The sequence below is a fragment of the Cydia splendana genome, chromosome 6 (assembly GCF_910591565.1).
Source record: "Cydia splendana chromosome 6, ilCydSple1.2, whole genome shotgun sequence".
Classification (NCBI taxonomy): Eukaryota; Metazoa; Arthropoda; class Insecta; order Lepidoptera; family Tortricidae; genus Cydia; species Cydia splendana.
In genome coordinates this window covers 12,196,084-12,264,657 of record NC_085965.1, presented here as the reverse complement: position 1 = coordinate 12,264,657, position 68,574 = coordinate 12,196,084, and the positions used below count along the sequence as shown (strand labels likewise).

At 36.0% G+C, this 68,574-nt stretch overlaps 1 protein-coding gene across 1 annotated transcript; it reads left to right on the top strand.

Annotated features, from left to right (window-relative positions):
- Positions 1–8,726: 8,726 nt before the first annotated feature.
- On the top strand, positions 8,727–50,850 carry LOC134791707 (uncharacterized). Its single transcript, XM_063762816.1, has 8 exons — positions 8,727–9,069; positions 19,818–19,918; positions 47,089–47,242; positions 47,720–47,905; positions 48,160–48,383; positions 48,908–49,124; positions 49,226–49,429; positions 50,133–50,850. The coding sequence occupies exons 1-8, from the start codon at positions 8,896–8,898 to the stop codon at positions 50,268–50,270; spliced, it is 1,398 nt and encodes a 465-aa protein (XP_063618886.1). The 5' UTR covers positions 8,727–8,895; the 3' UTR covers positions 50,271–50,850.
- The last annotated feature ends 17,724 nt before the right edge of the window (positions 50,851–68,574 follow it).

The following is a 68,574-nucleotide window of genomic DNA, read 5'->3' as shown; positions in this document are numbered from 1 at the left end:
ACCACTTTTCTGCGCTAGAGCATAAACGTATCACTTTCTGCGCACCTTTTAGAACAACAACGACCCACTTTCAGAGCATGAGATATGAAAAAGATTTACTCAAACACACCCAATTTGTCAGCAGAAAAAAGCGCGAAATTCAATTTTTCTATGGGAAGTCAACTCTTCGCGCCTGCATTTTTCCTTTGTTCCACCCAGTTAACCAAGTTTGATAACGGTTATCTATGTAAACCATTTCTTCCGCAGAGAACACCAGTTGTATGAGTGGAATTGTTATTCCATATTCTTAACCGAGTTGTGCCGAGTTGGACGATTAGTTATCCAGAGGGAATGAGTCTTCCGCATAGAAAACTAGTTATCTGAGTGGAATTGTCCTTCCATGTTCGTAACCGAATTTGGTAAATAGTTGTCCAGGAAGAGCGTATCTGCCCGTAAAAAACTAGTTAACGATGTGTACTAAGATTTCCTTTTACATAACTGACAATAAAATATAAACGTTTTATTAGCTAGCATAGAAATATATAATTTATAACAAATGGTACCTATGTAGGTATATAAAGAGAAGGTGACTACTAAATAAGAAGTCGAGATGGTTTACACAGTTTTTTAATACAATAGACGCAGATACAATTCTTAAAATAATATACATATATGTCAAACATAACGCACGTATCACTTTGAACTTTAAAAAAATATTATCTACAACTTGTGACGGTGTGCGTTATCGGAGATCGCACTTACATTGGTAGGAATTTTGAGCGTTGGACTATTCCGCGCTCAGGTGCTAATTAGAACTATACGACCCTTTTTGCAGATACCTATGTAGGCACAAACTTTTCTATAAGTACCTTAGCTAGTTTGTTAGTGCACGACACCTTGCACTTTGTGACTATGCGCTGAGACTTGGCATCATGGTATAATAATATACTCCGCCTGGTACTCCATTCCGAGATTCGCGTATGACCTAACTGACACGCGCCTACGTCATCATGCTGTTTACAGGTTCTCAAACTTTGAAATGTGGGAGAATTTTAACCAACGGTGAAAATTATTTTAACGGCATTAATTTTAAGTTATTCATGTAGAAACATAGTAAAATAAAACAAATCTAATGTATTAAATTAAACTTTATTTATCTATATGTCACCGTTAAATTGTAAAAACCGTTAGTTTATAATCTAACTAGCGAGATTGTAAACTGTCGAAATATTGTGTACCTTAACATACTGCTTACAATTTAACGCTTTATTTTTCGTTAGATTATAATCTATCGAAGTGAAACCGTCATATTGTGAACTGGCGTACGAAGGAACGCGCCTCAAGCGCTGATTGGTTGAACGTTGTGAGCCGCGCGCCGCCATATTTTAGTGTCCATAAATACATAGATCTGTTGTCGAATGCAAACAAACAGTGTTTTGATTACTTTAAATTGATTTCGTGTTTGAAATTACTAAAAACTTTAAAATTAGTTACCTACATGACATTGTTGCTGAATGGTGAAGTAAAATTCATCTGTGATTAACCAAAGAAGTGCAGTTCAAATGATAAAAAAGAAGGGAAATATTGCTGCGTTTCTGATTTTCACTTTTATATTTAGTTGTATTTCCGAGGCGTCCGACATGTCATTTTCTATGACGGCTGATCGGTGATCACGTGGTGCTTTCCATGGAAAACGAAGTGCCGGAAGCTCCGGCCCGGCCCCGGCCTGGTCTAGCGCTGCGTGGGTCATCCTTAACTTAATTGCAAGAATGTAACGTTTATGATTCTATATCGTATTGTTGTAGCGGTGGTGGCCGAGTGGATATGACATCCGACTTTCAATCCGAAGGTCGCGGGTTCAAATCCTGGCCCGTACCAATGAGTTTTTCGGAACTTATGTACGAATTAACATTTGATATTTACCACTAGCTTTTCGGTGAAGGAAAACATCGTGAGGAAATGGTAGGTGTATGTGAAGTCCCCAATCCGCATTGGGCTAGCGTGGGGACGATAGCCCAAGCCCTCTCGCGCATAAGAGGAGACCCGTGCCCACAGTGGGACGTATATCGGGTGAATTATTATTTGTATCTCCGTTTTAAAACCCCGGGTGTTTTTTCGAGCCCGGTCATTTATAAGGCGTGCGTGGGGATATAGATCCAACACGTAGAGTCCGTTTGGAGAGATTTGATGTCATATAGAACGCCTTCTGGAACCCATTCACGGGTACATCAATAGATACCCGTGAACCGGTTTCAGCAGGCATTGTAAGCTATTGTAGAGAATATGGACAGAGTACTGGGTCTATGGTTTAAGTTTGGGTGAAAAAAAGATTGCAAAGAAGTTCGGACACCTGCCATAACATTTTTTATTTATAGGGGCAGGCAGTGACTCGCCACTCAATAGATGGGCACCAGGGGGCCTACCGCGAAAACCGAAATTCGCAAATTGCGGGGATCTTTCTCTTTTACTCTCATTAAGACGTAATTAAAGTGACGGAGAAAAATGCCCGCAATTGACGAACTTTGATTTTCGCGGTTATAGCCCTGATGCGCCATCGTAAAGACGGCCAGACGCAACATCGATGTAAGCGGCTCAGGGGTGTCGAGAGGTGTGCGCAGCTTTCTACCCAGTGGTTGTTACCAGCCACTGTGCCAACTCGCGTCTTATGCATCTTTCACTTCCAACCCTGGAGCATATAGCTCTAGCGACTCCTCTCTGGACGGCCAATGAAGGCAAGCCAGAGCTGAGAGTCCTGCGGGTCCCCTTGAGGTCCACTCCGACCAACGAAGACACGCCGGAGACCCTGACCGACTCTCTTATTATTATTGTATATTTTTTTTGTTTCATGAGAAAATCAGAAACGTCACTTTCTCATGTTATGTTCTATTATTATGTTACTATGTTTTCTTAAATAATATCAGAATTATTGATTCTCTTCTTAATAACAAATACATAGGTATTATATTTGATATCAGAATATTTGAAGCGTATTTTATTAATATCACAGACACCCGTGTTTGATTCTTAACTCTATGGACACAGAACGGCCTACTGTAAGACCGACCAATCAGCGCGCGAGGTGCGTTTCCTCGTGTGTCGGTTCACAATTTTACGGTTTCTTGTCGATAGATTATAATCTACCGAAAAACAATCCGTAAAATTGTAATCACTAAGTTACGGTACACAATCTTTCGACAGTTTACAATGTCGCTAGTTAGATTATAAACTAACGCTTTTTACAATTTTACGGTGACATACAAGACAAACGTTTAAAAAACTAATTCACAGTTACACATTAATTACCAAGCTTACGACGTGAAAAGTTTGGAAAACACTGCGACTGCTGACACTGAGCGAGAAGGAAATAACAATTAACACGCGTTCGACAAGGATGACGGTCAGGGCATGAAGTTATCTAGATCCGAATTGTCAAATGTGCACAGCGCTATCCTGTGTTGCCAGTAGTATAAACAGAATTACCCGAAAGTCTGAAATTTCTTTCGTGAATCGGAAGATATTGCTAACGAGTAATTAAAAATAACGTGTTATTGTAAAATTTAAGCTAAAATACATATAAATGAAAATTATAAAATTATAAAGAAATATTTTAACTTATTAACCATAGGTATAATGTACCCATGTAACATGTTATGTTGAAATAAAGTGGCAATGTTATTGTGACGTAGGCCCGTGTCACTCTGGGAATGGAAGACCATGTTTTATTAAGCCCCCTCCAGATTATCCGCGTGAATCGCGGGCGAAGCCGCGAACGCGAGTGTGGAGTCGATTTTCGCAGACAGCGAAATCGACTCCATCACACTCGCGTTCGCGGCTTCGCCCGCGATTCACGCGGATAATCTGGAGGGGGCTTTAGACCATGCTTGGCACAGTTGATTCTTGGCTGGTCATGAGCAGATACAGACCGGGAGACCTCGAGAGCCACGTCTCATTTAGTGGGGGGGAGTTCGACGCCGCCGCGCTTCACTTGGAGCAACATTTCTCTAAAACTGTACCTATTAGGGCATGTGATATATCATTTTCGGATAAATTAAGGATGAGGAATTTATTTTTGGAACCAAAACAATGCACTTTCTAACAATTAAAAAACATAAAGTAGAAAAGACAAAAAAACGTATCTTGGATTTTTTCATAATTTGTTCTACAATCGTTTATTTTTTTAGTTTTTCGTAAATAACTCGTAAACGGTAGCCCACAGCAAAAAATAATCTGTTACGTAAATAATCTGTTTCAGATTTCTTATAACATAAGTGCTACTTTTTTTCGCTAAGATAAGATATTTAAAAAGGGGACCTTAGAATTTATTTTCTCTCTTTAATATCGTTTTTAATATTGACCATAGCGAAAAAGTTTGAATGACCTTTTTTGTAGGAATTTTTATGTAAATTATTCATCATGTACCTACTAAAAAATTTTTGGCTATTGGCCATCGTTTACGAGTTATTTACGAATGACGGAATGACTAAAAAGGGGGACCCAAGTATTTATTTTCTCCCTTCAATATTTTTTTTAATATTGATGGTAGCGAAAAAAAGTAGCACTTATTTTATAAGAAATCTGAAACAGATTATTTACGTAACAGATATTTTTTTGCTGTGGGCTACCGTTTACGAGTTATTTACGAAAAACAAGAAAAATAAACGATTGTAGAACAAATTATAAGTAAGTTCCCACATTCATAATATTTTGTATTGAGATCACTCTGACCCACGCTTAATATTATTTTGTATCTCCCATTTATCAACAGTTTTGTATAATAAACTATAAATTTTCTGAATATTAATAAATTGGTAATTATGAAAAAATCAAAAATAGGTTTTTAGTCTTTTCTACTTTATGCTTTTTTTTTGTTAGAAAGTGCATTGTTCCAAAACTAGATTCCTCATCCTTAATTTGTCCGAAAATGATATATCACATGCCCTAATAGGTATAGTTTTAGAGAAATGTTGCTCCAAGTGAAGCGCGGCGGCGTCGAACTTCCCCCCCTCCCCGCCACTAAATGAGACGTGGCTCTCGATGCCTACCGGTCTGTATCTGCTCAAGACCAACTAACAATCAACTGTGCCAAGTTTCAGCGCATAGTCTCAAAGTGCAAGGTCCCCATACAACGGTGTGCCGTAACAAACCAGCTACCTCAATGCTCTATCAGTTCACACATGATAGAGCATTGAGGTATAGAAAACTTAAAAGGAGTCGAATTGATAACATTCTCCTTTTTTGAAGTCGGTTAAAAAGTTGAATGTGACTTTTATTGCCTCACTTCTTTTACTTCAATTGCCATAATCCAAAGTTAATAAATTATGAAAATGAAAAAAATATCACGATACCCTATAAGATAGGTACCTATAAGCATTAACCCTTTACCGCATATGGGTCCAAATTTGGAACGTAATGGTATTATCCTCGTGGATTGATATAAGCGTCATCTGTTTTACTGAACTTGTAAGAGGTAGAAACTATGAATACTACTGAACGTTTTCTGTACTCGATACATCTTCTAACTAGTTTGTGGTCCATATAATGTTACCATTTCCACCGACGTCCGGCAATTTTACATGCAAGTGTGATTGACTACTTTGTAATTAGCTTTTCGTTGTTATATTTAGTGCAATAAATAAATTTCCAGCCTTGAGTATTAGAAAAACAGATGCCGCGAGATTTTACGGTAAAACATGTAAGCATTTATATTAAAATTACTATGTATCATGTCGTGAAAGTTTGTTCCTGAAATGGAACACTATGCGTTACAAGCTAGAAGGATTGGACTAATATGGAACATTATGTATTAGTGATTTTTTTATCAGTTTGACAAATATGGAACCTTATGCACTCAGGCAAGCTACTTCTTTATTTTATTTTTATTAAGTTAGGTACATTAGCCGCATTGTTAAAAATCTGTAGATAACCGGTGACAGCTGGTAGCTACAGATAACCAATAACGATCAAATTATTTTACTACGTCAATGACAAACAATCATACGTTCCGTATCGTGGTAAGTGGCTACCATAGCCTAAGCCTTACCAAAAATAAGTATAAAAATAATAAATAGTTATTGAAAATGTAAGTGATTTTTTTTAAACTTACATTTCCATACATATATTACATACAGTTCCAAATTTGACCAGTTTAATAATCGGGCTCCGGTTAGCCACTAATACATAAAGTTCCAAATTTGGAAAAAAATGTTATTTACTATTATTTTTAATTGGGTCGAATATAGATTTTTTTCACAATTTTTTTCGTGTTACATTTATAGTGTTTTATTACATATATTTAATTTGAGGAGAATATAAAATCCATGCGGTAAAGGGTTAAGGATGACTTACGTTAGACCGAGCCGTGCCCGGGCCGAGGCGTCCGACATGTAATTTTCTATGACGGCTGATCGGTGTTCACGGTCACTTTTCATAAAAAACAAAGCTCCGGAAGCTCCGGCCCGGGCACGGCCCGTCTAACGTGAGTCATCCTTTAGATATTATTCAAGTAGCACTTTAAAAAGTATGAATATTTCCTTAGTGAAAATAACAAAATGAAACTTACTGAACCTGATTAACGAAGATGTATGTAGGTAGATCATATTCTCCGAAAATTCAGATTTTTATTTTTTCCTCCATTGGGTTTCTTGGGGAACTTGATCATTATTCAAAATTGTCAATTTTCACACCTACTTTTTGAATAGGCAGAAAATATTGTTCTATGACAACGAATAACGTTATTTCCTTAATACCCATTAGAAAGCAAAGTACATACTAATTTTTCAAAAAAAGTATTCCTTGTAATTTTCTATGACGGCTGATCGTTGTTCACGTGGTGCTTTTCATAAAAAACAAAGCTCCGGAAGCTCCGGCTCGGACACGGCCCGTCTAACGCGAGTCATCCTTTAGATATTTTTCAAGTAGCAGTAGGTATTATATAGCACTTTAAAAAATATCATATTTCCTAAGTGAGTGAAAATAACAAAATGAAACTTACTGAACCTAATTAACGTGATTCTGAGTAGAAATAATATAAATATTCCCAATTCTAACACAAAAATTTTTTTGGTACAACTTTAATAGAAATGCCCGAATCCTTAGCTTTGTCTGGTGAAGCTAGCTGCTGTCCGGACGCGAGTGATCACGCCTCACGCTCTCCCGTCACGTGGCTTCCAAAAGTTCCATGACGAAATGGTTGGAGCCGACCGTTGGAGGTTTCGGACAGAACCTACAGCAAGTCTAAGGACTTACTAAGGTCCAAGTAAAATTTCTAAAACTTGTTAAAATTTTAAAAGGCTTCTAAAACTTCTTAAAAGCTTTAAAAGGCCTCAAAGCTTTCTTAGAACTTCCCAACTCCTGTAAGAATAAATGAACAACAAATTTATAACAATACATTGGCTACATTAGTCGGTTGCCCTTACAGACTGTATAAAATTAAAACAAGTGTGGAGAGTGAACTCTCCGCAGACCAGCCATCCGAAGCACACCCACCGTTCGGCATAATTCAACTGGAAGTAAAAACTGGATTTATGGTTAAGAAAAGTCCCACGCTTCGCGCCATGGAATTATCAAAACTCATTATTCTTATTTTTATTCTATTTAACTCAGAACCGCCTCTACTTTGATCCGGCACGGCCCACACATGGCTTCCCGGGCCCGAGGCCTATCAGAGCCTCTAGCCACCAAGACTACTATCGACCAAACTACTTTAAACAATAGTCGGGTGGCATATACCACTCAACCGCACAAATAATTACCTACATCAAAATCGTTCTAGCCATCTAACCGCCTTAGCGGTCACTACAGCCTAGCTAATTGAATAAAAAGGTGACTCCACTCTTGAAAATCCGCCACTCTCTGCAACCGAGGTATGAGCAGGATGGCGTCTTTGGGTGTAACCCAGTGAGACATTGATAAAATTCCCATTTTCCAACAACTATTTGTGTTGAGGCCAATTATTTTCTCCTACAGAGGTCGTTTCCTCTTACTAGTCGAAACAATTGTCTCATCACTAAAAACAGTGTACTTCATTTATTAATTAAATTTATATTTCGAGTCTTACGCGACACAACATGAGCAGCTACTTATGTTGTTTTGGCCGCATTACCTACTTGAGATGATAATAGCATTCCGCATATTGTTGGGGGTGAAGCTCACGCGGGAAGCTCTACGGCCAGTCATCGAACGGCAGCGAGCGCATGCGCGGATACTGGCGTCCCTTGGGGTTGCTGGCTCAACATGAATAGCACATTTTTTTCTGTTACTAGCGACCCGCTCCGGCTTCGCACGGGTTAATACTCAAAACATTAACTATGTAATTATAAACTTACACCTTCCTCAAGAACTACTCTATTGATAAGTGAACACGAAATTTCATGAATGAGCATAAAAATTCGTTCAGTAGTTTTTGAGTTTATCGCGAACATACATACACACAAACAGACAGACGCGGCGGGGGACTTTGTTTTATAAGGTGTAGTGACTACCCGAACGTAAAGTTGGAGGCATTTCAGTGCTAATTCATTTAACTCATTCATTAAAGCCAGAATCGCTCAGATACCTAATTCCTTATACTTACCTAATTGGATACTTGTCGGTTGCACACTGTAGCTATCAACAGTTTCTTTAAGTTTTGTTTTACATAAAGCTTACCTGCATAAATTAGGTTTAGTACCTACGTATGCAATGCTTTTAATTAACAATTTTTTTTCATCTTTTCCAATATCTACAAGCAAAGCTCGCCACGTGAATACTAGTAAATAAGCGGCGTTACGCTTGCAACTCGCGTCCAACAGAGTCCTGTCATTTATTAAGCGGCAGTGCGCGGCATCGCGCGTGGCAGGCGCCAGGCTGAGCACGGCCACCTGCTCATGTGACAACACGGAGCGGAGCTAGGCGGGCGCGTCTCGTGCTAGAGGCAGGATGCGGTGGCGCGCGCGTTCTACCACCTCGCGCGCCAAGGAGCGCGCGAACATAAGCTTCTTCATCTTCATCATGTTCTTCGCGGTATTCGGAGTGATCGTACTTACGGAACTGCTGCTATTGGAGCGCCCACCACTCGCCTCTTCCAGGTCCCGATATAGCGACGACGTGCAGGTCAGCTTACAAAATATTTCATTGTTTACGAATTTTGTAGAGTGTGAAGAGCTTTTGTGGTTTGATATTAAAATTAAATAAAGGTTCAGTGTGCTTTGATAATAACAAAAAAATTTATTACATATATCTACTGTTAATATGTAGCCGAAATAGTGATAAAACTGAGCTAATCAGCTTTATTCTGATAAGGAATTTACATTATTTACATTTATTTAATTGACCAATTCTCCTTATCATCAGTTTCGGTATAGGTACCAAAAGTGCACTCAAATGAATATAGCTATTATTAATACTATTATGGTTAGTATAATTCATGATTACTTAACCTTATAACAACCGCTTAGAATTTTTCATCGAGCGTGCTCGTGCCGCCGCCAGTACGAACTTATTTAGACGAAGTTTTGTCTTATTTATCATACTGCGGCGAAATGAGCTGGATATTGTATATCTGATATATCAGACTACGGCGGTTAAAAGGCTAAACATAGATGAATGATATACATATATGTTTGATCCATGTAACGGCAGTGATCCTAACAAGCGCATAATAGTTAAATAGGAAAGATAAATTTATCGCCCTGAAAATTTTATTACAACTATTACACAATTAATTATTATAGTATTTTATTACTTTTCATGCATTATCTCCTGCGCTTCTATTGTAGCTGACTGTATTTTGTATATAGTAATTTAAAAAAATATTTAATATATTTTGTAAAATTGCGTTATTATAAGAGTACAGATCAGATTATCGGCAACTTATCTTAGTATTAGTCTTATCTAGAAATTTTTCGTAGTCCTTTTTTTCATAAATGTAAGTTTTTGTATTCTATTGTGTAGGAATGTAAGTTGTTGTAAGCTACGTGTTTTACCAATATCAGACTACAAAACTGGTATAAATTATTCAAAAATATTTATTTTAAATATTCCTGAATCATGTAGTACATATTATAAATAATAATAATGAACGTACGTATACGAGAAATAAATGTAACTATAATGTATGTATGATTATTAGACCGTAACTGTAATTCATAAATACCATAGATTTATACCATAACGCGATAATCTCATGAAATACTTATATATACGTCTGTATGTGGGTCAGTTTACTTTATCTAATTTTGCACGGTCGATGATTTTCAGTCTAAATGAATATTATTTACGAGTATAGGTACATGAGCATTGCTGCAGGTAGGATAAAGTACCCTGAAAATGTTTAAAAAAATACCAATTTTCAACATGGTACTTATTATTTCGAACGGAACGAAAGTTTCCATTTCCGAAATGAAACTTCCTTTTTCTTTTATAAAATTTTATACCTACTTTTAAGAAACTTTCCGACTTATAGCTGTAGCTATAGCAGGTAGATCCTTTCAGTAAATCGACTCCTAACGTTTATCTATACCAAATATCATCCATACTAAAGAAATTCGTGATAATCTTTTCCTGTCATAAAGGCGAACTGATCAAAATAACCCCTTTTCGCTGAATACTGACAATCGACTTGTTATTCTCCTTTCTGCTTTTCTACCCGCTGAGATCCAATTTGTTGGTTCATTGAGCTTTGTTGTCATGTGCTTATTTCCTGTGTGGAATGGAAGGTAAGGTCAACTTTGGTGAGACCGGGAAAATTATGAAGTTACGTTCGCCCTTAGGACTATCCCTTGATATATTATGCTTCATTTGAAATTGCATTAGGCGACTCAGACGTCCCTAAGTCCCTACCTATTAATTTTTAACTTAAGTACCTAGTTTAAGAAGAATACAGATATTTTACGAAGCACTTGTCAATTTGTTTGTGATTGTAATACGTCGTACGTTTTTTTCTGTACTTTATTTAACGCTTAAATTGAAAGCTAAAATATTAGCCATGACAATGACAACAGTTTATCCATCAAGTAGATATTATTTATTTTAAGTACAGGTAAATTTATTATGCACAGGTAAGTACATTAAGTACAGAGAGGTTTTAGAAGAGGTATCACCCTTTTTTTCATGATGATGATGCTCAATAACATTTTAGATCTTTTTTAAAACACACATTTTCAGGGTGTTTCTTCCAAGTGGAACATCGTTTGTGAACAAGAGCTTTGTGCGAACAAACGATATTTAAAAGCTCATGAAAAAAGTCGTTACTGAAATGGTTCGTCTTTGTAAAGTCGTAGGTGTATTCCGATTTTGAAAATATGATACCAACATCAACAACATTCGTCTCTCTCCGTCCCTGTTACCTACATTTTAAAAACAATAAATATGCCTTCAAAGCAAGTGTAGATGTAGTAGGTACCTATTCTATTCGACGAAGCTTTTTCAAAAACAAAACTGACAAGTCCGCTGGACGCCCTATTTTCCGGAAGTAATAAAACGGCACCGGTGAGCCGTGCAACATTTTTAACTGTTTTATTTTCAAATGGTTTTCACGCAGTTTTATTCCCATGCATAGATTTACAGACTTTAGCCAATTCCGTAATGGGTTCTACCAAAGTTTTTTCTCTTTAATGGTTTTAAAGATGGCCCAGCGTTATTTTACAACTATTTAATTATACTTTTTAAAGTTTATAATATGAACTTGAACTTGCAGTTTTATGCTACTAGCGAATATGGACGCAAAATGTTAACCCGGTAACAATTATGAAAGTACACTAGCTGTTGCCCGCGACTCCGTACGCGTGGATTTGTATGTTGGTTGTTTTATATTCTACATGAGCAGTCGTAGAACATTGTACAGCAAAAGTCAGCAGTAGGTTTCATATTTAATTTAACAACGCATGACATTCAAGCCACTAACTGAAAATCTCCCTCTCAACCCCTTTAGAAGAAGAATTTTCCAAAGCGCTGAAATTGTTTCGCTTGTTACTGTTATTTAGTATATTTCAGTTCTTTCCCAATTATTCGAGTCTATTTATAAATGTTTATATTATTTGTTAATTAAATAAAAACAAGTGGAATTTACTTTAAACAGTGGAAAATAAACATTACTTTTCTTTATTGGGCCTCAGTAATTAATGTTTGTAAAAAGGCCCAGACTGAAAGGGCACATTTTTTGGATATCTAGAGATCAAATTAAAGTTGAGATTAGTTTGAGAATTAAGTAATTAGGTCACGGTAGGTTAAAAGGCGAACCTTAAGGTTATCTAAAGAGAAATATAAACATTAATGTAGAAATATATAAACATTTTATAGCACTATTATCAACTCATTCACTGCCGAATACACAGTCGCCTTACTGAATAAACTTGATTAGTGCTTGGATCTTACACAGCAAAAACAAATTTCTATAACGCAGTGCTAAGTCAATAATGACATAATACTCGCATCTTATGTTATTATAAAATATGAAGCGTCCACGAGGAAAACTAAGAAATACTTTTTTGAATTTTTACATTTCAAGCTCTGTAGGTATTAGCAAGTATTAGTATTACAGCGCCGTTACTAAAATTGGAAATACATATTTGGGGAAGGAGTTTAAATTTAAACTGATACAATTTCACACAAAAACTAGTAAGGTGTATTCGGGTAATACCGAATGTCGGATAGTTCCGAAATTCAGATGAAAATCACCCTTAATTCCATCATAATAAAAGTCTCTTTTCGGAATTATCCGACAGTTTTCGACATTCGGAATTACCCGAGTAAACTACCTATTTATTTGACCACTTTGTCAGTGTTTGATATACATTTTAGGTGTAGGTACCTATAATTAAATCCATGGCAAATTCAGTTTTCTTAAATTTACGATCACTGATGATTTAATAGACCCACATGCCGGATCTAAGGGTTACCTACTCTAGTACTAATTAAGTATAGAAACCTAAAAATAAACCTATATTGGTGTCTTTCCATTGGACTCTAGGTACAAATAAAATACTGTAGATAGTGTAGATGCTGCCGAGTGTCTACATGTGGTAGGTAAACAAAAACATATATATAAATCTTGGTAGGTAATGTGGAGGGTGGAGGCATAGGTCTTTTAAAATAATTGATTTTAAAATATCAATGCCTCCACCTCTCATAATATGAGACAGTTCAAGAATTTAACACCTACGAAATTGAAGTCTACTTAGGTATATGTATAGACACTAAAAATTATACCGACACTGTTATCGTACGTTCACACGGGTAATTCCAGCTCCAAAGATATTTCACGTCACATCGCTAATTTTCTTGCTTGAAACATGTATACCTTACATTACCTACTGCGGACAAGTCGGCACAATTGTTTATTGGTTTCCATGTTGTTCCCATCAAGTTTAACCACTTGTCAAAAATGTCTATCTAATAATTGTAATGGAATACTCGTACAATATTGGTGTCTACAAATTAATATTAATGAATTGAGAATTTCTCGTGTATTGCTTAGCTAATATGTATACCCAATACTACTAGTTACTATCATTAAAAGTAGAGGATCAGGGGGCTGATTTCTGAAATTCGATCTCTCGATTTCGTGTATTTCGTTCAATAATATTTCCAATACTAGGCATTTAAATTCTACTAATAGGTTAAAACGAGTGGTCAATACCACTAGATCCCCAATTTCTATCGCTCGTATTTCAAAAATTAGCATTTCGCCGTTTTCCACCGATTTTCGAGTGACGAAATCGAACGATCGAAATTAAAAAATCGGGCCCCTAATGGCTACGCGTCAAAAGTACATACCATTCTCTAATAACTTACCAAAAAGAGATAAGCTATGCCTCTAAATACAATTTGTCTGTTAAGAATACCTACTTTTGAACGCGAAATGTATTGTATAACTATTTAGACAATTATTCTATGGTGACAGGTATACTTGTCTCCTGGCGCGTAGAGTCAGTCCATGAAAAGTCTGCAGCGGATTTGATAGCCCACGCAGTGTACGTGTTATTTTAAACGTCAAACTTCTATGAAATTATGACGTATGAATGACACTTGCACTGCGTGGGCTATCAAATCCGCTGCAAACTTTTCTTGGTCCGACTCTAGGTACTTTCATTCGTTACTAGCGGTATTGATGCTAACTCTAATCTTTAATTTAATCCTGCCCTGTTTTCAAGTTGCTGATCATAGTAGGGAAAGGCCATGTATGTAATTTTTTTTATTACATTTTAAGCAAAAGTTACACACTTATAACAGTAGGTATTCATCTAATTCTCCTCCCAATTCTCTACAAACCCTTATATGTATTACGACAGTAAATGTACAATTTACCCAGTTAAGAGGAATAGCAAACAAAACGTGGCTGCGGCGGGAATAAAAACTAATATAAACCTAAATTACCGAGACGAGTCAATAATATAGATTGTCAATCTATTAGTCTGTACTAGGTAGGTATTTGTTTTTTTTTGGTTTCTACTAGACAACGGCAATTGCTTAGGTTTCATCCCATATTGTATACGTTAGTTGACGCTTTGAACCGTCGTCGTTTACGTCGCTACTGCATTTGTAATTCGAATGTTTATTGAAACTATAGATGGCGTGACGGTAATACATGGATGTCAAAGTGGGTGACATTGAGATTGAAATCTCTCTCAATTTCCATCGATGCCATCGATGAAAGCTCGCCCTACTCCCTATTTATTTGGACAATTGAAAGGACGGAGACGCGTTTAGATGATAAAGCACGCGCAGACGTGCACTCATATTAAGATTATATCAGTCTTTATAATTTACTTGTACTTTCCCTTCGAGGGTTCGAAAAATGTGGAATACCTATGTGCCATCCGACTGTTGCCGCGGGCTGTGACTGTGACGTAAATTTGTTTGTTGGAAAAGCTTTGTGCCGAGGGACATTGTACTTTTTCGCAAACTTCGAAAAAACGTGATGTTTCTATTTGACTTTGGTATTATATAACTCAATACTTAGGGCATACTGAAAATTCCTGGACTGGCCACCTAGAAAAAATAAGTCGTCTCATATATCAGAATCCACAAATTTTCAACCACGTATATACCTAGAATCGCCACGGATTTCTGAACCGTGGCAAGCTACCACATGTTCTAAGCGTAAAATAGTCGTTGCTTATAACAATTATACCTCAATTTTATCGCCGCGTATACCTATCGCAGTTCAATTTAATGGCATTTCCATTTAAATAATTTGTGTTTGTACTGTAGTTACACCTATCATTATTAACCGTTAGCAGGAAAATTAGGTACAATTATAATATACGATATATATGAGATTTAAATGAGTTCCAACATCGAGGTTTGGTTAAATGTCAAATTTTATTGGCGAGGAATTGTATCAACATCTTGCTTGAGGTTTACCGAGCTACTAACAATGGCGATGGCACCGATTTATGCAGCTCGGGTGCGCGCAACCCACCTCCGTCTCCCCTCGTCGAATGAAATGAAAAAATGAAAATGAAAAAATGTTTATTGTGTTAAACAGTACAATTTGAATACAATTAGACTTGAGTCCTCCTTGTAAGTTATGTATACCTGTATCATGACTGTATAAACTGTGCTAAAACACTACACGAGAGTCGTTGCAGCGTAGCGCAGCTGTAGTCGCTATCCGAATTATCTCGCGCTAAAGGTGACATTTGGGCCCGACGGGCGATCCCAATCCCAATTAAGTGCCGAAGGGATGAAAGTGAACGTGCTTCTATTAAACTAATTTTGTTACGTATCGTGCTCGCAACAATATCAAAACAGAAATACGTGTTATTGTTGTCCATTTGTTTTTTCTTCATTATAAAATTTGTTTATAAGGTTTGAAGACCTGTCTGGCCTAGTGGGCAGTGGCCCTGCCTATGAAGCCTTCATGTGATGAACACGGATATTTGTTAAAAAATACTGAGATCGTAACGTAAATACACTGATAATACAAAACATAAAATATAGATATTTATGGCTGGAGTAAAAAATAATTACGAAGTATAGGTACCACATTATGTTAAAGCTTTTAAAGATATACCTAAGCTTAGGTACGCCAAATGTGTAAATGGTTCAATATGGGACCTCTGATCCTAAAGGAATCTAATTCCGTTAGCGAATCGGTGACAGCGCTCAAAATACCAACATTCAATTGTGCGCAAATTCGTTCAAATACGGGTAGCGTTGTTAGAAAACACAGAATAGAGAAAATTATGTGTTGCTAATTATGAAGGAAATAAAATCAATAATATAAATGAAATAAAATATCGCATTTTTATATTTATAAATAAATTAATATGCATTAATTTTCAGTCAGTGAAATGTGTAGTTGTTGCAGTATGAATGAATTTGACTGCTAGAAATACTTTCGGTCGATCTTTTTAGGTTCTTTTTCGTTATATTGCGCTATAAAGTTTACTAAATAAACAAACCCACATTTACCGCCCAATTACCACTTGACTGTTTACATGTCTGAATAAATAATCAAATATTTAATTAATGTCTTATACGGTGAAACCTGGATAAGTGAGACTTCAAGGGACAAGCAGATTTGTCTCACTTAAAGAGGTATTCCACTTACCCAGGCTCTCAGTTAGCCAGGTACAAATAAATTTCTGTCTCATTTACAGAGGGTCCCATTAATAGAGGTGAGAATAGAGGATATATCTCAGTTATAGAGGTGGTTAATAAGGTCTTTTGTAATAATTATCTTTAAATGTTTAGGTAAAGTAATCCTTGTCCCTAAATATTTTTTAAGTCTGTTTAAATATTTCTTTGAATTTATTTTGAATGATTTTCCAAAGGATAGATTTTTTCAATTAAATTTGATACGGACTTCATTGCGTCTTAGAAATTTATTAAATGAAAATTTGTTTATGTTGATGTTTGATGTTTAGACACAATTAAGCAAATGCGGAATTTGTAGATAGACTAAGAGTTAGTAAGAATACGGAAATAGATCAATAAAGTCCAAGTTAGAGAGGTCATAGATTGACGTTATCTCAGATACAGAGGTAATTCGTATAAAATTCTAAAAAAACAATTAGGAAAATGTAATCTTATAAATATAGTCTCAGTAAAAGAGGTAAAATACACTCTCTGTCTCAATTATAGAGGTAAATGTGACTATAAAATCACAACAACTAATCCCAGTTATAGAGGTTCGTTTTATCTCACTAACAGAGGTAATTCAGTGCTAAAGTGTCGGGACCGCACCATGAGTCCCAGCTGAAGAGGTTTCTCACTTATCCAGGTCCCACTTAACCAGGTTTCACTGTAATATAAAAAAATATTGCATGAAGTGTCATAAAATGAAACAAATATATGAGACCTTTATTGTTAGCCGGTACTGTAATCTAACGTATCCAATCCATTACACATAAGTGACATAAAAGTTTATACTAGACTAGTATCCAAGCTGAGCATTAATCAACTCGTGGAGTACTTATCGGAAGTCGTATCACTCATCACAAGGTCGGCGCCAGTAATATTGATCGGAAAGAACCACAATTAATGTTACAATTTACGGGTTCGGATTTTTTAATTACCTACTGTACGCAACGTACGTTACCGTAGTAAATGTAGTAATGAAATAAGTATTCATTACACTGCTGCTATACATATTTATCAATGTTATCGAATTGAAGTAGTTTTACAGTAGGTATCCAATAATTAATATTCCTTCTATACCTAGTACTTATTTATAGAATGTCAATTTTGAATGTCAGCTTGGGTACTGTGACATATATGTCATTGCTATAAAATATATAACCTGAAAACGCAATATCTCGCAAAATTGCATTGAGACGACATCTGTCACCGTACCCAAGCTGTATGAACAATGATGCTAATAGCCACAATATATGACACTACTCGTATTATGCTGTTACCACTATTGTCAATAACTTATGTTTAAAGATGACAGTCATGTACTGGGACAGTGACGAGCACTCAGACTCTCATGGGTCTTAATGTCATTGTCTTTAGTTGTCATCTAAGGAGCCTAGACAAGATGACGGCCGGTGATAAAAAAAACGCCATGGAATATGACTTCTCGTAGAGTTAGACCAAGAAAAGTCTGCAACGATTTTGACAGCGTACGCAGTGCAAGTATATTTTTTCATTTCTCATGCTCTGAAAGACGGTTATTGTTGTTTTAAAACGTGTGCAGAAAATTTAGGAAGCATTTTAGGTTCCACGTACGATTTTTTTTTTACGATAAGCAATTGAAATTTGGATATAAATGGATTTGTTATACAATTTCCATTCTGATATTTGACCCCCTATTCCATAAATAACGATACTTTTGCCTAAATTGTTTTATTGAAAGTACCCTCAAAAATACTATAAAAATGTATACCTAGTCATGTTTTTAAAAAACACGTGCAGTTTACTTTCCTCGTATTCGAAATGAAAAGTAGAGTGTTTAACTCGGGTGAAAGGCATCATTTCAGCCACGGACTATTGGCTACCTCGGCAGAAATGAGTGCCTTTCATCCCTTGGTTAACAATCTACTATAAACGACATTAAACTTCTATGAAATTATGACGTATAAATAACACTTGTACTGCGTACGCTGTCAAAATCGTTGCAGACTTTTATTAGTCTAACTCTAGCATCTTTCACCCGGATATTTTTTTCGCTTGGCGTTTGTCATCTTGGCCAGGCCCATTAGCTTGTGACGAAAACGGTGGAAGGCTTTAATGACACCTTTCTAGTGTAGAATAAACTTGTAAGAATACTTAATATTTATTGAAAATCCATTTATAAACATGTTCTCTCAAAGACTGTCACGAAGAGCCATACATTTTTAATGGAGCACCTACCTACTTAATTAAGGATAGGTTAGCTTATCGCCCTGCGGCTCCCCGTCGTGTATCTTTCGAATGTAATCAATGGGGTTGAATTCATAATGTATCTCATAGTACAGTTATTTTTTGTTTTTTTTTTTACAGCGCATATCGCTGGCAATACAGAGAGGTAACGCAGCCAGCGTTATGGGTTCAATGCCGCAGGCGGAGGTTTAAGGCGCCCACTGATTAACAGTCCGCCGGACGGTATCGGCCTGTCAGTTGTTCGGAACTGACAAAATTTTGTTCTAACTGACAGGCCGGTACCGTCCGGCGGACTGTTAATCAGTGGGCCCCTTTAGAAGTGGTATTCTTTTTATAACGTCTTTTTATTTTCATCTATTTTATTAGTATGCTTTAATTTTTATATAATATTATAAGTATTAGTTTAATTTTTAAGTAGTTTTATTTTAATTTAAGTTTAGTTTTTCAATGTTTAGTTCACAGTTTTAATTATGTATTATTGATAAATGAGTCAATCTTGAATTGAAATGGAAATATTACATTACAGGTATACATTTTTAGATCTATTATACATGAAAATAATATTTAAAACGAGGATTGGTAAACTCATTCCTAATAAAATCTATTAGTGAAATTTACATGTAGACTGATGTCTATGGAACGTAGGTATACTTATTTAAAATAGATAAATCAGAATGATTTTTAGTCGCGAATCATAACATTACCCGATAAAGCTTCCATAGACTAACATGGAGTATTATTAGCAAAATCACAATTAATTTCTTAATTTAATTTATTCATAATTCGTATGAAAAAAAAAGTTTTCAATGCTAATGCTCTAAAAGTGGTTCATCATTGTTTGTATATGGAGTGGGTGGAAATTGTTATGTTTCGGAGAGGGGGGAGGAGTTTTACTTTGATATGAAAATTCTGTTCAAAATGAATTGGTTGATAGTCTCCATTCTGATTATTTAATTCCCGATTCCATTTAATAACGATATTTTTTCCTTGATTGTTCTGTGAATGTTACCCCATGAAATACTATTTATACATAATTACATCTGTTACAGGGATGGGAAGCCAAAGGCGATTCAGGCGCGGACGGCACGGATCCACCGCCACCGGCGCACGCGCCGCTCGACGCTGTCTGGCAGCCAGTCGCCGGCACTCGGTGAGTACTTCTCCGATACTTTAATGTTAAGGGCCTTGCGGGTCTGGCCACGGGGGTCAATAATTACGCGACTGTCCAGACTTGTAGCACCTTTGCATAGGCAGGATTGTTAAGTTGAAATGGAAATTTGAAGATAAAACCAATTTCTTTCTTTACTGAGTAGCCTGACGGAGGCATGTTAAGTATTAAATTAGAACACCTCAACTATTCAAATAAAAATGTTTACAACTTCCCGCTATTTGAGCTGAACTATTGGTAAGCACCGAGACAAACCAACTTAAGTGTAACTAGCAGTTACTTATGATGGTTACGGAGTTCGAGATCACATTTTTACTGATTTATTTAAACTAGTGGTTGGTAAGCTACGAGAATTTACGGGTCTCGGGTGTGATTCCAATCGCCAGTATTAAATGACTAAACAACATTAATGCTAATGCTCATCGATTATGCATCTTCTTTAGCCTATGTACAATCGCCTGCGCTCGCGGTGTTCCAGTTAAGAAAATACCTACATACAAACATGAACGCTGAAAACAATACACTCCTTTTGTTCGGGCAGTCGTGTAAAAATTGCCTTAATCTTTGCAACCGAGCGGCTACCAGGCTACCTGCAAGGCGTTCAAACGAGTATCGCCCTAAGGGTGGAACACCGCTAGCGATGGTACCTAGTACCTATAATAAGTCTCAGTGTATGTGTTCATTATACTTATACAAAACATTAAACAAATTCCTATGTATGCAGGTTACTTACTATTAATTATGCATAGTTCATCGCATTTTCTCAAAGGTTAGCTAGAGGATATCCCTTTTAGGGATAAGTTCCCCTTAGTACATAACATATTTTATTTTGTTTGTTTTATGTAAACCTGTTTATGTGCAATAAAGTGACAATACATGCAATACATAGTTTTATGGAACTAGTGCCACCTAGGTATGTTCGTGGATTCGAATCCAGGCTCTTTGAGTAAATTGCCAGTTGCAATTTGGTGATGGAAAACATCCGTTTGGGTTAGTTAGACGCTCACGTGGCAGGTCACTTTCGTAAAAACCAAAAGTCTATGAGATTATTTTGGAATGGATTGTTAAAAAGCGGATCTTCGGGGTCTCCTTTATGATTCACTCGGGAAAGCCCTGCTATGAAGTTCAGGTAAGAGCTTTAAAAACTCGATGCTCCCGGCTATCCTTTGGGAATATACGGCCTGGGTTACATTCCTCTCATACCGACGTAGCGTCGTAAATAATTTCTAAATGCCAGCGTAAATGAATAGCCCAATAAGAATAATACAATACCAGACAATCCTATGAATAATGGGCAAGTCTGGGGAACTCTTTAGTTTGTAGCTTTGTGCAAGAATTATGCTAAGGTTGTTTTCACACGCAATCAATGATGATAGGTTAATTACATATTATCCTAGTCTAGGTCAGTTATGACAGTAGATATCACAGTAGGCCAAATTGGCCAAAAAGACAAGTACCTAAGTAACTAAAACTCATTCGTTTTATTTTTTTGTATTTTACATCCTCGCCCTCGTATTGAGAAAAAAACATTCTGTATTTGACAACCAAATAAAGCTAAAATTTTCCATAGTAAACACATATTGGGAAACCCGACCGAAAACTACGATGAGTTCAGCATCTTTTCCGGGAAAGTTGGACCCTCCGGGATTTGGACATTTTTAACAACTTTCATGTCCGCATTAAAAAGTATAATGATTTGGCAAGGGTCGTGTAGAAATATTAGTTACGGTAGACATGCTTAGAATATTATTAAAATGTTATTCTACACACTTGAGAACTTAGTTTTCGGTGATTTGGTTTTATCCATCATACCATCAAACTTAGTGTTAAAATATATTATATCATGAATCTATCAACATCATTACCAGCCTATAAATATCGCACTTTTGGGCATAGGTCTTGTTATAGGCACTGTAGTAACGTGAAAAACCTAGATGTAGGAATAAATACTAAATGAGATCTTGGAATAACTTTAGGAAAAAACCCCCGACGAGGCCATTACTCGCAGCTGCCCTAAAGGAACCTTACCCATTTATTTCTGTGTATTGATGGTTCGGACATTACCTCCTTTAACTCGATTATTCGCATCGGACGCCAGTAACTTACCACGAATTACATAGGTACTTTATCAAATAGTAAAACATTTAGGTACCGTAATATGGGGTGAGTTGGGACAAATCCCAATTTCAAACCACAATAAAAGTCTATTTTTATATGTGGCACGTTGATTTATATACTTGAAAAGTGTTCCGGTAGTATGCACTTTAGTTATTCAATGATAATCTGTCGTTTCATTTTATAGATTCAACGATACACACAAAATAGTAGGTCACTACGCTCACCCAGCTCACCCCGTAGTCGGGGTTAGGGGGGATAAAAATTGAGTGAGATGGGACAATTGCTAGAATTGACACAATATTACAATATTCTGACTTCTCAAGAGAATAAAGTATTTACGTAACAATGTGACAACTCTGGTCTAAAAATACCATCTCACCCCCGTATCATCCCTTCTCACCCCATTTATAACCCAACTGCCCTCGTAATCTCTACTCACCCCATTTTACGGTCTTTACTTACAAATTAGATTTTGTGTCAAATATGGATAATCGTATTTTATTAATTTAGTAGTAAGTATAAATAACAGACCAAAACCGAGTTGCGATACTGTTGCAGCGTTGACTTGTAGGTACCATCTCATTCTCAATCTCCAGCATTAATGTTCAAACCAGTGACATTACCAAATTAATACCTACGCGCAAGCGACTCAAGCCTTTAAATTGTTGAATAATTTCTGAACACTGAAAAGTTTCAAAAGTCGATCTCGGAACGGAAACGGAAGTACATTACAAAGTCGTTTTAGGCCAAGTTTTTGTACAGACCTACGGCTCATTTTATATTATGTAGGTATTGCATGAGAAAAGTTATATTACTTGAGCATTTGTTCATAACTATTGAAGTTAGACCATAGTCATAAGATCTAATTATTATGTGCTCTGATTACACGATTTTTTATAGGGGTCGGTGTGAAATGTAAATTTGATTAGGTACAGTCAGCAGCAGAAGATGCTAAGCGGGCGAGGTGTTCAAAATTATCTCAACGCGCTCTTATTCTCTTAATAATAAAGTCGCGTCAAGATCATTTTGATCACCTCGCCCGCTTAGCAACTTCTGCTGCTGACTCTACATAAAGGTGGGTCCACACTTGTGACAATTTACCGAACATTATCCCGTGACCGTATCAGAAACACGTGTCAGTACCATTAATGTGGACGTATTTTTGTTACGCGAACAATTGTCACAAGCTACAGTTACGATTCAATCCATTCCGAACACTGGAAGAAACTACTGAACACAGAATAAACGGCAGGACAATGTATGGAGTTACGATCTACTAGCCGGGGCCAGTGTGGACGCTGGTCTGTGTACTGTCACATATCTAAAGTCACGTGCTACGAGCCGATCCATCGAGAGTCGGTTTTATTTATTTTATTTTATTTATTCAGGTAATTACAACACAATATCTAAGCTTAATTACAAAAGTATCGTTAAACCAGTAAGGTTTGTCTCGATACTCCATCCGCGGTAGATTTTATACAACAATAGAATAACTTTTAACAACAACTTAAGAAACTACTTACATATTCATATTCATAACATGCTCAATTTAATCTATCATTTAAATTACAACAACCGACACCACTGCACTGAGCGCTAAATAAATAACATTTTTTACTTATCCTTAGGTTCCTTTTTATTCAAAGAATTTTCGCTATTGTCCCCGTGACTAGGAGACCATGTTCGCTATTGTCCGCGTGACTAGGAGACGTCCACACTTGCATTTATGGCACGTGTCGAAGTACGCCAGATGACACAGGTACTGACATGGAGAGAGAGAGAGAGAGAGAGAGAGAGAGAGAGAGGGTGCGTGCGTGCGTGCGTGCGTGCGTGCGTGCGTGCGTGCGTGCGTGCGTGCGTGTGTGTGTGTTTGTGTGTGAGAGAGTGGGGTGTGTGTGTGAGTGTATGTGTGTGTGTGTATGTGTGATCGTCCACATTTAGCGTAACATGTCCTGTAGCGATGCCACGTAGTCCGGTCCGTCATCATGTCACAAGTGTGGACCCACCTTAATATATCCCAATGGAACGCAATACTTGGTCAAGCACGTGACAATCTTGGCATGAAAGAGATTGCTTAGCTACTTTGCCTTTGTATAGTTTATTTTTTCAATTGTCAAAATTTGGTAATAAAACTTTTACTAATTTGAATTTTAAGTTTATTTTGAAATCCTTTGTTTGAAACCAGGTTTAAGATAAGGTTTCTTAATTGATTTCCAAGTAGTATTACACGTCGTTATTGAAATGAAAACTGGCATATTTACAGTTTCAGAATGATTTAATTGGGAGTATGTAACTAGCTATCTCACGATATCCTTATCAAGACTTCAATACCTATTCATTTAAAACATCCGACAGTTTATAGAGTTGTTAGAAAATGAATTATATTCGGCTAATGCCTTAAGCAGTTCAACGAAGTGGTAGAGACATGCGGATCAAAGGAGGATCGTTATCTCTAGAAAGGTGGTAATAATATTTTCTCGCATCAAGTATTTAGGGGACGTCCGAAAATATCTCTTGTAATGTCATTACAGATATTTACCGGCTGGTCTAGTTAAGTAGTAAAGTATATGACACCGTAAGTTGTGAACCCGTTATTTATAATCTAACGTAGGTTAGGTTAGGTTAGATTGTAATCTCCCTAACGTCAGTTTATAATTTAACTAGCGATATTATAAACTGACGAGTCTTTACAATTTTACGGTGACATAGTTATATAAGGTTTACTTTATTAGTTGCAAATATTTATACAGCTGATAGTACTCGGTTCCTGGAGTATATTTAAGTATAAAACATTATAGCTTTTACGATGTTTTTTTTGGAGAAAATTGAAAAACAAATTTGCTACGCTACACCCTGTTAATGTGATTATTAAATGTGAATTAATTGAACAGATTCTAGTACCTCTTTTACCTAACACCTAACTGTCTGGCCACTTCATCCTAATAACCTTTTGCAGTTTTCTGGCCGAACCATAATGAAATTTAATTTTTTGTTCGGTAAATTAAAACAAAAAAATAATAATTAAATATTCTTAATTTCCATTAAAAGTTAATTGTTTTAAAGTAAAGTATCATCTGTTAAAATATCTGTAACTAATAATGTAGCACCTTATATAGGTAACTTTGTATTTAAACCCCAACTATATGTTTCACGGGTTAGAATAATAATACAAACATATTTCCTTATCAGTGAGTAACAAGTGTTAAAACAATTTAAATAAAACCATAATTGGTTATACATATGTAACTAAATTCCAAAACTGTGGCTAATGTAGGTAACCACATTTCACACATACAATATCCATCAAGTTATTCGGGTTTCTTTGTGCTTTTATATATTTATCTTCGTTAATCAGGTAAAAATCAATGTTTTTTTAACAATCCACCTGAACTTCAACACTACCTACATCGTAAACTTAAAATTAATAACGTGAAACTTACGAGTTATAACTGTCACTGACATACTTCGCATACTCCTAATTAAGATTCTATAGGTATTTAACAAAAAAAAACTATATGTATTTAGTTATTATACAGGTCGTCCCAAACATTATCCTATTCCAAGCGCATTTTCTACTTAATTAATGGAATTTCCAAATAGAGATACAATCAGGGCCGATAAGTAGGGTCGAGTCAAAGTAACTTGAGAGCAGATTTGCTCTTGACGTTTTCGTTTTAACAAGGGTGGGCAGCTTGGAGTTATAAATAAGGTAGGTACCTACTTGAAAAAGTAACGAGGCTATTAGCAAAATGTATTTACTTTGGTCTGATGAAAGTATTAAAAAGGTGATTTACTTAATTTATAAAGTGCTTCTCCGAAAGCATAGGAACTTTGGGATGTAATTAAAAAGTCGCAAAATTTGTATTCAATGCTTTCGCTTAAAAGTTCTTAACTTATCAACTCATAATGCCCTTAAGAGTTTCAAGTGCGATGCATTTAATAAAACTATTTAAACTGTCGGCCGGACTGCTGGCTGCCTGCCAACTCGTGGTTGTAAAGTATTACCTTCGCTATTTTGCTTGAAATTTGTTTCAAATTTTGTGTGTTAGTATGTACATCGGTCTCCCTCAGAGACGTTCATCAGGTTACAAATCCACCGCTGCGCTGCTGCCACGCTAGGCAAAATACGTACCTACTTTGCATATTATGCTAATTTTTTTTGAACAAACTCAAAGGCTTCTGTTGCCATTACAAGACGAGTAAAAGAAAGCACTAGTATTTTTACGAAACTTTGTTTTTATTTTGTATTCCATTATGAGAATAGGTATATTACTGTTCCTTTTGTACGAATAAGTAACTGAGTTTCGATTGGTTGTTTGTTTGTTGGTTGCTTAGTAGATAGGAAATACTTAGTGGGGAAAACAGAAGTCCATGGCGTCCTCTTTTAGGAACAACAAAGCTGTCTGTAATCTAATAATAATATGGAGGAAACTTTATTCGTTCCTCTTTTTATCTTTGATGTTTGAGATTATTTTCTTGATAATAGTGACAAGATGTATTAGAGCCTGATCATTTATTTTTAATATAAAGTACCTAGCTGTGTACAATACTGTATAGTTGTATACCTACAATAAAAAGCAATCATGAAAAAATGTTGACGGATCTTAACGTCCACAAAACAAAATTCAAATGATGATTGAAATGTTAAAACTGTATGTAAAATTACTATTTGAATCATAGGGATTTGCTGATGTAAATGGCATTTATTGCATTTTTGTTTCTGAATACGACCTCTTATAACTAACTGCACAATGAAATGGGGAATCTCACGACAAACGCTGTGATTGACGCCTTGGCACTGAGAGGGAAACGTAAAGTGTTGCTTTTGGAGCAAAGGCAATTGCCGGGGCGAGTTGAAAGGCTTCGATGAGTATCATCGACTGAGAGTCCTCAACAGCTCTACACGGTGCCCCTCCCGTTGAACTTTAACATGCATGCCACGAGGGAATTTTTGTTCCAAAAATATTGTTATGGCTTCACTTTGTTTCTATCACTCTTTGATGACTCAACTTTGAACGTTTCATTTTTGTGACGAAAGTTTAAAGGATGTTTCTTTATAATAACTGTTCTGTTTTTAAGAGGAGTCTGTTTAATATTTATAAAAGTGAAATAAAGTTGGCGGAATTTTATTGCGAGCGCTTTTCTCGACATGCATATTGTGGGTTTTGTCGAAGTCGATTGAGACAGTCTTTACTTTACGTTCGTGACGTAAGACCGTTCCGAAGTCGTTACCAGTTGAACCGGCACTTTACAGGTGACATGTTTGCTTTGTGGCTGGAATGTAGAAATGCTGTTTAGAGAGTTCGGTATAAGTCCTTTATAGGTACAACAATTTAATGTAGGTACGTAAGAAATGTCATGCGACTTTTAAAGAAAATAGATTATATTACCTACGGGCTTGTATTATTGACTTCTGTAGACGTTCATGTAAGTAACAGTATATAATAATTAATTAGATACATTATTAGTAAGCAGTTTGGTCCGGGATTTTAGTTTAAGCAATTTAACATAAAATTAAAAATCAGAGGCTGAGGTCAGGTAGGAAAACGAATGCTATGCATTTCTTCGCCAGAAATAGATTCTGTATCATGAATTCCTATACTTATACAAATACATATACATATAGTAGGTGTTTACTGAGTATAAAAAAAATTGTTTAAAAAAACAGATTATGAATATTTTTTTTTAAACAAAAAGGCAAGCAAATACTTCAACTAAGTAAATGTAATGCTTTTAATAAAAACTTGGGCGTGAAATTGTATAAGTACCCAAGGGATACGTTTTTTTAAATCCGCGCTCCGCATTCCCGTATTCAAATTGGTACAAAACAAATTGAATCGTTTAATCTGCTTTATGTGTTAATAGCGTGTAGCGGGATTCCGAGCGGGGTATAAATTCACAGCGTGCCTGCAGGCGACGGCGTAATGCATATCAATTCACCACTAGTGCAGCCGTACTCAACCACACACCAAACTATGCCTATGCAGGATTTAAAGCACAAAGGGCTATCTTAGGGCCTTTACAGACATCTGAAATTAAGTTGAATGTGTATGAGTATTGAATACACAAAATTTGATTATCAATTTAAATTTAACCAATTTTAGCCGCTTATATAAATTTACGTCCTTTTAGGTATAGAAAAAACCGTTTCTTGTTATATTGTTTTTTTAGGGTTCCGTACCCAAAGGGACCCTATTACTAAGACTCCGCTGTCCGTCCGTCCGTCCGTCCGTCCGTCTGTCACTAGGCTGTATCTCACGAACCGTGATAGCTAGACAGTTGAAATTTTCACAGATGATGTATTTCTGTTGCCGCTTTAACAACAAATACTAAAAAGTACGGAACCCTCGGTGGGCGGGTCCGACTCGCACTTGTCCGGTTTTTTTAAGTAAGCATAACTTTTTCTTTCTAAATAAGTATACATTAAATTTCCACCTTTAAATATCTAAGAGCCCTAATTTTTACAGACATTGGGCGTTGAATTAAAATAATTGTACGCGCCAGAATTAGACGTCATTGGCGTTAATAACACCCTCTAAAGCACTAAGGAGCCATTAAGTCCCGCGAGGGCAAATCGCGTCGCGAAGAGAGTGCACCTGCCGCTACGTGCTTTGCACGGAATCGTGAGAACACCGCACCGCAGTGTGCGTCCCGTGTTTATTTCTTGTAACAGGTAAATAAATATATACGAGTATCCATAAAATAGATACAAAAGTGAAAAACTCCATTCTCAAGTAGGTAAGGCCAATGTTTGAAAAAAAAAAAACAAATTGTGCCTTCCTTGTCTAAGGAAGACGTCCATTCCCTGTTTAACGGTCCGGACAAGTACGAGTCCTTTCCCTATTCAGCGCAAAACTTCTCTTAGTCATAAAACTTAAAACGATTCCCTAAAAATCTCTGAGGTTCAATTCTTTAATGCTATATTTTTTATTTTGATCATAATACTTATAGGACTTGTAGGTGCATTCCAACTCCAGTTTCAATCTAACAATCTTACTTTATTATTAGTACTAGAAGGCAAGGCGTAAGTTTAAAGCCTGAAAGACGGCTGGCGTTAATAATACGTTCTACTTAAATGCAATAAGAACCATCAAGTCCCCACGCAAGGCTGAAGCGTGCTGGTATTGTGAGTTTCTACGTGCTTTGCACCACATCGCGAGAAATCTCGCCGTACCAGAGTGAGTTTCGTTCCATATATTTGTGGCATCGTGAATGTAAATAAGCTTATTATTCAAGTACCTATACTAATACCTTATCACCAACATTATGCCAGCCAAAAGACGTAGTACACTGTTGCATAAACGGTCTTTATCGATTTTCTTTAAATGAATCAAACAAGTCAAATAACAACGAGGTATATGTTTATCGTAAGCTAATGCTATTAAAGTTACTCACTAATTTGTAGTAAACAAGGTAGACAAACAAAGTTACCTACTTCCTGCTTGGGTTGCGTGCAATTCCTAAGTCTACGACAGCCTGCATTTCATATTCAATATTTTCAAAATAAAGTCTTATAATACCTCTATTACTATGACTTGTAAATGTATTATTTACCAATAAATAATTATTCATTATTCATATAAGAATTGTAAACTACATGAAAACCTAAAAAAGGTTTTTCCACTTGTCCTATTCCCACACCAGTCAATACCAGACCGGAAAACTGCTATTAGATTCTCTAGTATGACGTAAATTGCACTTCGGATCCTTGAAATGTGCTTTGTTGAAATTAAAAATGTATTGAACGATATCGTGGTTCGTGGTAAACCAGAATAGCCGCATTTTGTATTCATTACCGGAAGACTTCGCTGGCTAACGTTAATAGTTAAAAACTTAAGAGAAAATGCGAGCTCGCGGGCGTCTACGATACATAAACTTCTAATTCTGAATCCTGCTCTCGACAGTTTCCTTTATTCTTAATATTTAATAAGTAAATGGATAGTTCTTTACGATATATTGAGGGCAATATATGAATTACATTACATTTACTACCGCATGAGAGAGCGCGTTAATAAAAATGAATGAATGATTTTAATAAAAATTAATACATAGTATATTCATTATAAATAAACGACAGCAACATGTATCTACAAATGTTTGCCTACACTTGTACCTAAAGACTGTATCGTTAATTCTAGGGACAACTTTACTTAGCCGTTTTTTTTGGTATTATATTTTTATTTCAAAATTACACATGTGTTTAATTAGTGCTTTAATAAGGAACACACTTCGTCCTGGGACCTCGACGTAAAGCATATGGTTTGGACAAAATTTACCCAATTCTCTCGAGTAACAATTACGACTGCTGACAAATACTACAAGAAAATTTGCGGTTTGCGAACAAGACAATATCACACAAAAAAAATCGTACTATGTAAACAGCAATTACACATGATTCGTATAGCTAAACATCTGGACATAGTCTAAGCATTTCTTTTCGTAAAAAAAAAAAGTTTTAGAGATTTTAAACACAGATGCACAGATGTGCATGGTGGCCTTTTAGAGAATATGGCATGCTACTTACGACAGCTATGACTTTGACATCTAATATAACTATCATGGAGTGTTTCTATCGACCCGCTCTAGCGATGGATCAACGCCATAAATGTTCGTTAGGCTTTGGTTTTAAGCTTATTATTCTAGCTGTCTGCGTCATTACGCTTGCATCAGAAATTGAAGGGATTCCAAAACACGGGGTGAAAAATCGTTTTTATGTAAAAATAAAAATTCACCACATTTATTCCACAGCTGCTCAATTGAACAGTCATGAAGAGGACACTTAGATAACATGTTTTGGCAACCTATTAACCTGTTGTTACTTTAAATCATACCAAAGAGTCGGTGAAATAGTCTCAAATCCAGCTCGATAGGCTTGTCCGGACTGTATTTGCTATACGGTATTAAAAGCATCATAAAGTCCCTAAAATAAAAAAAAAATCAAACTTTCTTAAACCAGATATAGCTTAAAAATACCCTCAGATCAAACTCTTAGAACATAGTAATACAAAATAATACACATGCCAACAGTTAGACCAGGTTTAATCTGTCCCTATACTTAACAATACGGTCTTTAAATAGGCACATGTCGTATGTCGGCCAGATGTGAAGGAATTTAATTTATGTCTCGGAATTCATGTGAATTAAACTTCCTAATGAAGGCTTTGCTTATGTTAGCCTCTGACGAGAAATTCTACTCGGCTCGGAATTAATATCGTCGTACAAAGTTCGCGCTGCGCGGTATTTCATTCCGCGAATTTGCCTTGTCAGCCTCGGATTGATATCTTCCCTTGATAACGGACGATATATTATTTTTCAATTCGCAGTTTGCGCAAAAATGAATGATTTAGGGCTGGCACTCGCGGAGATAACTTTAATCGGTATTTATTGGTTTATCGAATCCATCGGAACGGTTTAGTTTTTTGGTAAATGTTTTCATTTTTCCGTAGCATTTATTCAACTCGCAGACAAGTTGAGTAATACTATGAAGTATTTGAACAAATTAAATTATTATTCAGAAAATATTTTAATTTGTTTTTTTATCAAGTAGAAACACTACTATATAAATTATAAACTGAAATAAACACTTGTTCACTTTTTCTTAGTATATGACATTTATTTCAGTTTACAAGTTGAGTAACTTGCAGCTCCAGCAGAAAATATAGAGTACTTACCTAAGGCCACGCCACGAACAATGGTAAGGTTGGTTGTGAACTTAATCCAATATCAATTTGCCGTGGCTCGTACGAAACAGCTATAAAGAAGATTTAGCTAGGAGTGACCACTTAAATTGCACTCACCTTATGAGCAAAAAATTAGATTATCAACAATGTTTACTTTGATGTCTGGGGCTTTTCGGAGAAAATACAGTTTTTATCACGTTGCTGTGCTTTATATTATGAATGTGAATTATGAATGTTACATGTTGATTAGCATAGCGATTTAATTGACTTGTTAGAGAAGAAGTCGTGATAGCATGAAATATTAAATAAGGTAAACGTACTAATGCTCGACATGCTAATGCCCAATATAGATGACACCTCTATTGACAATGACTTACGTTTCAAGATGACATGTACTGGGACCGCGTCGAGCACCAGTACGTTACCTATGTTTATAGTCTCTTAAAATTTAAAAATTTGTCGGCCGATACTCCTCCAATCCGGAGCCATTATCATAAAGTAAGCACTTGTATCCCCCGAGGCACGAGCGCGCTACCGCAGATTACTTAATGATGCTTTACCTACTAAATAACTACAGCCCTCTATTTACATGCCTTTGGATAAAGGGGATCACACATTGGTGGGAGCGGCGCGCGGCAGAATGTCGTGATCGAATTTGTTTTTACTTTGTACGAAGCAGCTGAAAATCACGATCATTCCACACAGAAAAAAATTCATCTGTAAAATTTTAGCTCATAATATCTACCTGTGTCTAGGTAGAAGTAACGTAACCTGATTTCACTCATATGTGTCCATATTAAAATATTTACAACGATATAAAGAAGAGGTATTTATGGTATTTATCCTTTCTTCACGAGGTACCGTATTTAACCGCCCGCCCCGGGAATACATGGGCCAACCCATGAACCCACACTGCACGAGTGAACATAATAAATGATTATTATGACAAGGTTTCGGTCATGTTGAAAAATTGGGCAATGTTAACCCTAGCTACGAATATATAGTGCAGCGCCAAAATGTTGAGCCAGTGGCACTATAATATTGACAGAGCCTTCCCGATATCATGCGACCCAGATTGCTGGGCTAAAGGTATTTATGGAAGCTTTGCCTATTTTGCAAGTTAATCTACGAAAATACAACCTCTGCCACAATCTCAGCTAAACGAAAGCCAATGAACTTTACAACATGAAGCAGTTTTTATTGACCATACCAATCGGCTTTACACATTTGTAAGGGGCATAGCTAATAGCTATTAATATACTTAATATGTACCTACATCAAATTGTGTAAAAATATTTTATATAGGAAATATTTTCGCAACTTTGAAGGAACGTAGAACGAACCAATCCTTTGTAAGTCAATATCCAATTACGGATTGTAAAATAACTACCTCACCATCATAAAATATATATTACCTGCGAATACGAGTATATCTAAGATGGAAAGACCAACCAACTTATTGTTATGTATTTGATCGCTTTTAATTACGAAGATTTATTCTTGTTCAAAAACAAATTTGCAAATCATACGAACGCGACTTAACTATTTTACATAATTATAATGTCTCGCCCTTTACTTATTTAGAGTTTATAACAAATAGGTAACTATTTTGATTGATTGTGCATAATTGGTTCATTTATGCAATCATGATGTTCATTTATTAATCAAAAATACATTAATATATTTAAAAAAAATACAAAATTAATACCTTAAAACCTAAAGGGACTAAAACTAAAATACTACTAAATATAAAATACCTCCCCCAAATCCCCTGCTTCTGGCATAGACCCCAGTTCATTTATTAAGTAGGTAAGTAACAATTACCTTTATGTAGGAGCCCAGTTTTCGTTTATTTTTGCTTGAATATCACCCGAATTAGGTTAATTGCTAAAGCTAATTAGAAGTTATGTTTGTTAAGTGCTGCAGGTTAATGGGAGCATTCGTTTTTCAGGAGTCCGGAGCAATATTAGTTACAAATGTTACAATAAAACATTCGACGGTGTAAAACAGTTATGGCCGGCCGTGCCGGGCCGGCCATATGACAGGCCGTGCCGGGCCGGCCATATGACAGGCCGTGATATTGCTAATGTTGTGTCGTGATGTGAAATTGCTACCCGTTGTTTTTACATTTCTATGAGTTCACGCATTCCAGATAGGCATAATCTACCTTTACCGTATATACATTCCCTGTTGCATAGGTATATATCGCAACTGTTCACAATTTGTTTGCAAAGGATTATGGAGGTACTAGTAGCTTCTGCTCGGGGCTTCGTCTGTGTGATAATAACAATTCCTGCTTCCCGGGGCCTCAATCTATCTCCATACCAAATTTCATCTAAATCGGTCCAGCGGTTAAAGCGTGAAGAGGTAACAGACAGACCGACAGAGTGAGTTACTTTTGCATCTATAATATTAGTAGTAAAGGTATTCAAATTATTGTTTTTGCCGGTGTATGTGACACAAGTCGAGTTCAATACATCCTTACGCTACGGAACCACTTACCGTTAGGTGATATGTTATCAGTTTTATACTTCTTTGCCATCAGTGTGGTTTTGAAATGTGTCTAGCGGCTGTTAAAATGTCGTATTCTGCTCCAGATTGTCGTGTCGTCCGCATAGTCTGCGTACTGAATAGAAAATGACTAGGGCAGATCTGTCATGATTTATATGTGGAAGGGAAATGAGGCTTGTTTGCAGTTCCGGGCACGTCGGTTGGAAGCTGATGGAACTCGTTTGGAACACCTGAAACTAATATAGAACTTTTCACTATATGCTACACACGTTCTTGATAACATTTGGAATAGGGAGGGATCAATTTAATATCTTATATTAAAACTTTCGCTACGAAGTTCATTGTGTATTTAAAGGAAGGAATTGAAGTTGCTGAATGAAGTTGAATTGGAATTGAAAATTCATAGCCCTAAATGGCATTCGATCTGTAACACTCCAGGTTCGCACGTTACCATGTAGTATAAACATATTCACGATAGTGAACATAACGATCTCTTTTTGTAAAATGGTGATGGTGTTTAGTATCATGCTTTAAAATATACATATAAATTACTACAAATAATACTTCTGTACATCTTTTCTTTAGTTTTTTTTGCATTGAAATAATACTGAAGTTTATAGTTAAAATCTTACTTGTTACTCGTAGTACCTAGTTATTCTAATTATTAAGTAGGTACCTACTTAAACTTTTTGTAGCTGATATCTCGGAGAATCAATTTTTACCATACAAAATTTAACTACATCTTAAAATACATCAGAGGACTGCGTTCAGTACAGACAGGTCAAACGAAGGCCAGTCATAGAGGATTCTTTAACACTGACAGATCGGTAACGTATCGCTGTGACATCTTTCTTATAAGTATTGTTCGAATTGGGCCGTAATTTAGTATTTTTAGGGTTCCGTACCTCGAAAGGAAAAAACGGAACCTTTATAGGATCACTCGTGCGTCTGTCTGTCTGTCTGTCCGTCTGTCACAGCCCTTTTTCTCCAAAAGTACTGGACCAATTAAGTTGACATTTGGTACACACATGTAAATTCGTGACCCAAAGACGGACATCTTACGTAAATAAATGAATTTTAAACAGAGGCCACTTTTGGGGGGTAAATGCGAAAATTAAAAACTAATCTTTTTTAAACTATATCGTGTTACACATCAAATGAAAGATCTCATTTTGAGAAACTCAAATATATTTTTTTTGTATTTTTAAAATAAATACTTTAGAAATGATTTAAGAAAATAGCCAAAAAATTACCATTCCCCCCCCCCCCTTTATCCACGAATCTACTGGGTCTAAATCGGATGACAGGAAAACCTATTAGAAATATGCAGTCAAGCGTGAGTCGGACTAATTACTTAGTTTTTGAAGCAATTCAATCGCGTTTCACATACAAGGTGGTCCAAACCTTGACTTACAAATTTTTTGTTTAGATTCCTCACGTCGTGGGCTATCAGAATATATCCCATGTATGTTAGCCGATGTTTCGTAGTTTTCGAGTTATGATTTTTTTAACTTTTAACTTTTGTTAAGAAATTCTGGGGGGTAAATTTAGGTCGTCAAAAAAAATCATTGTTAAAAATTGGGTAATGTACGGAACCTTTGGAACGCGAGTCCTACTCGCACTTGGCCGGTTTTTTTTATCAAAGAATGAACCGCTTGAGGTTGGCAACGAATGCATGCTTACCCTGAGGCAACTCAAATATAGAGACAGAGGACTGATCCGTTATATGAGCAAAAATGTTTTCTAGTTTCGAATCTGCGCACAAATTCCGAAAAATTCCAATTTCATTTTATTCTTCGTTCAGTTGGTTATTCGAGAAAAGGGAGTCGGAAAAGGCGCTGGTATGGGTGTATAATGGAATAGCGGAAACCCATCCATCAAGTCGGCAACAACCGCCTGTTCCTAGTTCCGGCGAAGGATGTTGTCATTGTGAGCTATTAGATTACATTTCCTGTTGAATGTAGTTTCACGGTATAAGCCTACATATATTATTATACTCTTTGAGCCTACCTATTAAAATATTCAATATATTTAATCTAAGGGCACGACCCCGTTACAATATAGCAAATATAGAGCGCAAAATATAGGGGAACCTGTACCAAACTAACCGCATTTTCCTTCATTTGATATTACATAAGATATTGGAACGAAATTGGTTTAAGCTACGTCATTTATCAGACACAGATTACGATCGGTGTGTAAGAGTGCTAAGGGTGTAAGGTGATCGGTGATCACGTGGTTCTTTCCATAGAAAACGAAGCGCCGGAAGCTCAGGCCCGGACACGGCCTGGTCTAACGTGAGACATCCTTTACTTCAAAGTTCATTGTCTTCGAGATATATTTGGCATCAAAATTGAACAATTTTAGGCCAAAAAACTGGTTTTCTGGCTTTAACTTTTGTGTTTTGGTTTAAAATTAAAATTTCGAGACGTCAAAGACGAATCCAAATATGTCGATTTCGGACATATAACCTTAACCTTCACAGAAATCTAGCTACGCAAAAAGTGTTTTTTTTAGACAATGTTTAAAAAAATCATAGAAGAATAAGTATACGTTTGTTTCATAATCCGGTAGACAGTTAAGATTGAAGAACCGATAGCCGTTTGTCTTATAAATCTATCTGTATATAGTGCAAATGTAACCGATAGCCGTTTGTCTTATAAATCTATCTGTATATAGTGCAAATGTAGGAGATACGATTAAAAACTTGTCAAAAATCGATGAAAATCGCAGGTAGCCCCTTAAGTATGGATGGTTATTTTAGTACCTAAGCTAGACACTGCAATTAAATAAGTTTTGTCAAAATATAATTCCCTTTAGCGGCGCAGTGAGCTGGGATTGAATTCAAAGCTCGGTTTTGTTTTGAAACAACCGGCCGGCACAAATTCGCAAATGCAAAATTAATTCCTCTTTGACATGCGGGCTCTGGAACGTTCAAGTAGCTATTTTAATAATAGCGTTGCCGAATTAATTCACGCTCAGTTCGACGTAAATTGTTAATACATAATAGATACAATGTACTGACAATCTTTATAATAAAATAATTAAGGGCATTTCTCAGGAGGGCCATTTTTACGTGTCCGGGGCAATAAATGATTGAATTTACTGTTCAATAAATCTGAATTAATTTAGGCATGATCTTCAGCCTATGTTCTGTCTGGGACACTATCAAATTATTTATTTATTATTTATATAATACAAGAAAAAAAAATTCAAATGCCAAAAATGATGTTCGGTGGGAGTGTCCCGCACCCAGATTTTATGAAACAAAAAATTATTACTCAAGATGGGGCATTAGATCGCAGTTATTATGGGTATTCACGCATAAGGTATTAGTTAACTTATCATATTCTTTATATCACAATAATGTGTTTGCTCAACTCATTGAATAAAACCAAATTTACGATGTGTCCCGGGCTAGTGCCTGATTTCGGTGTAATTTGCAAAACATGTCGGTACTCCTACAAAGTTGTAAACCAGGAACTCAGTGTCTCAAACATAGTATGCTTTAGTTGTGCCTTAACCGTTGAATAGAGTAGAGGTACAGTCACAGTATATTAAAGTGATTTTTTAAAGGTTTCACCGTCCTTCGGTGGGTTTGGTTCTATGTTTTTTTGAGATCGGTGGTGCAATTTACTCCGAAAGTTTCAGTGCATTTATCGTTATGCAAGTGCTTAAGAAATCCTCGAAAGTACGTAAATCCATCATTATTACATCTCCTCTGTATCACTCATGCTATTTCTGTAATTGCTAAAAAGCGATTAATTTTGACATCACTGGTGTTGATTTCCTTGGATTCGGTGGATTTTTTGACCACCGATATCAAAAAAGTGATCACTGAATTCAAATCCTGCTTTGTAAACTAGCTTGTTGTACTAATTTATCACACCTAAAAAGTGCAAGATACGTTGTATAAACGTAAAATTATGTTTGTAAGTAAATTAAGTCATAATAGGTACAAAAAATCACTAGTTTACTATGAGTAGTTTTTTAAACCAGACGTGTGTTGAAACTTGTAGACCCAATGTTTCTTTCTCTGTCTTGATGTTCTCTTCAAACCAATGAAGTAAATTATGTTAATTGTCCTCTGTATCATCTGAGGCCCTACACCTCGATAACTTTAAACGTGTCAGCCATGTTAAATGAATGCAGATCCCACTTCTTTTACAATAACTTGTGTATGTAAGTATTATGCACCCAAGGGACGGGATGTTCAGAACAAGGGATTAAAAATAAAGTGGCCTTCTAATGTCGAGATCGCCTCAAAGGCACTGAGCGTACCTTACTGATCGATATTTCTAAAGGATAGCCATAGACACAAATTGAACATAGCAAATGTTTTAACAATCCTCAATGTCTTACGTCTTTATGTCTAAATATAGGAGTTACAAATTAGCTCAAGTGTTTCAGAATGCTGGAGATCTCCAGCACCCTCGAATAATTAACAGGTTATTAGATCTTCAAGCATTAGTCGACCACTTCAAATAGTTTTAAATTGATGGAGTTCACACTTTAAAACTCTGTTATTCAAAAATACTTGTTTTCCGTATTGCATCACATTGCTTTATAAGTGCATTAAATATTTTTTGAGCATTGAACACCACTCAAAAGTTTCTTGTTTATCGAGTGTAGGTAACATAAGTTTCTTTTTAATGCGTGTGCGGTCGGATTGTGTGAAACAAACATCTTCTCCTTTATGGCACTAATGTGCGAATTTGTGGTCGACATGTCTGAAACTCGTTCCAGGACCATACATCGCCCACCACCCTATTATATGAGAGGACAGTCAAATAGTGTGGGATATCTTCTAGAGATGTTGTTTTACAAGCCGTAATTAGGTTATTTTAAAATCTTGGGTCTATATCTATTAAATTTATGTAAGCTTTCGAGATCATTAGCCTTATTACATCGCTTATAATCAAATAAGAATGAAAAATATGATTAAAATGTAATATGATTGAGATATAAAATTGAAATGTGATTTTTGTGTATGCATTGTTGAATTCGGTGACGCCAATTGATTTCAGTGCCTGCACATGATTTCGGTGTTTTTTCAATCTCAAATATCTTAAAAACTATAAGGTTCTAATGGAGGCCTCCACTACCAATATTTTTTATTTTAAGGCTAGATTTTAGGAAATAAAGTCGCGTATCAAATAAGTTAAAAAAAAAATTTGGCACCGAAGTCAGGCACCGAAGGTCATCTCTGAGAAACGCCCTTAAATGAGATTTTTAATAGTGTTTCAGTCTGATTATTGTATTTAACTATTTTGTAATATAATAAGTAACCATAGCTTTTCCATTCTTCACCATTCGGATGGGCACTGTAGAAGCGTTGCTGATGCTAGTTAGGTTTGCCGCCGTATTACTGCCGCTATTGTGACGTTCCGTCATTCATTTTATCAAGGAAATCGACAGATACCTACAGCGGCGGCTACATCGACGCCGCAACAAATGCAGCTGCAATTGACAGACAACCACAGAGCTAAATAAAATTTCCTAAGGTGGGTGCAATAGACAACGCATAGGTCTTTCCCGTATAGATATGGAACAGGGTGGATTTCATTACAAAAAATTTCACCATGGGGCTATTCATAAATTACGTCATTTCAAATTAGGGGGGGGGGGGGTCTGGACATCGGATGATGGTAGCATGACGTAGGAGGAAACGGGGTCATTTGAAGCACGATTTTTGGATGATTTTAGGGGGGGGGGGGTCTAAAATCGTCAAAAATCGATGACGTAATTTATGGACAGCCCCCATACAAAAAATTTTTTTTTTTTAATGTTTCATTTAACACGATTCTAGCTGGGTAAAGTAATAGGCGGCTGTATATTGAGGATATTTATGGAATTTATACAATCATTTGTGGCTTATATTTGAAGATATCGCTTTCGGAAAATAAAAACGCAAGATGGTGATGACAATCATGGTATGGTAATGACTCTTTTATAGACGGTAATGACACTGCATGTACGGTAATGACGATTTGGGAACTAATTTATATATGTATTAAAAACGTATTAAAAAAACAAAAACTTTTTTGAATTGTAAGGCCTTAGAACTTTAATAAACATTACAAATAACATGTTTTTGAAGATAAGACTAGCTACATAAATTATTTTTAGAAAATTATAAAAAATACATTTTATTCATATAAATAAATATATAACAAGTATTTTTATTGTATAATTTTAAATAATTTATATTCCGAAATAGACAATTTATGTATTCATTTATTTTTTTGGGTTTTTTCAATGTTAAATCATATTAACAATATTGTACTCTTATTATCAGTTTAAACCCGCATCTTCTTTTATCTACTGCATAACTTGGTATTTATATCATATTATAAAATTGCTGGCTTATCAGTGAGCTTAATTTTTATGATATATTACTTTTTTTGATAATTTGATTCATTGCATAAGTTTGTATTTTTGTTGTTTTATAAATTAACTTTAAAAATAGCTATAATGATTTAAATCCATATATATGTTGTTTAATAGCTAAACATTAATATATAATCAGTGTTTTATAAGTTGCAAGACCCCTACTTGTAATGCATGTCATAAATTACAAAATGTTAGGTATTGGGTCCGGTGACTACCCAATGGTATAATTATTAATTGCTGTAATTATATACATCAATTAATATAATATTATCAAAAAACATAAGGCCATAACGATAGTGAGCCAGTACTGTAGCCTATGGTCGCTTAAAACTTAATATATGTTGCTTGTTTAAATACTTTGTTTTAACACGACTAACATGCAGTTAAAGACTCTAAGTTGCACGATTTACATTATTAGATTATAAAAAATAAACATTTGTATGTTCTAAGTTCTAAGTGACCTAAATTTTGCCTACTTCAGTCAAAATGTTATTTAAAAACTAACCATCCTCTAGTGTGAAAGATATAGTCATATCTTCTTCTACATTTATTCTACATTTGTAAGGTAGACATTATATAGTGTTAGAAGACATAGAGAACGTTTTTCAAACATACAGCTTAATTTCATAATGAATTATAGCAAAATAACTAGAAAAGTTTCTGAGAATCGTCATCACCATACACATGAAATCATCACCGGTCGTCATTTTTTCCCGGTGATGATGGGTATGGTGTTGACGATTTGAGAGTTTCTTGTTTTTATTTCTAGAATACTAATAATAGTAGTTAATGTCTATGCTACACAATAAACTTCATGTAGTTTGCCATTCATTTCAATAATTATTTCTAATATATAATTTGTAACTTTTTTAAACCAAAGCATAACGGTGATGATGCTCTGTTGTGACAAAGTACGTTTTACAAATTTGTTCGTAATATTTCTCACGATTCAATCATGTGACTTTATAGTGAAATCATTTTTGGCATTCTATATTAAAGTGAAAAATAGGGCAAGGACCTTTAGCGGTATTTCGTTGTTCATACACGGAGATAAGCTCACATTGACATTACCATGACGGTGTTGACGAATATTCATGACAAAATTTTAAATATTTTTAAATGTACTTTCTCGGTGAAGGAATTATTGCATATTTTTTCATGTGTTAAACAACGACATGGAAAAGATATAAGTAAAAGAAAAATCGCAATCGTACGATAGGTATGCTATAATTTTCACTGCAAACAAAAAGGTTCAGATTTTTCCGGTAGACGGTGATGACTTTAGACACATAAAACATTTTATATAAAAAAAAACTATTAAGTTATTGGAGATGGTAATTGAAGGAACATGAAGATAATAGTTCTTAAAAATATATAAAAAAAGTTGCAACTCGCACAACCTACTAGTTTTTTTTATAAAGACCGAACCATAAGTTTTCGCAGGATTTTGAAATCCACCCAACAACGGTGTCTCATATTATAACATAATAATATAATTATATAACGTGTATAAGGGTGCTAATTATTAGGAGGCGAGAGCGGAGCCGAAACTAACGCGTAGAATTAAGAGACCCTTTCAACAATTTAATGAAAAGTAAGGGAAACACCATTCGGATGCTTCCTCTGCCCGAGTCCTGGGGGATGATGTAATGATTATTGAGATAACTCTCATAGATTCTAAAAGATGCTGGGTGAAATGGATGGACTAAAAACTAACTACTGGATGAAAAACCGAACGCCTGCCTCATAAAGCAATTTATAAATAGGTACATATTTTTATGGTAGTATTGTCGATATTATTTTTGTAGCCCATTAGTTCCCTATTGGTAAATAGTGAAATTTGATCAAGAACGTACTAATTACACCTATGAATTCACCACGTACCAACATACAAATCGCATTTAGTTTGCTTAACAACATTTTAGCTTCCACTCAGGCGACTAGCAGCGTAGTTGCACTTGCATGTAAATCAATGTAAACCTAATTACGCTTTGGCACATGTGGAAACCTCATAATATGAAAAGGTAGTTTTCAACACAATATGTATTTCGGGAGCAGTATTTTACTATATGCAATTGCTATGCAAGTTACAACTCATGACATGTCTGACGAGCATTTCATACGTAATAATGAAAATACCCTCCCATCATTGTGTTTTTCTAAATCTTGGACGGTATAATCAATTTAAACAGAAATATCGTCCAACGTTTTCAATACCTACATGTTTGATGTTTGAAGATAGTATTTAGGTACCTATATTAAATTAAGGAATATTAAATTATCTGTGACGTTCCACGGGAAAAGGTACCTTATGAGGGTTTCTAGTTTCGGAGATATTAAATGTTTTGTAAAGAGGTGTAAAAATGCTCAATTTTTTTTTATTGTGTGATCTGAAACCTTAATGCGTAACGTTTGTTTACCTGTTTTTATTTTTGTTATAAGTTAGTTATAAGCCTAGTAATGTCGTCTCAGAGTTTAGTAGAAAAGGTACCTTATGGAAAAAAGATTGAAAATTCCCAAAAAAACTAGTCAATACGGGAAAAGAAGTTTGGTAGAGAACTGTATTAGCATTCTGCAAAACTAATTTGATAATTTCAGTTCTGGTTGGGGCGCCTCGCAAATATTATAACCGTACATAGACCGACATCACAAATCCAAGTAGACTGCTATTATACCAAAGTTACTCTCGTCAAGTCTTTCTTAACTAGGATAATCTTCATTTGGTTTGGTCGCATGCAGTAAATCAGCCATTGGTTTGCTGAAAAATGCCAATACCCGACGCATTACCTTATGGAATATCTGAGGTCATTGAACCTCAATGCCGCTTATCTTCAATAGCAACCGAAATATATTATTGATAAGAAATAGACGATTTATACCATCTTAACCCCAAAATATTATTAGTTTATCCTAACTGTTCCATCATCATCATGCCTCATCTTGTAACTTGACCACAAGGTACCTTTTCATTACATACAAATTATTGGTCTTTTTTAAGATTATTATGACGAAGAACTAATTAAATTGGGGGCAGTTTAATGTAAATTAATATTTTCTATTCATAAAAGATAAACTATAATATGATTGATATTTTGTAGTGATGTATTATTAGATTTATTTCCATAAGGTACCTTTTCGTAAATGTATGGAGCAAATACTGTTATTGTTATGTAAGTTTAAAGTGGCATAAGGGGTTAAATATAGTATTTAGTTGGGGTTTTAGGATTTATTTCATTTGAATGACAGAATTTCTTTCATATGTGCTCAGAAAAATTGATTGTGTGTCACATTAAAAGTAAAAATATTCAATTTTGTGATTTTATATGAAAAAGTCAGAAAATACATTTTCACCTCTAAATCGGTATTGTTTTTTGCTTAAACTGTCTGTCAGTGTCGTTTTCTAATAGATAAAATTTAAATCTTGAGAGCTCATTGCAATCAATCGTGAAAATGAAATAAAACTTTATTTTCAAGAGATTGGTTAGTATACACATAAATCAGTCGATATCAAAAGTTTCTATTTGCATTACAGAACAAGTCGCAATATTTTTTTAATCTCAGATATATAAGGCATTATTATTTGTAGTCAACTATGTAACTTACTTCAGGAACATAGTTTTTTAGGCGGCTAAACTTAAAACTTCTCTATCGTAAAGTTGCTCATATCACAACATTATTTTCAAAAAATCATATCTCTGTAACTACGCAACCTAGAAGGTTGATCTTTTGTGTTATCGATAGCTTATTTATTGTAGATTACTGGGGTATGCATAACTCCATACCCGCCATAAGGTACCTTTGACCGTGGGACGTCACATCTGACCAGCCGCTAACCTAGATACTGAAAAGAAACTTCCAATAATTTGTATGACAAAAATACTTACATCACAATGAAAACACGGGTCTTATTAAGCCGTAAAAGACAGCAACCTACAAATTACGTACAAATTAAGTAATTATATTACTTTATCGCCAGTGTTATCACACCCCAGGTTTAGAGGATTTATAAAGCAGGCATTAAAATATTTGCAGTAATATTAGCTACTTGAAACTAATAATGTGTAAGTAGGTACCTAATATTAAAATCAGGTTCATTTTTCCGACGCGCTCTAGGCTAACCAGGGGCAAAGCCCTTATTTCGTGGACCGGTCCTTTCATATCTCTCTAATGCAAGCGTCTACGGCTTAGCACATAACAAAATGAGATTTTTCAGTCGGCTGCTCTTAATAACCGAGACTACCCAAACAGGAAAAATATTTTATCTAAATGGGAAAAGAATTGCCGGCGAAAAGTGGTGTTTTGTTCGCGATCTGGTTTGTTGAGGTATTTGGGAATTTATGCTTCAAGTGAAATTGTTTGCTTCTTCTTCGTTTGGTTAATATTTTCATTGTTTTTAGACAGACATATTAGAAATTCCAGATAAAGTATGACTCACGTTAGACCGGGCCGTGTCCGGGCCGGAGCTTCCGGGGCTTACTTTTCTATGACATGACAGACGAACAAGTGATGCTTTCCATAGAAAATGATGCGCCGGAAGCTCCGGCCCGCACACGGCCCGGTCTAACGTGAGTCATCCTTAAATATCTTTAAATAAAATTCAGAGTTTAGTCTTTTTCTAAATTTTGCCTCTGTAATAAATAAAATACTCGGTCGGTGAATTTGCGATATCGTCCATTTTTTATATACGTAAATTTTGCTTCTTGAGTGCACGTTTCTTGCTTTTTCTCGGACAGTTTACTTGTTTAAATAACATAGTCCTTCAATGATTTCGCAAAGTCAGGAATACATTTGAATCCCTAACCCTAAATTATGCAAGGGTAGCATTGTAAAAGGGTTTCCTTGGGAGCTGCTTAAGTGTCCGCCGTCCCTACTACTAGTACTACTCGATCTGTAGTGTTGCTTCACAAATTATCCTTCATTACACGTTCCTTGCTCTGATTTATGATGACATCCTATACGATAATCACTACATCTTATAAAACAAAGTCCCCCACCGCGTCCGTCTGTTTGTGTGTTTGTTTGTATGTTCTTGATAAACTGAAAAACGACTGAAGAGATTTTTATGCGGTTTTTACCTATGAATAGAGTGATTGTTGAGGAAGGTTTAGGTGTATAATTTGTTAACCTGTGCGAAGCCGAGGCGGGTCGCTAGCAATTGTCTAAGGTACCTATATACCTACATACAAAGATTGACTTATGTTTAGGGCTTGCATTATCCGTCCATTTTTTGTATCCGGATATTTCGAATATTTATAATTTTATTATCCGGATATCCGGATAAAACGGATAATTCGAATACTTGCTTTTTATTTAACAAAACTCACATGAACTTTATAAAAAATGTATTAGAATCAAATTTTACGTATAAAAGCAGCGTATAACAGCAAATGCTAAGGTATTTTTAGGACTTCTACCTTTTCGTCGAAATTTTATTGTCCGAATTTCACTTGGTAAATTTTTTCTCTGAAGCTTTACTGTGTCATGACTCATGACAGTCAATATTTGGCAAATTTTAGTTTTAACAATATATGTATAGTTTATGGAGATACTTCAACCCTCCGCTTAATATTGGCAGCCTGCGCTGTGAAATTCATTTCTTAAGTGACTTCAGATGATAACAAGATATTTGCCGTTATTTCATTTTAATTTTACAACCATGAATTTTAATTCTGGTCAAACTCTTCTTCAGTTAAGAAATTGGCGTCTTATCGACATATTATGGTACTGGCCGTGGTTTTGATGATATTTAGAGAATCGAACAAGTGCGTCTTCTAACTGTTGAGACAGTCTCTTTTCGTTGAGATATTACATTGCATTTAAGGTCAATCAAGGTTTTCATTACAGGTTTATTCTATCTGCTAAACAGCTACTGCATCTGGTTCGGCAGTTCAATATCTTTTTTAGTTCTGTTCGCACGTTAGTAATAATGTATTCAGACGCTAACAATAATGCAGCGCAGCGCGTTTGACAGGAACACGGTACAAGTACATTCAAAGTTACTTTGTGCGTTTTACGGAGCTAGGTCGATCTGCATAAGATTGTTCCTAAATATTAAAAAAAAGGGAGTAGACGACAATCAAGGAGAAATACTTAAATAATCAGTTTTTATACCGTAAAAATGTATCCAAATAAATAAATAAATCAACAGACATCATTTACGTTATAATATTCAACGTTTTTGAAATAGTTTTCTTAAAAATTTGAATGATATTTTTGTCATAAATGGTATTCGAATTATTCGTTTTATCCGGATATCAACCTCATCTAAATCCGGATAGTAAATTAGACGGATATCCGGATAAAACGGATATCCGGATATCCGGATTGCAAGCCCTACTTATGTTTAAAAGCGTTCCGACATGGAGATATAATAACCCATTTTTATAGTAAAAGTTTTAACTGTATCAAATTCAAAAACTGTTAGTTCTCATGAACATTTCTTAATTCCAGGTTCAAATTCTTCGTATACTCCGCATATATGGAGCGACGGACGGTAGGCGCGGTGCGGATCATAGCGGCAACCAAAACACGCGGAGCTGACACCGTGGTCTGTCGCTTGTGGCTGCTGGACAACCGCACGATTACTGTCAAGGCTAGAGTTAAGGTATGGAACAGGCTACTAAGCGATGGACGGTAGATTCGGTGTAGGTGATTGCGACGAACAAGACACACAACACAACGGTAGCGTTCTAGCGTTGCATGTCCGAGTCAAGGTATATTAGACTACCTACTTACTTTGAAGTGACAGGCAGTTGGGAACGGCACGGGTGAACACGCTGCGCCTTTCTGCGCAGCGTGTTCACCGGTGGCCCTGGCCCTGCCACCTGTTACTGCTCGATAACCGAACGCTTACTCTCAGGGCATTAAAGCAGCATACAAAGAGTTAGCTTAGAGAACTAAGATGATTTGAAGGTTGATTTAAGTAAGAGTTTTTGTATTTCACGGCCTTAACAAAAAATGTAGGCAAAAGGTTAAATGGGAAAGGGATAAGTATAGGGGAATGGGTCTAATGGGCCAATCTAAGTTAGCATACTCTTCTATCTACGATCCGAAACAATACGACCGTTCTCTCATATTTCAGCCTATACGTGAAAATTGGAACCTCAAGTATAGTGCGACGTACGTGCTGTGTAGCCTGAGGGACACTGGCGTGAAACCGCAGGAGACTGTTGGTGCGGCAGTGGCGGTGATGGCTAGCGCGCACACGCATAGCGCGCCTACCAACCTACTGCCGGTGCTCGACACCACGCCCAAGAGTGGCATAGAGGTAAGCTCAGATATAACTACTACAGTCTTCCAATTATAACAGCTTAAAACAAGAGCAACGTGTGCCACTGCTGGGGACAAGGCACTAACTATCGGCTATTTATATCACCAAGTCTTACTCACCTTTTAAGCTTTAAAATAAGCTTATTTTCTTAATAATAATTTAAATATGTAGAAGATAATTAGTGAATTAATATTTATTATGAGTACTTCAACCATAAAGCTAGTATTACAATGAAGATTCTGTTTTTCCAGGAAAACCTACACGTCTGTGTAAAACCATTCCACTACTCCTACGCCAGGGACGACTGGCTGGTGGAGTGGTTCGAGCTGAACCGTCTACTGGGGGCGAGCCACTTCTACATGTACAATGCCTCACTGAGCGCTCCCGTAGCGTGCCTGTTAGAACAGTACCGGCGAGAGGGTCTCGTCACGCTGTTACAGTGGAAACTGCCGCTAGTTTCTAAAGTAGAAATAAGGTAAGGGTGATATATTTTTCTACAGTGATTTCATCAATGCTGAGGCTCGTGACATTATGCCCTTCTGTTAAAGACCACCCAGGTAACCAAGTATTACCTTCATTAGGTAATACGTTAGTTTTTTAACATTCGCATACCTAAGTAATATGTATTTACATTTACACAGATACATTGTATTACCTAGTCTAGTCAAAAAGTTGGATCTTACGTATGTGACAGGAGCTTAATCGTCTCTAGAAGTGCATTGATCTTCACATAGTTGACGGATTGTGACTTCATTACAAGCCGATTTCGCACGAATGCAACACTTACCAACTTGTCGGGTTTAAGCCATTCACTGCTAGCTATCTAGTTGTGAATGTGTGCGTGTCAACACAAGAAATAAGCGTGTTATGAAGTCACAGTTGTGTTTTAGCAACAACTTTTTTTTTGGCAAGGAATTTCTACTAGAATTAGTTGTTGTGTAGCTCTTTACTCTCAGCCGACATGCAAAGTTGTACGCTATTATTCCTTTGTATTTCCAGGACGGAGGGTCAATTCGCAGCGTTTAACGACTGCCTGTACCGCTCTATGTCCACGGCGGGCTGGCTGCTGGTGATCGACGTGGACGAGGCGGTGCTGCCGCGCCGCGAGCGCACGCTGCCTGCACTACTCACTGCGCTGCGTGCTTCATACAATACGCCCGCGAAGGCGCCCTCGGCGTTCATTTTTAGGAACGCCTTCTTTTACTTGCGGTGGGAGGTGAGGAACTAGGTTTACTTAGTTTGTTGTGACATCCTATACACACGACCTGATTACTAAAGAAATAAGTATATTTAATTAATTTTTGTTAATTTATTTAGGACGACGCCGATGCGCCGACGCCGCTGCTCACGTCACGGAAGACCCGCCGCTGGGCCGCGCCGCACGCGCTCAAGCACCGCAGCAAGTACGCCGTGCGGCCCAGCGACGCTATCGAGCTCGGCAACCACTTCCTCTGGGAGATGGCCCCCGGTGCCAGCGCTGTGGGGGTCGCCACTGACCGCGCGTTGCTACATCACTATCGGGTGAGCGGCCAAACTACGAATAGCTAGCAGCTTAGCTCGGAAACCACTTCATCTGGCAGATAAATAACACTAATATAATCTTATTATCTTGTACAAAAAACTCGATCTCCTCTTGTATAAACTGTTTCCTGTGCCCTACAGGGTGTCATGTTGTACATAATTCTATGTAATAGATTAAGATACAATGTGATATGCAATAAAGATTATGAGTATGATGGTTTCGGGTGCCAGGTCAGTACCTAGCGTTATTACATCACTATGGGGTGAGCGTCCAAACTACAACCAGCTAGAAGTTTAGCTCGGCAACCATATCTCCTGGGAGATGGTCCCCAGTCCTACCGCCGTGGATGGTCACTGACTAACTATCGCCTAAACTACGACTAACTTGCAGCTTGAAAACTGTACGTAATAGTAATATTATCTATTCTGTGGCTGAACCGCTAAACATGGTTCGGGCTCGTGGTGCGTATGGGTGAAGATCGCTCAGTGTGGAGTGTTTATGCCAACGTCCTTAGTACCGACGTACCGATGAAGCGACGGAGTTCAAAAGGATTTTAATCAACTCGGCGCCGTCTACTGAATACTGACTGACTAATAGACCATAAAGCACTAGGTATATGAGCCTATAAATATTTTACAGATTTTTGAAAAACTCTTAATATTGTTTTATTTTTGACTATTTATTTTATTTGTATCATTACAGATGGCATGCGAATTCGGAGGTATGCAGTGCATCATGGTGCCATCCACAATCGATCGCACTGCCCACCGGTGGGCAGAAGAGTTGATGGCGCGAGTTACAACGGTGAAGCAAAAACTAGACAAGATCTGCCCAGCATAGGCAACTGTACAAGGCTGTCGGGAACTGGTGGACAACTAATGTGCCACTGGAAAGATTCCGAAATTTCTACAAAGGAAAATTTACGAAACTTCTCTTGTAAGGTGATTGAAAATTCCCATTTCCATTGAAATAAATTCCATGAAATTTTCCAGAAATTTCTGGCAATATTTCTAACTTTTAGGAAATATTCCGCAATTTGCACATCAGTAGTGGACACTTGGACAGTATCTACAAAAAGCGTGTATTTTTAAGAATTCTTGAGAGGGTGGTTTACCACTCTTGGAATAAGTAGGGATAGTAGGTACCTATCTAAATTTTTCAGAAATTTAACGTAAAAATTGTATTGTGCCAAACAATTGTAAAAGGAAAAGTCGCAGTAGGAGATAGTACAAAATCGGAAATTTATTAAACATGGTTCTATATATAAACACGGATATTTTAGGAAACACGCGGTGTCCATCGTCCATCGGTTCAAGGGCCACAGGGTCCAGGGTTGCTCAAGTAAACAATAATTCCATCAATTGATTTAAGAGCCCATCAACGTGCACACTAACGCAACTGCTAAATAATCGTGATTATTTGATCTTAACGACAGGTATTTAAAAAAGGGGGCCGCTACGTACTGTATTGTGTATTTAAGTAAGTACCTTTTAAATACATCAAACTAGTTTTTATGTTGCTGGATTGCAATACAGTACGTAGCGGCCCCCTTTTTTAAATACCTGTCGTTAAATTTAAATAATTACGATTATTCAGCAGTGGCGCTAGTGTGCCGTTGATGGGCTCTTAAGCTTGGTATGCTTGGTATGATTATAAACATGTAAGGAATTTTCCTATAGGATAACTTCAACGTTAGACATTATCCGCTATATTTTCTTTTTTTGTTTTTGTAAGTAAGTATCGACATTACAAAAAAAAATTGATTTTAACCGCCTTCATTTGAATTTTGAAAGTGATTTAGAATTCTTTCCGATTTTATAATGCATAATCCCGATTTATTGAAGATGGCGGGACCGTTATATTTTATGCAATGTGAACATATATTTATATGCTTAATGGAAGTAGGTATCTACATAAAGCAAAGTATGCAACATGCTTATAGTGACGGATTTTAACTAGTTTCGCCGGTACCCAAAAGGGTTTTTTGTAAATGACATGCATTATGATTAATGATCGGATTCAAATATTATACTATGTATCTTTAGGTATTTAAATAAAAGTAAACTAAATCTACCCTCAAATGGCTCCTTAGGCCAGTTGAGGGTAGATGAAAACATGATCAAATTATGTAAGGTTAAAGTCAGGTCGTTCAGTGACTGATTCAGGCGGTTTTGTATTTGGTTGGTTAACCAACCAATGTTATAACTACCCGAAAATGTACAAATTGTTTGTTTACTTATATTTAAATACCTACTAAAGATATAGACAGATGTTTTTCGCCTTATTATAACGGACGAAGGTACAAAAGTTCGACTATGGCGTAAAGATAACTCCATCCAGCGCTGTTGTATTAATCGTTATCTGAAAACATCAGACCAAGTATATGTTATTTCGCGTACGTTCCTGAAAACCCAGCTCATTCATGCATTAGTCGGTCTGGTGTATTTTCACAGAACGTAGGCCGTTCATTATAATAATTCGTCTTATATATTTAGAAACGATTCTAGTTGTTCACATGTAAAATAAACGAACAATTCGTAGGTGAACTGTTAAAATGGTCGTATAACCCATTCTCGTCGTAGTTGTTCTGGGCTTAATAAAATTAGGCCATAATAAGTAAGTACATGTACAAAATGCTTGATCTAATTCTAAGTGAACTGAAATATGTATTTATTTAAATTTACGATTACGAAAACGGTTTACATAAGGCCTCGTAGGTTTAATTAATGCCCCAAATAAGTTTTATAATTCTACATATAAAAATATATTAAAGAGGACCAGCTTTTAGACAAACTTATGATGATTTTATTTTCAATGGTGTACCTTGTTTGTTTAAGCGCTACATCTGTACGTGAATGTAATGTTGATGAATGTTTGCGTCAGCTTCATTATTTGTATTTGCTCAACAAGAATTCTAAAGAAATCGAAGGATGGTATAAGGATAACTTACACTATGTAATTACTTTTAAATGTATAAGATAAACTTGTGTAAAGGTATGTGTCTACACTAATGTAGAGCCAGCTGTAGGGTTGCTTGATCCGTGCTTAAAAACTTCTGGCCACACTATGAATTGATTCATTAACACATTCACTGCCCCCGACGCACATGTGCGTCCACCGTCATACAAGTTTGTTCCTAGGCCACGCCCCCTGGCAGTAAATGCGTTAATGAATTCCAGTCATTCAATAATGGGTTCAATGCAATTTTTCAGCTCGCTGTACATTCATCTTCATCTCACGCCTTCATGTTGTCTTGTTTCATGTGCATACGACTGCCATGGTTGTGTATGCAACTTTAGAACTTATACGCTATTTTTGCTTAGGGCATGGATTTCAGAAAAACTTATCAGCTACGTGTGAAGTGGATGGTGAGGGAAATACAAAGTTTCATGAATCATCTTCGTATTATTTTTTGAAAGCTGTCAACTGTCAGGGGTGCAATTCACGAACGTTATTAGGCTAATTTTATTAGTCCACAAATTGTCAAATCGTAAATTATCGAACGAGCGAGCAAAGCGAAGCGAAGTTCTTACATTCGACTTTGAACACGCGGCTGGCTAGCGGCACGTCCCGGCATTTCGATGTTTTTAAGCTGAACTGTCAGAAGATAGTTTGATACTCAAGAACTTAAGTAAATTTGTTCTAATTTAAATGAAATTGGGTAAACGTGTAGCCGAGGGCATTATATTTTAGTCATTCAATTATGAGCAGGCCCGATCAAGGGGTTATTGAGCTAGAAGAGCTTAGAAGGCCAAAAAGCAGTTTGTGAGAGGTCTTGCTATTCTGGTCATTTTTGTGCAAGAAACATGGTCAACTTTAGTATCAAATGAAAGTGCTCGACTTACACTTTTATAATATCGTTTTTAAATTTACCATTTTGAAATAATTAGCAAGATAAAAATAAACATAATATAGGTATTTGACATTTGACCGGAAATATTACGGCTTACCACAGATTCAGTATCAGTTAAGGGCTCCACAGACCTTGTAATACATATATCCACGCGATTTTTGGTCCGTTGCCGCCTATAGTGCGACATAAAATAGTAGAAATTAAATAAAATGGAACTCTAAAATTTCCATACTATAGTCGGTCAAACAAGTTTGTCAGTAGAAAAAGTGGCGATATTGAAATTTTTCTATGGGAAGATAACACTTCGCGCCTACATTTTTTAGCCGCTTTTTTCTGCTGACGGAAATGGCTTGACAGACTATAAATTGTTGCAATGTGTAAGCATTTTACGTCAAAAATGTGACATCTACGTAGAAAGCGGCGACCCCATTTACTAACCGACTTCCAAATCTCAAAAGGAGGAGATTCGATTGTGATTTTTTTAAATGTTTGTTACTCCATATCTCCGTCATTACGGGACCGATTTTGAAGATTATTTTTTTGATTGTATGTATATCATACAGATTGGTCCCGTTTTTGTCAAAACCTAGTTCTGATGATGGGATCCATGAGGAATCGAGGGAACTGCTCAAATCTTAAAGGCATAGGTACATATAGTGATTTATGAGTTTAACAACAAATCAAGCATATACATTAAAAAAGTGACATTTGATGAAGTGGAACTGCTGATGATGATCAGAACGGAACTCTTCAACGAAGCATAGTTCACGTTTGGCGATTTGTCCTCTTCGTTATGTTTGTTAAGCAAGTTAAGTTTTTAAGCCACATTTTTGTCAAGCTCGAGTTCTGATGATGGGATCCACGAGGAATCGAGGGAACTCCTCAAATCTTAAAGGCATGCGTATAGAGATTTTTGTATTATCATCAGAAAATCAAGCATTTTCATTAAAAAGTGACGCATTTGATGAAGTGGAACTGCTGATGATGATCAGAACGGAACTCTTCAACGACGCATAGTTCACGTTTGGCGATTTGTCCTCTTCGTTATGTTTGTTAAGCAAGTTAAGTTTTTAAGCCACATTTTTGTCAAGCTCGAGGTCTGATGATGGTATTCATGAGGGAATCGAGGGAACTTCTCAAATCTTAAAGGCATGCGTATAAAGATTTGTGTTAAGTGGGTTAGGTTAGGTTTGAACTGCGATCCTCACAGAACCGAAAAAAGTGGGTTAGGTTAGGTTAGAACTGCGAGCCTTACAGAAACGAAATGCTACTAGAAAAGTGGTTTTGGTTAGGTTCGAACTGCAATCCTCACAGAACCGAACTGCTATCAGAGAAGTGGGTTCGTGAGGCTAAAACTGCGACCCTTACAGAAACGAAATGCTACCTACTAGAAAAGTGGGTGGTTTTACCTCCTTTTCTACATAGTGCACCATCTATGACAATAATCTTTCACCGGCCCCCATAGAAGTTGGATTTTTTTTTCTTGAAAATTATTTTCTACTATTATGTTGAACTATACGAGTAAGTAGGTGCAACAAAGTCAATCGCTCTATATAATTTTTGGCAAACCGCGAGTTCTTAGTTCGGGGCGAACTACTAGTAATATTGTTCGAGAAACGGGCCCATGATAGCAAATGTGCGTCATAAGTAGTAGCATACAGTCATTGTACAGGGGCCCATTTCTCGAAAGGTATTAGTCTAATCTTTTTAGTGTGTTGCCATGGTAACCCATACGACTTGACAGTTCGTGGACTAATAATATTAGTCTAATTAATACCGTTCGAGAACTACAACGCGATTTGAACGGAGATCATTTATAGTTTTTTAGCATTAGAAAGAACTTCGCAGAAGTAAACTTGTGGTTCAAAATCCGGCACTTTTAGCGGTAATAATTTGAAGTAAATTATATGTATTGACCATGCTACATTAGATAATTCAATAATTATTAACAATTAAAGAGCATGATGAAAACTGCACGCTTGCTTCTGTGGAGTTCTTTCTAAACGACTTAAAAAAACGAACTATAAGTACCTGTCTCCTAGATTGTGCGTTCCTATAGTAACATTTCTCCGCGAAAAAATGTCTAAGGTAACATGCAATCACCGTCTACCATGGTTTAACAATCAGCCTAAGATAATAAAGTTAAGAACATTTTGATTATAATTTGTGATTCAAACTGTTATTATCATTGACATACTGTATTTCAAGAATTAAATAATAATGGATGTTGTGAATGTAGATTCATTTACCTGATCTCAAGTACATAAATATATAATTGTATATAGGTAATAATTAAACCGTGTCTTTAAAATTCATTCATAAATGTTTTGTCTCTATTAGGTTTTTCACTAATCACGAGGCTTACCATAAATCTTGTAAATAATGTATTTAGCCGTCAGAGTACATAAGTGCACGTTTTATATATTGAAGCCTATTATATAGTATCTAAATACTATGAAATGATGTTTAGCTATTGCCCTTTGTTAGATCATTAACATTATATCTACCTATGTATAATGTTTACCAAGCGACAATATCTAATGACCTGTTAGAATGAAATCCTCTCATTATGTATTCAATAAATATAGTACTCGTAGTATCAATGCTACACTCTAAAGGTTCCCAAGGTTCGGATTTTAAATTATCAATTGTAAAAACGGTGGAAATTATGTGGAAATTACTGTTTTGCCTTATTTAACAGAATATTACAATTTAAAAAGAGGCCGGTGTATAAAATTACAAACTTAATATTGTCATATTGTATTGTATTTTTTCATGATACAAAAACAATTTAAATGAATTATTTCACGTAGGTATATTGAAATTTAAATAAATATGAAGGAATGTATTACATCCCGGTATTTAGAGCCTTTTCCAGCATTTTTTCTAGCACGGGGTAAAATCTATCCCATTCGTAAATATCCATATTAACTTTCATTATACGCAGGATAATCTGTATAAATTATTTTGTTTCAAGAAACCACCGATGACATTAAAAATATTAAGGTATTATTTTGCAGGGAACGAAGTACTTATAATACTTATACAGTTGGGTCTAGCATCCACCACAGCTGAGAAAGATAGCGGAACGATGCACAAGGAATATGTACCAAAACCCATGCATACGCCAAGAAAAACGCACACACCAATGTGAACGCTTCCTCGCATTGCTCCACAGCCTCACACAGTTTTGGTGGATGTTCACCCTTAAAATAAATGACATCGGTACCTGTTCTTTAAGAAAGACCCTATGGTTTAGACTATTTGCTCACTTATTCAATTGTCTACTTTCCTGTAGATTTAAGAAGTGGGGCTGTACTATGTATTAAAACATATCATATAACAATTTTACATAATTATTAAGTACCTATTATTTATTTAAAAACTGCTTTAAAACTTTCACATTGATGGCTTTCACAGTCCATGGAATAAATGAAGTATGATTTATTGTGGGTATCCTAAAACGCATTTTAATAGCAAACTCGTACCTTTTAAGTTAGTTGGTTTGTCAGACATTTCCGGGGTGATTTTTATTTTTTCTCGCACAATCAGTCACACACAACACCAGCTCAGTTAAGTGGTAGACCGTTTGTGTTCAAATGCTCTAAAATAAAAAAATCTGTTTTGTTTACGTTGGAATATTTTATAAACTTTCTTAAAGGACTTAATTGATATTGATAATTATTAATTACACATTGTCAAGTCAATATTACTATATCTATTTATCTATTGGGAATTAGTTGTGCTTTTTTGACTGCTTTACGAATTGCCATACTACTTTTCTATGTACAGTGAGCTGCAAAATTGTATGGACACATTATGAATGGATTTTGTTTATAAATAAGTGGCCATGCACTTTTGCAGCTGGGTGTACAATCAGCATCGATAGTAGCAGGTAGAACATTGCGCCAAAAGTAGTAACTGCCAAGCTCTCATAGTTTTAGGTACAAATAGAGACATATCTTTTTGTAGGTAAACCTGTTAGAATATGTTCCACTATATTTGATGCTGACTGTACCGTAGTCTAACCAAGATGAAAATTGTACATCGATATACACCAAACGAAAAGAAAAAAAAATACGGGATGACAAATGCTACGAAAAGTCACATGACTATTTCCATACATTATTTAAGTTTCGATTGACGTTTTCTATCAAGGATTGTAATCTTGGCTAGACCCCAGGTATCACACAACGTCAGTAGCGAAAGTAGATAACAACGCAGTCATAACTTTTTTTGGTTTGGTACTATTACTCCTAATAAAAGTAAACCGAAAGAAGTAGAGTCATGAAAATATACCTATTTTGAACATTAATAATTTTATTATACTTTAGATTATACTCTCGACTTATTATATTGTTGTTCTTAAACACGAGAAGCTAAACAGCGTTTGATAAGACACCAAACGAAAATTTAGTGTCAAAAAATATTCAGTGTCTATATTTTTATCTGTGATGTCTATTTTAGAGAAGGGTTGTATTGGAGTCAAGGAATAACGGATTTGTTAGCCGAATATTTATAAAGGTCTTTTTTAATAAAGAAAAATATTGACTAGAGGCTTTGTTTCATTTCCTTCCGTCTCAAGCATTGAACTATTAATAAGTTAATAACTCAATGGCCTCAAGTTGCGCTTAACATTTGGAGTCGCGCGATATTCGATAATTCTAAGCGTGCTGAAATGCTATTGCTATTTTGCTACACTAGGGACAGAAAAATAAGTAAGGTTTAGAGTGCGCAGTAGTGCGCACTCTATTATGTTTATAATAAGTTTTAAGCGAGCTTTGCGAATACTTATTTGTAATCAGTTTTAAGCTTAATAAGTATTGAGTTTTAAGGGAGTTAACTTAAAAATATTGCGTTGTACCATATCTCCCATACAACTTATTACTTATTTCTCTATGACCAGGGACAGGGAAAAAGATGAAATTGTGTGCACCAATTCCTTGATAGATGACACTACTGTGTCATGAATACTAGCGACATCCTTCGTTTCTTTCCGTAACTAACGAAACACAGGTTGCCAGATGTAGAACCAGGTAGCATCTAAAAGCGGCAGATGTCAGCGTTATATCGTTCGAAACTAATTTTAAATCTTCGCAAATATAGATGGTCAGCAAATCTTGTCAGTAGAAAAAGGCGCGAAATTCAAATTTTCTATGGGATGATATCTTTTCGCGCCTACATTTTACAAGCTTTTTTTTTTTTTAGTTTCACCTGACCGTTGTCTGTAATCAAATCTTGCAAGTTAAATTTGATCCACTTCCCGGTTTCCGATTGAGCTGAAATTTTGCATACATACGTAAGTCGGGTGACAATGCAATATTATGGTGTCATCGAGCTGATCTGATGATGGAGACCGGAGGTGGCCATAGGAACTATGTGATAAAACAACGAAACCTAATTGTGTTTGGGGTTTTTAGAATTGTCTCGATGAGTATTAGTTGCCTGTGGAAAAAAAAGTACAGTCAGCGATAAAAGCTTGTACCAAAAATGAAATTTTTGCCAAAAACTTATTCAAATTTGCCGCTTTTTTCTACTATAGATCTGCTTGACCCAGTATACATATGAACAGTTTCCAAAAAGTCTGAAATGACTGGAAAATAGGGAATATAACGCAAAACTCTGCGGAGAGGGCGTCACTAGCACAATCACAGGGCCTACCGCACAAAACACGAAAATCTAAAGTTCGGTTTCGGCCTCTCTATCACTCTTGCCTATTCGATCGATTTCCGCATTTCGCGGTAGGCCACCTGTAAACAAGCCGCATTGATGCATCAGTGAAAACTTCTCAAAAACTGTTTAAGGCCTAGTTTGTATCTATGGTTTACTATGTGCACTAGTGTTGCACTCTGGCGGCAGAACATTGCAGTAATACTCCCTATAGTAGGTACAGCAAAATCGGGTTTATCTCACTGTTATTATGCAGCGATATACCCTTGTTTGAGCTGTTGAGGTAATAAAATCTATCGGCGCGATTCGGGAAATAAATTAGACATTCACTAGATATGAAATAGTAACGATATGTGACGTTCCACGGCAAAAGGTACCCTATGGCGGTTGGCGCTTACGCTATTATTAACGCCCTTCGAGCAACACCGGCTTCCGACACATCGGAAGGGAGGGGCACAAGCGATATCTCACCGTACAAATCTTTCTGCCATTTTTCGCGGGAGGAAAGGTGCACACAGTCGCACTTCTCACACACTTACATATACAAAATCCAATCTGTAATGACGACACAAATACATAGAAAATGACACACGTCAAAGACAAATCTTGCAAACCTCGATCTCTTTTTGTGTACGGACGAGTGACACGTGTCACAACACGCACACTAACACATTTTCGTTGAAGTATGTTATTGTATTCTGAGAGATGAGAAGTCGGATTTGTCGCTCGACCGATCCGCAATTTGTACTGAGCGGGCAAAATCGATAAATCCAACAAATCGAAGTTAACGCCGCTCCAATATTATTGCGGCCATAAGGTACCTTTTGCCGTGGAACGTCACATATCGTTACTATTTATTTTCATATCTAGTGAATGTCTAATAGGGATGATGACACATGTTGAATTTTATAACAAAATCTAGTAAAATAGATAGCAAATGAGCAATTTATCACATATTGCGGATATTTAAAAAAAATATGGAAATAATACAAAAATACAGCACCTGAAAATTTCAAAATTTTGGTTTTTTTTTAACTTCCAAAACTAAATAAGTAAGGATACCATTCGATTCCTCACATTTTATCCAAAAAAAGATTGTATGGCAACTATATACATAAACGCAATATTTCACCGACAAAAACGCAATTTTGTTGTTTTGTTCATAGTGTTCATACTTCAAGATGGACTCTTAGTGACCTTGACGTCACGGTCACTTATCTTTTTGTTAGGGGCGGTTCGCGAGTGAAGTACGACTGTCGGACTTTAACTATTATTTCTGACTTTTGTATTGCTTTAATGCAATGAGCCCCATATAGACATTTGATCCTAAAAACAAACTTGATTGATTGATACCATCAATGAAAATTTGTCATGTAGCCTATTCATTTCCCGAATCGCGCCGTATGTCGTACATGATTGTATACTTTGCCTATTAAGTTAGTATTTGCTAAGCAGGTAAAACATATGAAATTCAAAAATATTATACCATTCAAAATAGCGCCGAAACAAATATACCTATATATATATATAAACAATTATTAAGAAATATGTAGGTATATGTTTCTTACTCTACAGTGTGGAAAAATCGAGTGCCACATGGATGGCAACTACCTTAAATATTGTAAATAGCACATGTTGTGTAAAGGAGACTTTCCTTTGTTTTTAAAAACAATAAATTCTGCATTTAAGGATTTAGGAAAAATCGCTTGCCTAAAAGTCGGGACCTCGTCGGGACAGATTATTATACCCACATCTCCCCTATATGTTCAATATAAACACTTGTACGTAAGTAGGTATATTCAAAAATATGTAAGTAAACGTATTTTGTTATAATAATTATGTTTAACTCACATTTACCAAGTCTTAGGCCCCATTCGCACGGCAGCTTTTTCAACGCGCGTTAAAAAAGCGTTTGAATGACACAAATGGATAACCATGTATGTATGAATCACATGACAGCGGTGACGCTTTTTATCAAGCGTTGTTGGATTTTCGACTTTTGGTCTTGGTCGTTAAATCGAATTTAGAGTGCGGGCAGATTCAAGCGCTTTTTTGACGCGCGTTGAAAAAGCTGCCGTGCGAATGGGGGCTTATGGTTACCCCAGTACCCCATTTGAAACATAGAACTGTCATGGACTCTTAACATATAGTTGGTCAAACCAAATTTATCAGTAAATAAGAACAAAAAAACTATACTCATCCTTTTCTTTTGGGTGCTAGTAATAGTGTAAGACAAAGATAGTATGATTCTCTCTGTCTATGTTTGAAATGAGACAGTCCTTTGACAAACTATATTAATCAAATTATTCAATTCAACCTCTTTATATTCGCTGGCTGGAAACGTTAAAAAAGTAATAGGTATTTACAATGACAAGTTTCTTAAGTCATAACTCATAACATTACGTTGTTTACATTCTAAACCTTCTTACGATGTCACAAGCCTCGTCGTATACCTTCACAGGGAAGGAAGACTGCATTCGTACTATTTCCCCTCTGCCGAATAGAAGCAAAGGTGTTGTGACTCTCAAACAGTATAGTAAACACGCGTATATTAGTGCCTCGTCCGTACACAAAAAGAGATCGCGGTGTGCAATATTTGTCTTTGACGTGTGTCATTTTCTATGTATTTGTGTCGTCATTAGGCTTAGAGGATATAACCAACGGAGACGCCATGTCTAAAATCGTCGGTACAAAATAGTCTGCCGTTTTTTGCGGGGGAGGGGCACATCAAATGTATAGGTACGTCATGTCAGATAAACGTCAGTCCATACATATGGTTGACAAGTTGTTGACCATTGGCCGCCTATTTTCGACAGAGGGGAACGCCTGTTAATGGCGGCTCCATTGTTAATTACTCCGAGTCATTAGGTACTGATTGGATTTTGTATGTAGTGAGTGAGAAGTGCGACTGTGTGCACGTTTCCCCCCGCAAAAAATGGCAGAATGATTTAGCCTAAGCAAATTAGAAAAATCTGCGGAAATAATTCGTGTAGTTTTGAAAATTGGTACAGGTATACCTTGTGATGCCCAGATAAACATACTAAAAGTCCTCGAGGGTAGGGGGTGTGCTGAGGGTGGGGGGGGGGGGGGGGGTTGAAGGTATCTTTTTCCACATTTTTGCTCATATCTCGAATAACTGTACGAATAGCATTATAATTACATACTTCGGACAAAAGCTTTAACATAAAATTTACTACAAATTTGGTTATGTTTATTTTTACTCTACAATCAATAAATTTAGGAGCTACAGGCTGTTAAAGTTAAATAAGAGATAAAAAATAGACGATTTAAGAACACGTCGTTTTTTTTGTAATTGTTCATCATAAATAAAAAAAATAATTTAGAGTAAGCAAGCTAAGCGACCTGCTGATAAAATATAAAAAAACAGGCCATGAGCATGTCGGGCCATGCTCAGTGTAGGGTTCCGTAGTTACCCGTCTGTCAAAATAGACTATTTGCCAAAACTAAAAAACAGGTATACCGATTAGGTTTGCTATATTTTTCCTTGAAAGTCTTAAATCGTGAAAGTAAAGCTTAGTAAAGACTTTCTGACTGAGCATAGCCCGACATGCTCTTGGCCGGTTTTTTTATATTTATATTTTATCAGCTCGCTTATTCTAAACTAAAATTTTTATTTACGATGAACAATTACGAAAAAAGGACGTTTTCTTAAACCGTCTATTTTTCGAGATATGAGCAAAAATATGAAAAAAGGTACCTAGCACACCCCCTATCCTCGAGGACTTTTAGTATGTTTATCTGGACACCACAAGGTATGCCTGTACCAATTTTCAAAACTACACGAATTATTTCCGCAGATTGCCCAAATTCGGCTTAATTTGACGTGGCTAATTTGTACGGTAAGATATCGCTGGAGCTCCTCCCTTCCGACATGTCGGAAGCCGGTGTTGTTCGAACTAGTATACCTACTATTTCCTGGTGTCAGTCAGAATTAAGGATAATTCTCTTTGCTGTCAGTGTCAAATAACTGCGTACCGAGTAGAGTATAAAATCAAAATAGGCTATTTTAAATTAAATTTGGGTCGATAAATAAATACAACAAAATGAAGTAACTTTTTATTTATTTAACTAAACGAAACTTAACTCTTGAATAATGTTAATTAATATTAAAACCCTTTAGTGAACCATAATTAAAAGTTTAGTGGGTAATAATCCGTGAAATAAAGTGTCAGAAACTAGTTAAAATAAAACATGAAAAATATTCAATCAGTAAGTTCCATTGGTCAAGCTGGGAGGCAGCCGTGTGCGTTTTTGGACTCTTTATACCCGGTAAGAGACATTTGCAATGACAACAGCAAACATATAGTAAATTAGCTTCTGCCCGCGAGTTCGGCGTGCAATAAGGATGATGATTCATAAAAACTGCCTTAGATCCTTCCCCGGGCCTCGAAACAATTTCCATGCCTTTCATCTGCTGCTTAAATCGGTCCAGCGGTGTAAGCGTGAGAAGGTAACACGCGTCTGCAACTCTGCATATAATTACTTTCACATTCATATTATTAGTAGATATTAATAGGGATAATACATATGACATGTGATAGGCATCATCGTCAGTTAAATCAAACTCCTAGCTAGCAGCTCTGTACAATATTCCGGACTGTCTTACATTTATATCCGCATAGCATAAAGTTTAATTGTTCTTAGCTCAGTACGATATTTAGTACTACGAGTACGTATCACATTATGTTGCCAACCGTACGGAACGTATCTATTATCATTTTGTTTTTTATCCAGATATAAAATGAATCACTTAAATAAATAAAAAAAAAATTAACAAATAGGAAACCGACTTCACATAACATTGAATTTATGGTCTTCATCAACAGTTCCACTTCACCAATTGGTGTTTCTCGAGGAAAAATCTTTGAGAAGTCGGCGAACATACGTAAACATAATGGAATGTAAGCTAAAGAAACACATATCCTGACGAATAAAGAACCTTTTTTAAATCGGTCAAAAATAAATGTAAATATGTTTGGAATTTAGTTTTCTTTATAGAGCGATATTTATCCAATCATGTAGGTATTCGGAGGATCTAGAAAAAAGTTTAAAAAATTATTATTTTTATACATTTTTTTTCATGTTTTTTGTTGAGTTTTAATTTATTGTAACAGGAAAGAACTAAGTAATTATGTATACATTTTAAATAGGTATAGCGAGCTGCAAAATTGCAAGGACACATTATGAATGCAATGAATTCATATAAGTTGTTATTGCTATAAAAAGAAAGTATACCTATGTTTAAAATCCTCAATTTCGCGTATACAATACGGTAGCCTCAAACCTCTTTAACAATTTTCCGAAATCCCCAAGTAATCTAAACAACTAAACCCTTGTCCTACCTAACCGCTCCATATTTGCGTAGTTGTAATTTATAATTAACCCTGGAGGCAGCCACTTAAGTTTCAGCGATACTACAAATCACTGAGATAAGGGGAAGCTGTGTCTGAACCCACGGATGACTAATGCGCTCAATTAGCTGGACCGTGCCGGTCGCCTGTTTACTCTTTCGCCGACTTGGATTATATACAAACAGCGCCCGGCTTCGTTATTTGCAGCTGAACTAAACAAACATTTAACTCGGTTGAAGATTTGGTGCTAAATGGTTGTAAAACACAATCACTTCTTAAGCTTGTTTTCTTTAATATACTTCTTAGGTAATTTTTTTGTTCAGTTGTTCCAAAAAACGTGTCATTTTCGTATATCCATATTTAACTGTCCTGGCCGGACTAGCATGCAACATTACTGAAAAATAACTTATATTTATTTACGTGACACAATTTGCTCAGTTGGTCTTAAAAAAGTTAAATAAGTTTCATGCAGTCCGTCGCAATCTAAGAACAATTTAAATCTATCTGAATAATACAAAACAGGAAAGCCTAGTATAATCGTCTCAGCCAACAAATCCAATTTGATTGCATGTTTAATGTAATTTATTACACAATGAATTATTTATAAGCAATTCAAAATGTCCCTCATTGAACTTTGATTTAGGGAAATGAACTGTAATACAGCGAGCCATGTAAAGTAAGCCGCGGCGCTGACGAGCGAACTTCCCGGGAGGAGCAATAATAAATACACTCTAATTTAACTTCGCAACAAATGAAGGCAATTAGGTGGAACATAACAGTTTTATTTATCTAGTGGCAAGCTCGGCGGAGATTTGTGCTCCTAATTTGTACGATGTTTGTTGTATATGATGGCTAGCTTACAAGTTTATAATGTTTAGTTAGCAAATATGTCTTAGGAACGTCTTTGATCGGCGATCAATGATCGCATTTACCTTGATAGAGGCTATCTATATCTCGAGTAAAGAAGTCTACGCCCAGCATAAACCTACATTTTCAGTAGGTATTTAATATTGATTGCGGATAAGCTTTATATTTACGAAAAATACAACAATTTTTTTCGTAATTTGTTGGTTCAGTAGGCACTGCTTTGAAGTTTAAATGTTACACCGGAGCCGTATTCTTGAAATAGCGCTTTTGTTATCAGATCTTTTCCTCCATTTCCGTTAAAACGTAACCTAGCGACGAAACAAAATTACCTGCCGAGTAAACGCTTGCCTCGGTAGACACAAAAATTAATGCATAACGTACTTTTCTTGGCGAGTGAAAATAAAGGGCGGAGTTATAACGAGAGAGAATTGTAACAACCAACGGGAGCAATAAGCGGGCGAGTTGCGGCTGGTAACGTCCATGAAACTTTGACCATAACGGAGGCCTTGTACGATTAAAGTAATATCCTCCAGACTGGTTCGCAGTGCACCCGCTCCCGCTGCGCTAGTAATGTGTACTAGATTCCCCGTAAACTACTTGCAAAGTGTCGCCGCTGAGATACAGTGCTAGGCGGTTTTATGGCTGCTTAGTTTTTCAAGCTATGGTTACAGAGTCCGCTGAGTTTCTCCGTGAAATACAGCTCGCATGGAAACTTTTTTGGCGGCAACTACGTTGTTGTTGTTTAAGTATGCTGAATTTTCACTTTAAAGTACTTCTTAGTGTGTTAGTATTTTTTAACTTTGTTGTTTCCTGGCTTAAATGGTTTCCTGGAAAAAAATGATCAATGCGTTTTGCAGGATATTTTATTCAGTCTCAATTATGCTTATACTGATTTTATAGTTTTACTTTTTAGATACGTTCATTATTATATCACCCTTAATATTTAAAATGAAAATAATTCAAAGTAGTGTTGTAGTTTTGGAAACTTTTGCCCATAAAAAATAACATCTGTAATGCGACTCTAGAAAAAGTGTAGTTGAATTCAGTACCTAGTTGATACAATGAGATTTTTTTTAAATCATTCGTCATTTTATTTAAATAAGTATTCATTTGTTTATTACATTCTACTCTGAGGTTTTTCTGAAATACTATAAATACTTCGGTAAAATTATAAATATATTATTTATTTCCATCGAAAGTACACCTGCGCAACTGTCAGTTTAGTCTTTTTACACTGCATACGGGGCACCTATATGATTTTGGTGCGATTTTCACTGACATTTACTTATTACGTCTTTATTTTTAGTTTTATAATAAATATACCTATTAAAAAAGCTAATGTGTATTGAAAGTCACAAAAATGGAACTAGCGGATTATCCGCTGACTGTATTCTATTTGTCATAATTCGAATCAATTCGGTTTATTACCAGCCGTTAATATTTGGTTATGCATAAACTCAATTTAGCGTGCATTAAGCCATCATCATTTTGTCGTAAATTCAATATCAAAAGCGACTTTAAAATGAGACAAACTTACACAGATTTTGTTCAGGCACCTATTAGTTTTCAATTTGAATTTCGTGAATCGGACTTTTAATGTTTCCGGTGTTTGTCTATCCGTCCGAGGCTTTATTAAAATTAAAATAAAACTTGCGTTAATACGTATAACTTCATCGGCAACTTTGTTTAATAATTAAGAAATATTTATTGCAATTTTTTAACGACACGTGAATACCGGCAGCTACCGTTATTCGCGTGTGAGCGCCGCCTAAAATATCAGCGCAATTTGACAACACGAGCAGTTCCATTCAAACGCTCAAACATGCGGAACGAGTAAAATGTTGCCAATAAAAAAGGTCAAACGGATGGCCCGGGGTCCGATTTTCAATATCTCACGACAGTCGCAGGTAGAGGGTGTATTTTTAGGTGAAACCTGTCGAATACATCCTCATTTTGTCTATCAATCGCATCTTTCGTCTGAACATGTGGAGGTTTTCCGAAAAATATTTGCTACAGTGATCATACTTCTTTCTTTCATACTTTTAAATGCAGAATGATTTTCCGCTTAAACTCGCGGACAAGACTTATTTACATTACATTCAGGGCGTGGAATGGTTTGTTAAAAACGAGCTGCTTCAAAAGTCTCCGGTAACCGCTCTCGTACAAATGCAGTTTTCCTTTTGAATTAATAAGCAAAATGAGTAAAACTATAAAGTGTTTTCTTTAAGGATTGAACTATTTCAGGTAACTAATTAAGTAGTGGTAATTTCTAGTAAAGTAATTTCAAGTTAGGTATTTCATTGATCTTCGTATTGGTTATAAGCAATTACATCGCATCGAAAGGCGCTGTTTGCATATCTATTGCTACATATCTGCACCTTGCATGTATGTAAACGACATTGTCTGGTATCGGCTATTTCCATGCCTGCATTCGACTTGGATTTGGCAATAACCATTTCATCGGCGATCGAATGGTCTCCTCGACGCCGGGAACGTCGGCAGCATTGCTTAGCCGATATGTAGATTTTACTCTGAATGCAGTGGATGCACAATTCACTTTTGGCATGAATGTCCTTGACGTCAAAATGTATTGTAAGGGTCTAAACTACTAGAAAGTCAATAGAAAAGTACTAGAAATCACAACATTGTGATTTTCCTTACTTTTTACAGTTTTAACTACTTCATTTTAAGTATATACTGAAATACGACATTTCAAACTTATTGTGGTGTTGCACGGAAATAAATCTAAAATATTTTTAATTCTTGTTTTGATAGACATCTGCTCTTTTTTCATGATTTTTACACAGAGCACCCTGCGATGCTGAGATAAAGGATTATTAAATAGTAAAAACAGCGTAGTAATTATACTTCCAAACACATACCTGTTCAATTCTAGTGGTTTTTAAAATATACGTACACACCGAAGTAGGTACTATTAAATACTTTCCGCTGAACTCACTACGCTTTTTCGTATCACAAACATAAAGCAATATCTACTGATATCGATATATACCTATCTATAATATCATTCTATATGTTATGTACTTACCTACTTCAACAAGCAAAATGTTTGAGAAACGTTTAACCCGAATTCGTTGTTTTTACGTCGGTTCTCCTCTTTTAATAGTATAATATAATATAATATAATATAATAAATATATATTCACTTACTTATTTACTTTTATTTCTGTCTCCACATAATGTGACTTCCTCACTTAAAGGTTGTTTCAGAAGTGAAAAACATACTTAATTATTTATCGGAAGTGTATTACTGTAGTACATATCTATATAATATATGAACTTTATTAGGAAAATATATCGTTGCCGTAAAGTGACTGCTAAATTCATTCCAATCCTATTCAGCTTGGCTCACGGAAACTAA

Bases quoted from the DNA above. Each gene is read 5' to 3' on its own strand.
- LOC134791707 (XM_063762816.1), top strand. From the start codon at position 8,896: ATGCGGTGGCGCGCGCGTTCTACCACCTCGCGCGCCAAGGAGCGCGCG. The intron at 47,243-47,719 runs GTATGGAACAGG...CTCATATTTCAG, and splicing joins CTGTCAAGGCTAGAGTTAAG to CCTATACGTGAAAATTGGAA. The intron at 47,906-48,159 runs GTAAGCTCAGAT...CTGTTTTTCCAG, and splicing joins CGCCCAAGAGTGGCATAGAG to GAAAACCTACACGTCTGTGT.